General features: G+C 39.6%; 5 protein-coding genes and 3 non-coding genes across 21 annotated transcripts; 5 read left to right on the forward strand and 3 right to left on the reverse strand.

Annotated features, from left to right (window-relative positions):
• The first annotated feature begins 12,459 nt into the window (after window positions 1–12,459).
• Window positions 12,460–18,016, forward strand: LOC126629212 (beta-amylase 7-like). The gene is made up of 11 exons (XM_050299165.1): window positions 12,460–12,874; window positions 13,155–13,700; window positions 14,013–14,294; window positions 14,784–14,861; window positions 15,071–15,274; window positions 15,580–15,774; window positions 16,018–16,182; window positions 16,266–16,526; window positions 16,831–17,049; window positions 17,230–17,449; window positions 17,690–18,016. The coding sequence occupies exons 2-11, from the start codon at window positions 13,242–13,244 to the stop codon at window positions 17,725–17,727; spliced, it is 2,121 nt and encodes a 706-aa protein (XP_050155122.1). The 5' UTR covers window positions 12,460–12,874; window positions 13,155–13,241; the 3' UTR covers window positions 17,728–18,016.
• A 7,020-nt stretch (window positions 18,017–25,036) lies between these two features.
• Window positions 25,037–25,109, forward strand: TRNAK-CUU (transfer RNA lysine (anticodon CUU)). Its single transcript has one exon. It is a non-coding gene; the product is annotated as a tRNA-Lys (tRNA).
• A 364-nt stretch (window positions 25,110–25,473) lies between these two features.
• LOC126630857 (U6 spliceosomal RNA) lies at window positions 25,474–25,576 on the forward strand. The gene has a single exon (XR_007626138.1). It is a non-coding gene; the product is annotated as a U6 spliceosomal RNA (small nuclear RNA).
• Window positions 25,577–26,234: 658 nt separating this feature from the next.
• Window positions 26,235–28,949, reverse strand: LOC126629213 (uncharacterized). Its single transcript, XM_050299166.1, has 2 exons — window positions 28,648–28,949; window positions 26,235–26,627 (listed from the first exon to the last, which is right to left on the reverse strand). The coding sequence occupies exons 1-2, from the start codon at window positions 28,844–28,846 to the stop codon at window positions 26,443–26,445; spliced, it is 384 nt and encodes a 127-aa protein (XP_050155123.1). The 5' UTR covers window positions 28,847–28,949; the 3' UTR covers window positions 26,235–26,442.
• A 7,093-nt stretch (window positions 28,950–36,042) lies between these two features.
• LOC126629599 (integrin-linked protein kinase 1-like) lies at window positions 36,043–39,799 on the forward strand. 2 transcript variants are annotated; one of them, XM_050299676.1, is made up of 13 exons: window positions 36,043–36,178; window positions 36,279–36,324; window positions 36,623–36,856; window positions 37,166–37,240; window positions 37,405–37,485; window positions 37,669–37,763; window positions 37,972–38,092; window positions 38,169–38,248; window positions 38,397–38,459; window positions 38,567–38,679; window positions 38,763–38,848; window positions 38,966–39,084; window positions 39,436–39,799. In XM_050299676.1, the coding sequence occupies exons 2-13, from the start codon at window positions 36,298–36,300 to the stop codon at window positions 39,575–39,577; spliced, it is 1,236 nt and encodes a 411-aa protein (XP_050155633.1). In that variant the 5' UTR covers window positions 36,043–36,178; window positions 36,279–36,297; the 3' UTR covers window positions 39,578–39,799. The 2 variants fall into 2 exon arrangements, with proteins under 2 accessions (XP_050155633.1, XP_050155634.1); XM_050299677.1 differs by having other exon boundaries at window positions 36,062–36,080.
• An 18-nt stretch (window positions 39,800–39,817) lies between these two features.
• On the forward strand, window positions 39,818–39,891 carry TRNAV-CAC (transfer RNA valine (anticodon CAC)). The gene has a single exon. It is a non-coding gene; the product is annotated as a tRNA-Val (tRNA).
• Window positions 39,892–40,307: 416 nt separating this feature from the next.
• Window positions 40,308–43,065, reverse strand: LOC126627942 (UPF0187 protein At3g61320, chloroplastic-like). The gene is made up of 4 exons (XM_050297512.1): window positions 42,254–43,065; window positions 41,743–41,910; window positions 41,316–41,522; window positions 40,308–40,742 (listed from the first exon to the last, which is right to left on the reverse strand). Exons 1-4 carry the CDS (start codon window positions 43,001–43,003, stop codon window positions 40,566–40,568), a joined length of 1,302 nt encoding a protein of 433 aa, XP_050153469.1. The 5' UTR covers window positions 43,004–43,065; the 3' UTR covers window positions 40,308–40,565.
• A 3,787-nt stretch (window positions 43,066–46,852) lies between these two features.
• On the reverse strand, window positions 46,853–57,714 carry LOC126629314 (uncharacterized). 13 transcript variants are annotated; one of them, XM_050299319.1, is made up of 6 exons: window positions 57,192–57,714; window positions 50,395–50,532; window positions 49,718–49,775; window positions 48,755–48,819; window positions 48,179–48,323; window positions 46,853–47,176 (listed from the first exon to the last, which is right to left on the reverse strand). In XM_050299319.1, the coding sequence occupies exons 5-6, from the start codon at window positions 48,290–48,292 to the stop codon at window positions 47,054–47,056; spliced, it is 237 nt and encodes a 78-aa protein (XP_050155276.1). In that variant the 5' UTR covers window positions 48,293–48,323; window positions 48,755–48,819; window positions 49,718–49,775; window positions 50,395–50,532; window positions 57,192–57,714; the 3' UTR covers window positions 46,853–47,053. The 13 variants fall into 13 exon arrangements, with proteins under 13 accessions (XP_050155276.1, XP_050155275.1, XP_050155281.1 ...); XM_050299318.1 differs by lacking the exon at window positions 50,395–50,532 and adding an exon at window positions 56,878–57,015; XM_050299324.1 differs by lacking the exon at window positions 50,395–50,532 and adding an exon at window positions 56,878–57,015 and having other exon boundaries at window positions 49,718–49,808.
• Window positions 57,715–60,653: the final 2,939 nt, after the last annotated feature.

Here is a 60,653-nt window from a genome sequence, read left to right on the forward strand (position 1 = left end):
AATCTGAGGCTGGAAAGTTTCCCGAGGTTAATGCGATGTTGAAGGTTGACCTGCTTAAGAACGTCGATACATGCGCTAAGTTCGTTGATAATGTTGAGAAAGTTGGATCTGCTCATACTCTTTTACGAAGAGACATACTCGAGGAGATCATCCCTGATTGCCATAATGCATAAGACTTTGATCCTGGCAACTGAGTTTATGTGCATTGATAAGGATGCTATTAAATGTGCTAAGGAGGCCAAAGTGGCGTTGATGGATCACTTTCAATCGATTGGTGAAAAGATCGAGAAGCTCGAATCTGAACTTGCTGTTTTGAAGGGGTCTGATGTCTCTGCCCCTACTTCTATGTAGCTCGAAATCGATCATCAGAAGGTCGCTCATTTGAAGGCTAAACTTGGTGCAACTCAGTCGATGTTGGAAGCTATAGAGAAGGAAGTTAGTCTTGTTTCTCCGGTGGTGAAAGACTTTAAGCGTGTTAATTCAGAGCTACGATCTAATTGTTTTGCCAAGGATGAGAAGCTTATCTTCATGCATGCTGAAGTGTCTCGTCTCAAGGAGGTTGCCAATAAGCTTGAGTCCAAGGAAATGGATCTACAAGGTGCATTATCTACTAGCGAGATCCTGAGAAATGAACTAGATGAGCTGCAAGGTGCTCACACTAGGCTTGTTGAGGAGAATGTATAACTAAAAAAATGAGAAAGTCGGTCACAAAGTGGCGCTTGTTTCTTGGTAGACCGATTTCTACAAGCGTGGCTGTGTAGACCATTTTTAGGGCAGGTCGTCAGATTATAAATTTTCAGAGAAAGACTTTAAGACTTTCTCTATTTCTCCAGTTGATCTGCTTAATTTCTCATTTGAGGCTGCCTTTGGTGAAGCAGCTAAGGGTCAGGCAATCCAGGTAGGGCGACTGAGGATGAGCTGATGGAAGCATTGGTTGCTAGGAGCAACGCAGCTGCTGAAGGCGTGGCAGTTGAGCGACCAGTGGTTGCACAAGCTGCCAATGAGTAGTCTTTTTGTTTAGACTTAGGAATTTTCTTCTTTTCATTTTCGTTCTGTTTATTCGAACTTTGTTAGCCTTCGAGCCAGTTTACCAATTTGCTAGAAATTTAATAAACAGCTTTCCTTGCTCTACTTCAATCCTTCTATTCCACCATGTCTTTTTTGAAACTTTATCATAGGACGAGCTGCTGGGTGAGCTGCTTCAACAAAGCAGTGGATCCCACGTCGTCACTTAGGTTTTAGTTTTAGCTTCGGGGCTTTGGGAGCCTTGCCTGCTTGGGGTGACCTGCAAAACTTTGTCGTAGGACGGGCAGTTGTGCTGGCTACTTCAATAGAGTAGTCGATCCCACATTGTTACTTTAGGCTTTAGTCTTAGCTTTGGGGCTTCTAAAGCTTTACCTGCAAAAGGAAAAAAGGTGAGAGACTTTTAAATTATAGAGCAGGCGGCCAAACTCGTTATCTTCGTAGGAAGTTGGCGAGTTCACATAGCTACTATAGTCGTGAATCTCAGCTTTAGTGGCTTCATGAGCTTCAGCTCTTCTGGGGCATGTTGTGAAGTTCTTAACTTATTGAGTCATCTTTCAGACAATTGCTTCTCGTATAAAGCAAATGAAATCCCCGTAGCTGCTACAGTTGTACCTCAGTTTTAGTGGCTTCTTGAGCTTTGGCCCTTCGGGGGCATGTTAGGAAGTTTTTAACTTATAGAGCCGGTGGTCGGACACATGCTTCTTATAAAAAGCATAGAAAATCCGCATAGCTGCTATAATCATATTTCAGCTTTAGCTCATGTAAAACTTAAACCATAGATCGTCGGTCGAAAACGCTGCTTTTAAATAAGCAAACGGGTCTGCATAGTCATAGCAAGTGTAAGTTTCAGCTTACGAATTGCCTTGGGCTACCAGCAGTTGGGTTGTTGGCCGGGAGTCTTACTTATAGAAGCAAACAACCCGCGTGACCACTTCAGGCGTCGTTCTTAGCTCTTGGAGGTATTTTAGGCGTAAAGTGTAGGTAGAATCACGCCTCTGAGGCCTTATCCTTCTGAGTTGTAACTTGATTCCATAGATCGATTAACTAGTATTGCAACACTTTAAAACCAAGCTATGTTCATGAAGACTTGCACGTCGATGACAGACCATCTAGTCATGTAAACTTTTTCATGGCCAGGAATCCTGCATTTAGTGTCTTTTTCGATTAGAGACCTAGGATCCCGTAGAATTGAATCCTTTAGTCGGCTAAGTCTATTCCGAAGGAAAAACTATCTTGGCTAATTCAGGGAGTCGTCTGACCCATGTAGTCGCTGCATTAAGGGGAAATTGAGCATTCGTGCCACCCATCCACGTTTGGATACTCCAAATTAGTTTACCATCTCCTAATTAGAAAGAACATGCCATCTTTGCAATGGCAGGGATGTCTTCTACTTGTCACAGGGGTGGTCAGTTTGTTTATGCATTCAGCCCAAGTTTGTGAATAATTCCTTCAATTTTCATTGAAAATAGAGAAATTTATTAAGTTTGCTGGTAAGCAGTAATGGCATAACAAGTGATAATCCTCAGCATGCGAGGTATTGTTCATCAAGCTACTTGAGTCTTCGAACTTTATTCGTCCCGAACAGGGTCCAAGGAATGATGGGAGGTCACATGTAGTACTTTATCAAGTTGTAGGCATTCCACTGCTTGTCGATTTCTTTGTCACTCATGGTGGTGAAGATGTAGCGCCCCTTCTGCCTACTCGCAGCAGGATCCAGAGAAAGACAAACCCATCTACCAGTTCTTAGCGACAGGCCATCTTTTTAGATCCTTCCTGGCGGATGGTGATGAAGGCTTTTCTGAGGACTAAGTCTCCTGGCTGGAACAGCATGATTTTTGCCCTCTTGTTGTAACTGGAGAGGAGCTACTGCTAATAGGCCGCAATACGGGTAATAAACTTCTCGCGCTCCTCCTCTGCCAGATCTAAGTTTGTGGTCATCTCCTTCTTGTTTTGCTCGAAATTCAGCAGTATAGTACTGATACTTGGCACCATGACGTTAGGATGAAATATCGTCTTATAGCCATATGCCAGGGAGAATGGAGTTTCACCGTTTGCTCTTCTCTTGGTGGTGTCATACATCCATAAAACATCGAGGAGCTCGTCTGGCCACTTCCCTTTCTTGTTTGAAAATGACTTCTTGAGGCAGTCGAGGATAGTCTTGTTGGATGCCTCGGCTTGCCTGTTACCCTGCGGATACTGGGTGTGGACATGTGTTGCTTTATGCCATACTTTTCGAAGAACTTCGCCAAGTCTTTGCCCACAAACTGCGGACCATTGTCGGTGACGATGAAGTGTGGGATGCTTAAGCGGCAAATGATGTTCTTCCATATCAATCGCTCTATGTCTATCTGGGTAGTTGTAGTTATAGGTTAGGCTTCGACCCATTTAGTGAAGTAGTCGGTCGCTACGATCATCATGCCTTTGCCCCAGTAGCAGATGACATTGGTCCTACTAGGTCAATCGCCCACTACATGAATGGCCAAGGGCTCGTCTAAGGGTAGAGTTCACTGGAAGGTAGTGCGGGTATGGGCTTGAAGCGCTAGCAACTATCACACATTTGTACATACTCTTTGGCATCTTGATGCATGGTTGGCCACTAGTAGCCAGCGTTAAGAGCCTTCATTGATTGAGCTAAGAATCTTCAGGTTGTCAGGAGGTGAGAGGCAGTGAAGATGTAGTCTTGAGAAGAATCTACGAACGAGCATGTCGTTCCACATGTAGTAGTGTGCTGCATTCATTTGGAGCTTCCTAGACTCCAGTCTGTCTGCAGGCAGGGTTCCGTTGACTAAGTAGTTGATGATGGGTTTTTGCCAATTTAGAGTTGTGTTGATTTACACCACCTTAACTGCTAGTTCCTCATCTATGCTTGGCTTCTCCAAGTACTCAACTAGGATAGAGTGCTTGAGCTGATGGTCTAAGGCAGAGCCTAGGCCTGCTAGTACATCTGTATGAGCATTTTCTGCTCGTGGAACCTGAGTGAGTGTGTACGCCTAGAAAGTTGTTCGCTGCTCTTGTACCTTTTCAAGGTATCGGGCAATCCTTGGATGCTTTGCTGCGTACTCCCCTAAGGTTTGGTTAATGATCAGCTAATCGGAGACCTACTAGTATGGCTTTATACTCTACTTCGTTGTTTGACGCCTTGAAGCGTAAAATGATTGCCTGCTCGAGCATCGAACCGTTTGGGGTAGTAAAAACTAGGCATCTTCCTGATCCCTGGTAATTGGATGATACATTGACGTGCAAATGCTAAAAAATCTCCTGCATGTGGGGCTGGTGCGGCTATAGCGTGCTCAACTACCTGTAGGGCACTTTCAGGCTGAGTTGTTGTGTTTTTCAGCTTTAGGATGAATTATGCTACGAAGTCTGCCAATGCATGGGCTTTTATCGTCGTGCGAGGTTGATATATTAAGTCGCATTGGCCAAGTTCCAACGCCCACTTCATCACTCGTTAAGAAGTGTATGGACTATGCAAAACTAATCGCAGTGGGTACTGGGTCATGACGATGACCGGATGCCCTTGAAAGTAGGCTATGAGCTTCCGAGCTGCAACAATTAGCGCCAAAATTAGCTTTTCAATTTTCAGGTATCTGGTTTTCGTATCGAGGAGAGCTTTGGATGTATAGAATATAGGTAGTTAGGCCCTTAACTCTTCTCGTATGAAGACAGAGCTCACTGCTACTTCTGATACCGCCAGATAGATGTATAGGTTATCCGCTGCTTCCGACTTAGATAGTAATAGAGGTGATGTCAGGTACTGCTTCAGGTCCTGAAATGTTTTATCGCACTCGTCATCCTATTTGTCATTTTGCACCTTTTTTATTGCCTTAAAGAAAGGTTTGCATCAGTCGGTGGATTGCGAGAGGAAACGATTGAGTACGGTTGCTTGTCTGGTCAGATTTTGGGTCTCTTTCAGAGTTTTGGAAGACTTCATGTCCAGGATTACTTTGATCTGCCTTGGATGAGCCTCGATTCATCTCTGGGTTACAAGGTACCCTAAGAATCGGCCTGAAAAGACGCCAAAAGTGCATTTGGTTGGGTTAAGCTTCATTTTGTACTCTTGGAGCATGTCAAAAGTCTATGAAAAGTTACCGATGTGGTATGACCGCTGCTTGCCTTTCACCATGATGTCATCAATGTAGACTTCCATGGTTACTCCGATCTACTTTTTGAACACCTTGTAGCAGTATGTGCCTCACTCGATTACGAATGCAGTTTTCTCCTTGTCAGGCGCTTGCATGGCAATCTGATTGTAGCCTGAGTATGCGTCCAAGAAGCTGAGCAACTGGTTCCCAGATGTTGAGTTAACGAGCAAGTTGATTCGGGGAACCAGGTAGTTGTCTTTAGGGCACGCCTTGTTGAGGTCGGTGTAATCCACACATACTCTCCATATGCCCTCGTATTTATTCTTCACTAGCACAACGTTGGCTAGCCATGCTGAGTGTGCCACTTCCTCAATGAATTCGACCTCCAATAACTTGTCGATCTCTACCTTCATAATCACCACTTGCTTGGGTGTGAAATGTCATATTTTCTTGATCATAAGTTTGGCAATGAGATCAACATGTAGCTTGTGACAGGCTATTGCTAGATCAATACCAGGCATGTCAGAGGGTGACCATGCGAAAACTTCACGATTTTCCCTAAGGAAAACTATGAGTTCTTCCTTCTCTATCGGGCTCAGATGTGAGCCAATCCTAGCCGTTCTTTTCGACTGGTGGGGGTCAAGAATGATGTCATCGGCATCCTCTTCAGGTTTTCATCTTGATTCATCTTCCAGGGCATTATCGACCTTGACACTATTTTTTTGACCTGCCAGCTGTAGTTGCTGTTTAGCGGAGGTAGAGTAGTCTTTCTGCACTTTAGTTGCTACTGTTGGGGTGAAAGACTTTTACTTCGACTCTTTTAGAACTTGTACAGTACATCTTCTAGACATGGCCTGGTCGCCTTTGATCTCTCCGACTGCTCCTCCTAAGATGGGAAATCAGATTGTCTAGTACTCGATCGAGGTTACAACTCCAATCTTCACCAGCCATGGTCGACCCAATATCCCATTATAGAAAGATAGGTAGCTGACGATCATAAAGGTCTATGATGAGACAATCGGTGGGCAGGTTTCGTCGAGTGTGATGGTGCCAATGCAGTTGAGGTAAGTCCGTTGAATTCGGTCAAGACCTCCGCTTTGCGTTTGATCTTGCTTTCCAGGCCCATCTTTTGAATGACTGACAGTTACAAGATATTGATTGAGCTGCCGTTGTCCACCATAATTCTATCAACAATAGCATGGGCCAGTTGAAAAGAAATCACCAAGGCGTCGTCGTGGGGAAAGTGTACTCCCTCCGCGTCCTACTTAGTGAAGCCGATGATTGGTCCAGGTACAACATATATGGCTTGAACCTAAGATACCGATCTCGCCTGCTGGATCTTCCTTTTCTTTGAGCCGTTGGTGGCCCCCAGATGTTAGGATTCGGCAAAGATTTTGTTGATTCAGATTGTCTTGGCTAAGGGTTCGACATCAGCGTCTACTTCTCACCTAGGCCGGACAGCTGGCCTGTCGACATACTAGTCGCACTTGCTTTCTTTCACAAGCTGCTCAATGTACCTCCTCCTTGTGGTGCAGTAGTTTGCTATGTGCCCGGGACCTCTGTGGAATGTGTAATACTTCGTCTGGTCCATGTTGGAGGGGTTTCCTCTTATAAGTGGCGGCGGCTTGAACCTCAGTTTGTCCTTGAGGTCGTGAAAAATCTGGTTGATCAGGATTGAGAACTTGGTGTATATCTTGGGCGTCGCGCCTTCTTCTGTGTTGGCTCTGCGTTTTTGCGGGGCTGCTCATGTGGCTTCTGGGAGCACTTGGCCTCATCCTAGAGGGAGTACTATTCTACCAAAGCATAAGAGTCTGCCAAGGTCAAGTTCTCACCCATGATCAGTTTTTCAAAAAGCTGGTGATCTACTGAGAACCCCTTTCGAAAGGCTGAGCATGTAATGTTGTTATCACATCTGACAATCTTCACCTTCTCCGTCTTGAACCTCTTGACATATGTGCGAAGTTTCGAATTAATCGTGGCAGCAAAGTGTAGAACCAGTCTTACATCTTGCCTTGGAGCGTCGTGGTAAAAATCTTGCACATGAAAGCGTCATTATTGACATACAGGATCATGACGCTTCGGTAGTGCATTAGGTGCCTATCTGGATCTTCATCTCTTTTTAACAAGGTGAAATATAATGGGCTGAACTTCTGCGGTGGCTCCATCTGCTCAATCTCGCCTGTGAACGGTGACCTGCTCAGGTTGGCTACATCTTTACTAAAGGCATCATCGGTAGTGCCAATACACTAAAATCCGCGTATCTGCTCTGTTATGAGCATTTGTATATCCTCCTGGATTTACGCTTGGTGGGGGTAGTGGAGGCTCCAGCTGCCCCCGGTGTTGACCTGCTAGTCCATGTTGCTCTTCGACATGTCCTGCTAGTTTGTACCGCGATCGTGGTGTACATGGTTTGTTATGTGCTGCTCGCCATAGCGTTGGGCTAGGGCTACTAGTAGAACTTGAGCTGGATTACTCTCGTGCTCTTCTCTGTCCATCATGCGGCTGCCTACTCCGGTACCTCACATAAAGATCTCCTTGTGAGCCTAACCCCGTGTGGACGCTTCTCCTGGAATGTCCTGAATGCTCGTCAGAATGTGGACCTAACCTCGAATGAACACTGACTCATAAGCCAAGTTGGGAATAAACCCTTCTCTGCGCATCTAGGCGAAAGAAAACGTTTCCCCGAGGGCCCAAAAAAGAGTGCATACTACTCGAACGCACAATTCGTGGCTGGTTGAGTCACGTTCTTTTGCCCTTGTCTTGCTTCGGGACACCTCGTCTAAGGTGCGCTGTATTTCGATGTCCTCGAGGAGTTAGTTCACCAAAATAGTCTGTTTCGCGAGGGTGCTCGTCAAATTTGTGACATGCTAGGGCAGGTGATACTCGCTATTTAGATTGGAAGAGTCTGTATAATAGGCATCTCTATGTGTAGTGGAAGTGTAATGGACTGTTGGTACAAAATTTGAGCCCAGAACGGGCATTCCTACATAAAAGTGAGGTGAAAACCCTGAATCGATCACGAGATCGTTGGTCAGACTCTGGATCGTCGGAGGGAGCCTTGGGTTGGATAGGGCCTCGGGTCAGGTCATTGGAGTGGGTCGCGGGGTGGGCCAACCTGGCTGAATGGCTGGCACATGCGCGGAGGTATGATAAGGTCTTGCGTAGGTTTGCTGACGCTGGGCATGCGCTGAGCTTGGGCATGGGCTACGCCTACAACAGGAATGGGTCGGCACTGAGCTTAAGTCGTGGCTGCTTGGGCTACTGGCTGGGCTCTAGCTGGTGCTGCTTGGCTAGTGGCTTGAGCTATTGCGGCTTAGGCCTCCTGGGCTCGACATGCTTCTCCATGAACCTGGGCCCTCTGCCCGTGGGCTAATAAATAGATTTGGGCCTCCTGCTCAGGGTTTTGGAAATTGGGCCACTGCAAGGGCAACATTGCAAAAGCTAGTGTCATGGCCTGGTGGCCTTGCGGTGGCTGCTGGGTCACGGTAGTGGTGGTGACGCTACTCCACGATGGTGGGGCTCCTCCTGTCATCACGTTGAGCCTTATGGATCTCCGTCATGGGGCTACGTCCTCGTCTCCACTCTTCGATCCAAATCCTTGTATGTACGGGGTTCCGTTCGTCGTGGTTTCTGAATTTCCTACCATTTTATCCTTTCTCCAAGGATTGATCAAGAAACTTTTCTACAAAAAAATTGATTGATACGACGTGTGAGAAATTCAACGTAATAGAAAATTCTAGAAACCAAATGCAAGAGGCTTCTTCGAGTATTTGAATCAACTCTCAATGAAAGCACTAATTTGTCGATGTAAATTTCCGTCATCTTCAGTCTTGATGAAAATGCACCTGCAAAACAATTAACACCTTTGATCAAGGATCTAAGCCTCACGCTCCCATGAGGTGGGGGGGGGGGGTAGGCTAATGATCTCCAATGCCTAAGTCAGTTTCTTTGTGAGAATAAAGTGTTTAGGGCTTTTTTAGGGTAGCGAAAACTCATGAAATTTGGTAGAATATGGGGTATTTATAGGGATAGGGTCGGCCATAATGTTAGGGTTTTACCCTACACATGGCATCCTATTGGCCAACGTTTATGGAGAAATATTCTCAGGATATTATATAGGAAATAAGATCTTGAGATGATAGAGTAATTATCCCTAATTGATTTAAATTGGGATTACTTACTTGATTAGAGTCAATCTTCAATTGGGAATGTATTAAATATAGGATTTGGGTAATTAATCCTTAACTTTATGCTTTGACTTTTCCTTGTCAAGGGTAGCTGAGCTGTGGGCAGTCGTATTCAGCTACTGAGACCTTCATGGGTGTTAGCTACGCGTGGGAGTATCTGAGAAGCCTGCCCATTTAATGAGGGCAATCTTGTCTTTCTTGAGCAAAAGTCCACGTGTCGCCTTTAGAATTTTTGGGATTATTTTTGGCTCCACACTCGCAGCTTTTTCTTCAAAATTAGAAAAATGACGCAATGAGCTATGAGTTTTTACTATTTTATATGTGGGTATTTTCGACATTTTGCTTTTATGCATGGTGTGCATGAAGTGTGCATGGTTGGTTTGTCCTATCTGAGTCCAAAGATAAAGAAAATGGGTCATTTCTGGCAATTTCCCAACAATTAATCAACAATCAAACAAGCAATAAAACCAAATTGAGATTAGAATACTAAAAAGCTTACTTGAATTTTGAAACAATTGTGGTGGTGTGGAGAATTTTGAAATAAATTGAAATATTTGATTAGGGTTAGGGGTGGGCATGGGTCAGGCCAGGTCCAATTTGGAGGAACGGGACTGGACCTTTTGAAAATGAAACGGGGCGGGGTGGGGCAGATCGCCATATTTTCAAAACTGAAACCAGACCTAACCCAGCTATTTTCAAACAAACTGATTCCTACGGATCCTACAGGCCCCCGTGGAAAACATTTATGCAATTTCCCCAAAAACACTTATGTGTCAAGCTTTTATGTACTTCGATAACATTAGAGGTTTGGTGGAGTACTGAAATTTGAAGAAAGAAAAATAGGAGAAAAAGAACTCGGCAGTGGATGACTTTCATGAGGAGAATAAGAGACAAACGCACAAAACAACAAATTGAGAGATCTAACGATCTAGCGACTTAAGCGAGAGTTCGAGGGCGATGCAGCTGGGAGTGCGTTCATCGTCGGGGAGAACCTGTTAGAGTTAAAAGGAGAATATGGTGGTGGTCGAAGTTGGGATAGAGAGGCCTCGAGGTCGAGGCTCGAGTTGGGAATCTATAATAGAGTCAAATTAGAGTTCGAGTCTTTGAAAAGGATGAGAGAGTCAGGTCAGCGACTAGAAAGAATGATGCAGGATGCAGTAATGGAATTATGGAAGGGGGAAATGGTCCAGGTCGGGGAACCTTTTTTCAGATATTTGGGATTCACCTCGTCCCGCCGATTATATGGACCCGTCCTGCCCCACCCCATTTTGAGTTTACAAAATTTGTACATGCCCTGTACTCGCCCCGAACCGAATGAACTAACCCTGCCCCACGAGTCCTAGACCGATTTGCCACCCTTAATTAGGTAAAATTGAAATATAGGATTGGATTGAGAATTTAGGATTTGAGGAATTGGGGAACTGTGGAATGGGGATGGGATTGGGTGAACTGTGATGAGGTATTACGATGGGGAAGAAAGGGATCAGCTGGGGGTTATAAATTTTTTTTTTTTTAAAAAAAAATTAGACTTGGCCTTGTATTTTAAAAAAAAATTAAAACGACGTCACCTTGGGCCAAGTCATTTGGAAAAAAAAATAAAAAGACAGCCAAAACGACATTGTTTTGAGCCAAGTCTTAAGAAAAAAAAATAAACATTTTAACTTCTTCGCGGTCGTCTTCTTCATGAAGGTGTTGCCGCTGAAACTTAAGAAAAACTAGAAAGTAGCCGCTACAATGAGCCCAACCTTCGACTTCAAGGTCCCCAACAAATTTCAAGTAAGTTTTCGACTGCCTCAGCACGTCTTAGGGCCTGCCCTAACAACCCTAGGTGAGTTTTTCACCGACTCCCACGAAACAGAGGCGCCAAGCCACCCATCCAGCCTCTGAGACGCGCCCCGAGACGAGTATTTTAAAACAATGATCAAGCGTGAAATTGAATGTGTTCACTTGTATAAAGTAGAACATACTTTTATTGCTAGTTTTAAGCAATTATCATGGGAAAATTAATGACAGTCTGATTTTGTATCTTACAGGTAACATATGGAAATTATTGGCTACAGGTGGAATCCTGGGTTCTTTGTTTCTTGTTCTACTAGCAGTTGCACAATATCGGGTATATGGCGCTGATAGAAAGCAAAAGGAGAATGAATTAATAGGAACTCAAAGATTCTTGGAGGATTACAAAGCACCCTCAACCCATCAATTCAAGGTGTTCTAGGTTCAACACATGATTTGCCCCCTCCAGTGTTGCTTTCAATCTTAGTGTTACGGGATGATTTGAGAGAAAGAGAGAATAGGTGTGCCATTGTTGGAGACTGTCAATAGACAGTTGTGTGTGTTCAAAATTAAGTTAGGTTTGCGCTTAGATTTGACTTTAGAACCGAAATGATCGTGCACTGAGTGAGACGCTGATTCAGTTAGGTCCTTTTTATGCCTCAAATGAATGAAGACTTAGAATCCAATGTGAAAATGTGTTTGCCTAAGGTTGTAAATAGAAATATGATAAAAAGGAAAGCAGAAATTGGGTGTAATCACTTCACGATTGCGTCAAGACTACAAACATTCATAAAAGAGATTCTTGAGCTGAAAAGCCGATTTACATAACAGAAAATGAAACGTAAATAAACTTTGAAATGTAAAAAAACAAGAAAAAGTCAAGAAAGATTCATAATGATAATCATTCTAGCGTATCATGATCTACAACTAATAATCCATCCTAAAATGTCATATAACGAAGGATAAATGCTAATCATCCTCAAACTTAATGTTCAACAGCTTATTATGTGATTATACCTTCCATTTTAGAACGTCATATTCAATTGATAAACATAATTGTTATCAGCACTTGACAATACTCATTTTTCTCTCCTTTTAAAATTATTTTTAGAAGTAACCATCGCCCACCCTCAAACATCATAATCATCTAATGATATCATGATCAACAGATAACAATCGTTCACGTAACAGCGTAGAGTCATTACCATTTGCTTTGACAACCGTCCAGCAAGTTGCAACTTCACGTGATCCCATTTCCACACATCAGGACACACCCAAATCTCGTGTCCTTGGCGTGTCCACAGCCCACGGTCTCGGCACGTGCGACACGTGTCACGCCTCACGCCCAAACCGTGATACCCACCCGTTCTCCGCATGCTTACACCCACGCACGCCTCGTTCGTGCCAGAAAATCCCCCAAACACGCTCACACCTCGCACGCGTGAGAATCCCCTGAGCGCCCCCCTCCTCGCATGCTCGCACGCTTCCCCCTCCCCAACCCTCTCCCGCCCGACCCGACCCGCCCATCTCTGACGCCCTCCGCCTTCCTGTTCGGAGCCCCGGCCTACTCCTCGTGAGACGACGCCGTACGATACATTTCCGGTCGCCGGAAAATTCGACCACGGAACCCGGTGAAGCAGCTAGGGCTTCTGAATGGCGGAAGAGAAGTTGGATCCGGTAGAAAAGTTGGATTGGGAGCTCTGAGTGAAGACGAGGAGGTGGAATTCGAAGAGGAAATGGAGAATTCCGGCCAATGTGGAGTCAATTTTGCTAGAATTCGGTCGTGGCAGCTGGTTTTAGAAGGTAATTCAGTTCACAATTTGGAAAAGTTTTTCTTTTTGGTCATGTTTTGATTCTGAGAAAGCTTTTTATGAGAAAATTTAAACGCTTTCTTGTTTGTGACTTGTGTGGAAAGTAATAGAGGCAGCTGAGAAAATTTGAGTCAACTGATTAGAGCCAAATAGGTGTAAACAAGTCAATTCAGTAGGTTCTGTGCCTCTGTAATTTTAAAATATAGTTGATTTATTAACGTGAGCTATGGCTAAATCTAATCCTTCAAGTGGTTATGTGGCGAATTAAGCAGTGATGGTTTCTACATTCATGGTAGAAGGATCAAGAATCTAGGATAATCAGGGGGCTTAAAGTGTAGGATAAACGGAATAACGAGATTATGGCTTCGGGTCTTCAGAAGTTAATCACAAGTGAAGAAGATGATGACGAAGAAATGGAGATGGACGTGAAAGAAGAGGACGATGGCGATGAAGAAGATGATGAAGATGGAGAGAAGCATGTTGATGCCGCCCAAATGATGGTGGGCGTTGATGGGGAAATGCCAACAAGAAGTAATAATAATAACCGTTTTCAACAGCACCATCAATTTCAAGAACAAGTGGGGACTCCAGGAGGGGGAGGAGCTAGGAGGTGTAGACCGATAGAAGAGAAAGAGAGAACTAAGTTAAGAGAACGGCAGCGCAGGGCTATCACTGCGAGGATCTTAGCAGGGCTGCGGAGACATGGAAATTATAATCTTAGAGTTAGGGCTGATATCAATGATGTAATTGCAGCTTTGGCTAGGGAAGCTGGCTGGGTTGTTCTTCCAGATGGAACAACGTTTCCTTCAAAATCTCAGGTACTTCTCTCTCAAGCAAGAAGCTTTTTTTTTTTTTTTTTTTTTTTTTTATGAACATGACTGCATATTTCGTTGCTTTTAATGTCATACTTGGTGGCCGAAATGTTTAAAAATTGATCGTCTTCCTATAAAAGAAAAAAATTGATCTTCATGTGGTTCATGCATTGGCTGATCTTAGATCATGAGTGCATGTTTGGTTTTGGCTTCCTTAATGAACCTGTGGATGACATTTAATGCATCTTATTATGATTTTCATTTCTAACAAATTTCAGAAAAACCCCAAATGGGAATCTTTCTATTGAACTTTTACAGGGTGCAAGGCTGGCTGGTGTCAATTCTGCGCCAGTGACATCATCCTCCCAAATGGTGTCCCCACATACTCCTGCTTCCCTTAAAGGAGGTACTTCTAGCTATCAGAGCCCTGGGGAGCTTAATGCTTGTAACATCAAAGGTGTTTATTTGCCCAGTTTATCACCTTATGATCTCCCCTCAAGTGCTCGGTCCCAAAGTTCATCCCTTGTGGGAGAAGGAGCATGTCAAACAGAGAGTCATCCTCTTATAGGTGGCTCCATGGATAATATTGGTGACAAACAGGTACTATAACGAGAAATCCTACAGTCTATGACTCTTTGCCTACCAAAATATAAAAAATCAAAAATTATTTTATCCCATAACATCATGCTTTGTGCGTTCCGTCATAGCATCATGTGTGTGACGTATTTGTTGAGACTTCAACGGTGGTATGGGTTTCTGGATATATCTCTTGGTATGCAGTTGTTGAATACTTTTATATGGTCATTATTTGTACCATCTAGGTTAATTTTGATATCACATATCATCAGGCGTTAAATAGCATAAATAACAGTAGCCTATGTTAGCAAATGTATGGAGGCATGACTCTGCATTATACTGTCTTCGTTTATACTTATAACTGCATTGCAATTTACTAGGACCCCATAAGTAGTGAAATTCTATTTCTCATATAGTTCGTTTAATTTTTATTAATGTATACTTGAGTTAAGTTATAGCTTCCTAAGTTGGGCAGTGTCACATCCTTCAATGCACATTAATTATTTTTTGTAGATTGTTGACATACCCCTGAAGTTACAAGAACGCGATTTCTCCAGCACCGCTAACATTCCAGTTTATATAATGCTACCAGTGAGTTCTGTAACTTTCCTAATATTCTTTTACTATGCCAGTTAAATTGTTGGTTTTCTGCTTTTCAATAGGTTTGCTTTTCTACTTTGTATCCTGCATTAGAGGTTGCCATGTCAAGGAGTTCGAGTTTTGCTTGACAGATACCGGTTGTTTTTAAGCTTAGTCCCTAATCTGTATGCTCTTTAACATGTCTTTTATTTTGGTGGCAGCTTGGTGTCATTAATATGAAGTGTGAGCTGGTTGATCCAGATGGTCTATTAAAGCAGCTAAGGGTTTTGAAATCAGTTAATGTAGATGGGGTTATGGTTGATTGCTGGTGGGGAATAGTAGAAGGACATGCTCCACAGGAGTATAACTGGAATGGATACAGGAGGCTCTTTCAGATGGTGCGCGAGCTTAAGCTGAAGCTACAGGTCTGTTCTATATGAATACGCTTTTTCACTTGCAGAAGCTTTAACAACACAAGTGGTTAATTGTTTTGCCATCTTTGTGGTCATTTTTATCCTATTCCTTTCCATGGTTTTCCTGTAATGCTTGGCAAAGTTTTGTTTTGTCTTACAATGTGGGAACCAAGTAACTCACTTCCCTTTCATGCTCTGAATTCACTCACTATTAACCATTACTGAAAAAATCTGGAGATTATAATCATTTGGACATGGTTGCTTTTGTTAGTTCTTCTGAAATTTATTTGGGTCTGATGGGCAACTTCTATGTTAAGGTTGTGATGTCATTTCATGAATGTGGAGGCAATGTTGGTGATGATGTGTGTATTCCACTGCCTCATTGGGTGGCTGAAATTGGTAGAAGCAACCCTGACATATTTTTCACCGATAGAGAGGGAAGACGTAATCCTGAATGCCTTTCGTGGGGAATTGACAAGGAACGAGTTCTAAGAGGCCGGACAGCTGTTGAGGTATTACAGTAACATATGATGAATGAGACCTTAGTCTTTCTGCTTGCAATAAAAATTGGTTGGTAGTGATTGTATTCTTTGTAAGTCAATTTACACCTATTGATCTAAAAACTTTTTTTTTTTTTTTGTGGAGAATTTCAATTAATGGCCTTTACAGATGGCAGTTATACTATAATATTGTACCATTTTTTGAATGGTAGTCCTATATACTCAGTGTCAAAATGCTAATTTTTGCTGATATAGGTATACTTTGACTGCATGAGAAGCTTCCGTGTAGAGTTTGACGAGTACTTTAAAGATGGTAATATCTCCATGATTCAAGTTGGACTAGGTCCGTGTGGGGAATTGCGATACCCATCTTGTCCTGTAAAGCATGGTTGGCGATATCCCGGTGTCGGTGAATTTCAGGTAACTTGTTGAATAATGTTATATCTGTTTACAAGTGAATGGGTCTGTCGATTTCCTCAGCCTGAGCATTTAAAAAACTGCAGTGTTACGATCAATATTTGCTGAAAAGTTTGAGGAAGGCAGCAGAAGCAAAGGGACACTCCTTCTGGGGTAGAGGTCCAGAAAATGCAGGTTCTTATAATTCCCGGCCAAATGAAACCAGTTTCTTTTCCGAAGGCGGTGATTATGATGGCTACTATGGCAGGTTCTTCCTTAACTGGTACTCTCGAGTTTTAGTTGATCATGGTGATCGGGTGCTTTCTCTAGCAAAGTTAGCTTTTGACGGAACCTGCATTGCTGCAAAGGTGAGTCAGCTTCCATCATTTTGAACATAAATGAAAGATGAATGTTTTAGATCTGATATTTGAAAGAAGATTAAAACCATAGAAAAAATAATTAGGAACTTACCTTGCAAATGTGGCCAAAGCATTGAAATAATACCGAAGACAAAATTATCCATGTTGAATTCTAAGTTTCAAGTTTTAATCTAGAACGAAGACTGTTATGCATGCCTAATATTGTTGAGTGTTGAAAGTTTTGCAACCTTAGAAGTAATTTGGCTAGTTATGGATTGATCAGTCAGTTTGCTATATTTCAATTGTTAAGCAGCTATCAGGTCTTCACTGGTGGTACAAGACAGCCAGTCATGCAGCTGAATTGACTGCAGGCTTCTATAATTCATGCAATCGTGATGGTTATGCTCCAATCATGACGATGCTAAAGAAGCACGAAGCTACTGTAAAATTAGCATGTACTGAATTGCACGTGTTAGACCAGCATGAAGAATTCCAAGAGGCACTGGGAGATTCTGAGGGTTTATTTTGGCAAGTAAGCATCAAATTTATCTGAGAAGTCATGGAGTGCCAAGCTTCAACACTTTTCTTGATTAGAATCTGTCTGTTTTGGAAACTACTGGGATTTGTTGTGAAAGATATACCCTAAATTGAACAATACATCCATGTTCGCGGTGGAAGTCTTTTGCGATAATACCATAATCTACCATTTCAGGTGCTGAATGCTGCGTGGGATGTTTGCGTACCAGTTTCTAGTGAGAACGCTCTTGCTTGTCATGATCGTATCAGCTACAACAAGATATTGGATAATTCCAAGCCCTTGACTGATCCAGATGGAAGGCATTTGTCATCTTTTACCTACCTTAGGCTCAGTCCACTCCTAATGGAAAGACAAAACTTCATGGAATTTGAGCGATTCGTTAGGAGAATGCACGGTAAGACACTTTTAGTTTTATTACATCTGATCAGTGCATTATTCTTGATTATTTTTTATGCATTCTTGATCTAGTACTAGAATATGGGAACGTAAAATAACGATATGTGCGCATATAAAAGCTGCTCCATATTGGAGAACAAAAAAGAAAACATGAAAAAAAATCAGAACCAGTTTACATAGCTGTTGCTGTCGATTTTCTGAAGACGGTTATGAGTTGTAACTTTGAATTTCACTGCAGGGGAAGCTGTTGTTGATCACCAAGTATATAGCAAGTAGAACGAAGTCTCGCCAGATGGTGTTTTATTTATCCTCTTGAAGGGAGAGGTTTGTTCGGTTAGTGTATTTTCTTCTTTTCTTAGAGAAAGAGGAAAATTTTCATAGCCCCCAAAATTGTTGTGCTCATTAATTTCCAGATGCGGGTATTAGTATTAGTATTAGTCAGTTACCTATACCAGTCGATATGACAGTGGCTAACGACGAGATTCAACTATTTTGTCATCGAACAGCGATCACGATTGATATGTAAAAGTAATTTAAATGTAAAATCCTTGTAGCTTTTAGAAAACATTGCTTGCGGAAGTGCTTTTCTCCAAATTGCAGTTGCTTAACGTGTTCTTTTACCGCCATAAGCAGCAACTGACCGCGGGCCACCTGCCAGCCTCAATCTGCAATCTCTTCTGCATTAAGTTATACAAATATTAAACTTGCAATGGGAAAAGAGAAGGCCATCAAGAAAATCACGAGCACATTCTGATCTTATTCAAATAATCATTGAGGATTTTATACAATTGAACTTCCCAATGCAGAATGCTTGATAAGAATCAAAAAATTCCCAAAAGGGTCAACTTAGTATTATGGTCCGACACTATTTCTTTTTAGTTGTAAGTGAAAGGTTTTAGATTTGAATCTCGTAGATGGCGAATTCGATACTAAATTAGGTGGCTCATTGTGTGGTTTAGCCGAACTTCTCGCTCCTCTTAGTGTAAAATACATCGAACAGCCGCCCTACGAAGTCATCCCATCTTTCCCTCCTTTTCTTTAATGATGTATTACAAGGAGTCCATACGCTCCTCCTGTGGTTGCGGACAAGGGACTCTTTTCGTTCTATCCTCTGCTTCGCCAGAACTTCCATAATTCTTTCTCAACCATTACCTGATCTCAAGGTAAAGATACAGGTACAATCTGAATTCTATCAGTACATAGCAATGAATTATCAAATGCAAGAAAGTTGGACAAAAAACGTACTATGTTTTACCAGAAAAGTGATTTGAACAAGTTATCCAAAGCAGCAGTTGTCCAAGGTAAGAAATCATCCTGGTTCATTATAACAACCACAGTAGAATCTCGTAATCTTACCTCAAGTACAACAGAAAACGTACTGTGTTCATGGGCTTCCGCCTCGCATCATGAAGAGAAAGGGAATGGGTTTTGAAGTTCCGGGAAAGAAAGTTTACTTGTTGGGTGGTTGCGGTTGGTGTGAAGATGCTACAGATGAGGTCTATGTTAGGATTCTGTTTGGATTCTAGTAACAAATAGTGGTTATAAAGCAATTGTGTGGGGGCCAGATGTCATCATCTTAGTGATGAAGCTGTAATATTCATAATAAAGTTGTTAGTATAGCTGTAATTGGGGTAAAAATGTAATTGGGGAAAGTTGCTATATAGTTAGAGTTGTAAGAAACAGAAAATGGTTATGAAATAATATCAAGATTCTTTTGTCATTTTCTCTCTGAGTTCTTTCATGGCTTCCGTGGGTTAAGGTTGATCGAGGGATCTAACATTGGTATCGAGCCAGTACTGATTTCTCCATCCCTTCTCTGCTGCCGTATGACTCGTACATCAACAAAGAGAGCTATGGAATCGCAGAATCATCTTGCTGCGATAAACAGCACTCTCAACACACTACTCCAAAGGTTCGACGCCATGGAATGGTGTCAAGATTCTTCGGATGCTCAAATTGAGAAGCTTCATCGTGATTTTCTGGACAAATGTGAAATGGGTTTTCCAGGAGATTCATCGGATGCAACTCGTTCTGACCCCAATTTGCGTGATGATTCAAGAACCTAGAATCTCAATCGTCAAGATACAGGATTTCAACCTAGACCACCTTTTGGTAAAATTGGATTTCCCTCGTTTCCAGGAAGGGGATCATCCTCTCGGCTGGGTTTACAAGGCGGAACATTACTTCGATTACTTTGATATTCCAACGGACAAGAAGGTTCGTATGGCTTCTTTTCATATGGAAAACGAAGTCCTTCAATGGTTTCAATGGGTGAACTGCGTCAAGAATTATCCCAATTGGGCAGATTTTACAAAGATCTTTTGCAGGGAATTTGGTTCTTCTGACCTTACGGATTGCACTGAAAATTTGGTGAAACTTCGCCAATCTGGATTGCTAGGGACTATATCATGGAATTCAAAAGATTGGCAAATCGCACGGTAGAGATGACCCCAGGACTTTTGAAAAGCTGCTTCATCGAGGGTTTAAAGCCAGAAATTCGCCATGATGTCAAGCTTCTACGACCATTTGATGTTCATGAAGCCATTGCTTACTCCCAACAAGTGGATGCCAAACTAGCTGAATTAAAGGTTCGATCTTTTTCCCGAAACACTTCATTTGCATCTCAGTTCAAGCCAACCCAATTATCTGATATCACCAACACGCCAAAGAATGAGCATTCTTCACGAAATGAGAATTTCAGACGCTTAACAGCAGCAGAAATTGAATTTCGAAGAAAGAATAGGTTGTGTTTTAACTGTGATGAAAAGTTTTCAAGAGAGCATGTGTGTGCTGGTCCCAAACGACAAGTGCTCCTCATAGATGTATATGACAATGGTGACCTTATTGAGCATCAATCTGATGACAGTGAAGAGCTTGAGGTAACAGCTTGTGCAGTCTATGGAATTCCTGCCCCAAAATATATCAGAACAATGAAGATCAATGGGTTAGTATTCAATTGTCCTGCTATTTTCCTGGTAGATTCTGGTAGTTCACATAATTTCATTGATATCTCCTTGGTCAAAAAATTAAAGGGTCATCTCGATACTTCACATCTATTTACTGTGAAGATTGCAAATGGGGGATCCCTTACTAGCACTGGATGTTTAGCTCAAGTTTCCATTCGAATACAAAATTATGCAGCTGTGCTTGATTTCTATGCTCTTCCTTTGGGTGGTTGCGATATTGTCTTGGGTGTCCAATGGTTGAGAACATTAGGACCAGTACTGTAGGATTTTGATAAGATGATTATGCAGTTTGTCATTGGCACCACTACTTTTTCCATATCAAGCCCTCAGCCCCAAGAACCTCAGTCCATTTCTTCTTTGCAAATGGATAGGTTACTGACTCATGAACATTGTTTGAGAGCTGCCTTATTTGTTTTGCAAGTTGGTGCAGATAAAACAGTTCCATCTCCTCAGTCTCAGTTGAATGCTAACCAAGATAGTGATTTGCAAGTACTGCTAGCCAAGTATCAATCCATTTTTCAAAGCCCATCTGGGTTACCTCCATCCAGAAACCATGATCATAGAATTCCCTTGTTGGAAGGATGCAAACAGCCTAGTGCTCGACCTTACAAGTATGGTCCTTTCCAAAAAACTGAAATTGAGAAATGTGTCAAGGAGTTACTGGAATCAGGTTTCATCAGGCCGAATCATAGTCCATTCTCTTCTCCAGTACTCTTAGTGAAGAAAAATGAGGGTACTTGGAGGATGTGCATGGATTATAGGGCACTTAATCTCCTCACAATCAAAGACAAGTAGCCTATACCATTGATTGATGAGTTATTGGATGAGCTCTTTGGTGCAAAATATTTTTCTAAACTGGATCTTAGGTCCGGTTACCATCAAATCCGTATGCATCCTGCAGATATTGAAAGACTGCTTTCCGAACCCATGAGGGACATTATGAATTTCTCGTTATGCCTTTTGGCTTAACAAATGCCCCTGCATCTTTCCAAAGCTTAATGAATGAGATTTTTCAACCTTACTTGAGGAAGTTCATCTTAGTTTTCTTGGATGACATCCTGATTTATAGTGCTTCTTGGGAATTGCATCTGTAGCATGTCAGTATTGCCCTCAGTGTACTCCAACTTCATCAATTGTTTGTGAAACTGTCAAAATGTGCTTTTAGGAAACAACAACTTGAATATCTCGGCCATATTGTCTCTCAGAATGGAGTAGCTGCTAACCCCTCCAAATTGAAAGCCATTGCAGATTGGCCCTTACCTACCTCTGTGAATGCCTTAAGGGGTTTTCTTGGCTTAACGTGGTATTATAGGAAGTTCATTCCTCAATTTGGTAGAATCAGTGGACCTCTAATCCAACTCACGAAGAAAGATGGGTTTAAATGGAGTCTTGCAACCACTGCTGCATTTCAGGAACTAAAAAAATGCAATGTTGTCTCCTCAAGTCTTAGCACTACCAGATTTTTCAAAACCATTTGTTATTGAAAGCGATGCTTCTGGTATGGGGATAGGGGCAGTTTTGCAACAAGGTGGCAGGCCTATTGCATTCACCAGTCAAGTTTTAGGACCCAAGAATCAGGCACTTTCTGCATATGAAAGAGAAATGTTGGTTGTGGTTTATGCAGTTAAAAAGTGGCAGTCCTATTTACTGGGAAGCCATTTCATTATACAAACCGACCATCACAGCCTCAAATATTTTCTTCAAAACATAGCTAACTCTCATTTCCAGCAAAAGTGGGTTTCCAAATTACTGGGATTTGATTATGAAATCCAGTATAGAAAGGGCAGTGACAATAAAGCAGCTGATGCATTATCCAGAATGTTCCATTCTCAGGATACTTCAACTATGGATCCAGCTAATGCGCTTACTATGGCTTCAAGCATGGTTGGGAGTATTGATCAAGGCAATGTTGCTTCAATTACACTAAATTGCTCAGATTTTGATAGTGATTTACTTGCTTTATCATATCCTTATATGTCCTGGCTAGATGATCTGCGGCGGCATGTTGAAAAAGATGACTGGATTTTAAAGAAGTCTCAAGCTGTTTTACATAAATCCTCCGATTTGACTCCATTAAACTTGCTCAAATACCAACTTGATAATGGCCGAAGTACAAGAATCGGATTGTTGTTAGTCCTACAAGTCCTTGGCGGACAAGAATATTTGAAGAACACCATTGTACTCCATCTGCAGGCCATGAAGGGTTTCTCAAAACCTATAAACGGATATCCAGATCCTTCTATTGGGAGGGTATGGAGAACAATATCAAAGAAATGATTGCTGGATGTGATATTTGTCAGAAGAATAAGTATGAGACACTCGCACCTGCTGGACTTTTTACTCCACTACCAATACCTCAAAGAATTTGGTCTGATATAGCTATGGATTTTATCACTGGCCTTCCTCTCTGCAAGGGTAAATCAGTTATATTTGTCATTGTTGACAGACTATCAAAAGCTGCCCATTTCCTGCCCTTATCTCACCCATATACTGCACTTTCAGTGGCACAAGTCTTTATTGATCAGGTGTTTAAATTGCATGGAATGCCTACTTCCATCGTATCTGATCGAGACCCAATATTCATCAACGCATTTTGGAAGGAATTTTTTCACCTTCAAGGATCCAAGCTCTGTCTCAGTTCAGGTTTCCATCCCCAAACTGATGGCCAAACTGAAGTTCTCAATAGGTGTCTGGAAACATATCTGAGGTGTTTTTGCAGCTTACAACCCAAGAAATGGTTGACATGGCTTCCCTGGGCAGAATGGAGCTATAACACCTCTTATCATTCTGCAGCTAAAATGACACCTTATGAGGTCGTGTATGGACAGCCACCACCACATATTCCACTCTATGAATCTGGTACAACAAAAATTGATATGGTGGATCACTGCTTAAAAGACAGGACTTGAATTTTATCTCTGTTAAAGACCAACTTAGCAGCTACTCAAGAACGAATGACAACTCAAGCAAACAAAGGTCGAACTGAGAGATCATTTGCAATTGGGGATTTTGTCTATCTTAGATTGGTCCCCTACCAGCAGAAGTCACTTTCTTTGCATCCCTTCCATAAGCTGCATCCTAGATTTTATAGTCCTTTTGAGATACTTGATCGAGTTGGACCTGTGGCATATTGGTTGAAACTCCCAAGTCACTCCAAGATCCATCCAGTTTTTCATGTTTCATGTCTTAAAAAGAAATTGGGCTATGCAATCATTCCTACTATTCCTTTACCAACAGTTCAAGATGCTGGTTTAATGCATGATGACCTTGTCCCATAAGCTATTTTAGACCGACGAGTGGTTACCACCGGAACAACTTCAACAACAGAAGTGTTAGTGCATTGGAAGAATCATCCTGTTACATATGCATCTTGGGAAAGCTGGGATACTCTACAGTCGAAGTTTCCTGACTTTAAGCCTTGAGGACAAGGCTAATTCTAAAAATGGGGGAGTAATGTTAAGATTCTGTTTGGATTCTAGTAACAAATAGTGGTTATAAAGCAATTGTGTGGGGGCCAGATGTCGTCATCTTAGTGATGAAGCTGTAATATTCATAATAAAGTTGTTAGTATAGCTGTAATTGGGGTAAAAATGTAATTGGGGAAAGTTGTTATATAGTTAGAGTTGTAAGAAACAGAAAATGGTTATGAAATAATATCAAGATTCTTTTGTCATTTTCTCTCTGAGTTCTTTCATGGCTTCCGTGGGTTAAGGTTGATTGAGGGATCTAACAGTCTACAGTTATGATGCTTCCCTGAACGCTTGGGGTGAAGCTTCTCCCTTGTCCACTGCTAGGTAATAGTTGTCAGGTATACTTTTTGCGTAGTTATTTGCATGGGTGAAGCTCGAATTCAGGTTCAAACTTCATATATATTTCACCTGCTCCAACTTTCTGAGCATATTGATTGCTCATTTTGTTTGTTATGGTAAATCTTAAGAGCTTTGGTTCATTTAATTTGTGAATGTGCTATTTTTCTTGTGAAATATTTGATGACAAACATTGTTCCTAAAATTGAGGATTCTGTGGTCATGGACGGGAAGGTTTACGCTCGTTGTGGCACTTGTGCTGTAACTGCTCATGTGACGCTGTTGTTTATGAACCGTCAATAGGACATGGCAGCACGCGAAATCTGACGTGGTTTCGAGCTGGTGAGGTCCAGCAGTTGTCATAGGCGGAACCCTCTGTGTTGGTTCAGAGTTGAGGAACTAGGCTGATGATGTTGGAGAAGGAGCATGGCTTACTAGACCGCCCTGTCAGCTCGTAGCTGTTGGGAAGAAATGTTATGTTGTGGGAAAGGGGCTTGGCAGAGTCACGTTTGATGTGAGAAAGGGACTTGTCAATTAAGTACCTGAACTTAGTTCAGATGACGATATAATTGGCTGCAAATGTTTATCGATTTGAAATTTTTGTATCCCAAGGAATATTTGGAAACTACCATTCTTGTATCCAAGTACATGCTTTGATGTATTTGGACGTCTCATAAAGATGAATTTAATTCAATTTTATTAAGGTCTTTTGGATTACCATTCTTAAAATTTGAAGCTGTGAATTTGTGTCAACGCTATACTTCTACAACATATGACATGCCATATTGTTTCTGTAAGTGGAGTTGTCAACCTGCCCGTCTAGCTCAGTTGGTAGAGCGCAAGGCTCTTAACCTTGTGGTCGTGGGTTCGAGCCCCACGGTGGGCGCTGCTTTTTATTTTTAACTTTTTTTAATCGCCAAATACGCTGCGTTTTACAAAAAGTGGTGGAGGAGGTGTCCCACATCGAGCAAGCGCAGTGGTATTAATTGCCTTATCTTCAGGGACTTGGATTGTCTGCCCTCCTAGTTGTGGTGCCCTTCCATACCCTCCTATTTTGTGCGGTCACGGTTAAGCCACGTCAATATTTTATATTAATTTTTTAATGAGATAATAAGACAAAAAATAATTAAAATATAAAATATTGACGTGGCTTAACCGTGACCGCACAAAATAGGAGGGCATGGAAGGGCACCACAACTAGGAGGGCAGACAATCCTTGTCCTATCTTCAGTTAGACTGCAACAAGTGTTGTCCCTTCGGGGACATCCGATAAAATTGGAACGATACAGAGAAGATTAGCATGGCCCCTGCGCAAGGATGACACGCATAAATCGAGAAATGGTCCAAATTTTTTTTTTTATTTTGTGAATATGTTTTGTTTAACTAATTGGAATTTTTGTATATATTCATAATAATATAAACTTCATAATGGACTAACCATAATAATTTGGTTCGATTCTCGCTAAAGTTTTTTAATCTCGTTTTGATTAACTAATTGCCTCTTCTTTTTTTTTTTAGAATTTGATATTATCCACACTAACAGGTGAAGAAATGAGCTAAACCTCACAATGGACCCATAATAATTAGGTTCGAATTTGTCTCTGACGATAACCAAACCTAAGACCTCCCACTTACAAGTAAACCCAAGTCTCAATTTTGTGTGTAACACAACTTTATTCGATTACGAACAGGGCCTCGTTGGTTACACCTTGATAATGGTAATGCCTAACCGTTGTATGTATTAAAAGAGCGTCAAGGATGGGATCAAGTTTTGCGTGCCTTGATAACATTACTCCTCGATCACAAGTACCGAAAAACCCTATTCATCATTCTTGAAGGCAACAGCCCCAACCCTAGAAGAGAATCTCTTCTTGAATTTGAACAATGAAATTCCAGTGTATTTAAGCATGCATCCCTGACCATGACCTCAAAACGTAATATGTGCATTATGCAGTTGCTTATTGCAGTTAACCAGTCAACTGTAGAGGTCAGGATATCTGAAAGAGGAGCCTTCCGGTAAATTAGCAACATATTAAGGTATAACTTCGAATTCAAAGCACGCTTTCTTCGGTAATTACATTCACGCTGAACATCGTCTTGCTTGATTGTACGAATCAAATATGACCAAATTCAAAACATCTGTGTCATTCTACATCAATCAACAGCAGATATAGAAGCCATTAAAGGGTTGCAATCTCGGTCAACTAGTCCCCTTGTTCTCAGACGTTCGGTTTTGGAGGATCTAATTCGTCAATCTTAAAGAAACATTCTTCCGCCCTCTTCAAAACAATATGCAAGGCAGCAACATTGCTGGGAACTTTATCTTTGTGCAGTCGCATCTTCTCGAAAGTCTGATCTCCATCAGCCAGTAATCTTGCCTTATTAGAAGCAACTTGCCCTGCATCTGAAAAATATACACACAATTAGAATTGGAAATTTGTCCTTGAGAAAACGAAACTCCATGCTACTTCGCTTTTTCTTATTTTGGGGGAATAAAACAGCACTGAAAACAAACAGCATTTAGGCATTCTCAATTCAAGGTGATATTGGAAAGCAAGAAGAAAGGTTCCGATGACAGATGCAAGAAATCCTACACCACGTTCACAGAAAGCACCGATCTTCCGGGACAAGGCAATGTATCAACTTCTTGGACATGTTTGTTTTGAAACTTTAATCTAGCAGCACCAACAGTGAAAGGAGACAAAACCTAGTTGAAACAACAACCAATTTGCTTCCATATCATTTTCCACCCACTGTAATCTTTGACTCAACATTGCTACCATCTCTAAAAAAAGTTCACTGCGACCTGTGTCAACATGTGATCACTTTTTCTATCAACATAGCCGTATATTCAACTACATAACCAGAGACATCATCTACATTTTAGTGCTTCATTGGCAAATTACTAATCTATTTACAAGTTCCGGCCTTCTCATTATTGCTCTAACTTGTTCAATTTGCAAAAGCTGATCTAAGAGTCTTTCTTTTAATACTAATAAACTATTTCTATCTGACCAATCTATGTAAGATAGATAAATGGTAAAATTGTTTACTCTATTCATTCTAACTCTAATCTATTATAGTCTTTTGTAATTTGTTCTGAGTTTCTTCAATACTATCTATTCTATTTTCTAACTGATTTATTTGATTCTCAACTCTTTTTAATAAATCTCTCATATGAGCTTCTATCTCTTTAGGTTTGTCTTGTAAAATCAGACGCATATTATTATCCAATTCAGGAGTATTGGATAGAAGAGCAATACGAAGACGAAATATTAGAAAAATAAAGGTACAAGTTCTTTAGCTTGTTCCGCAAAAAGCTCAAGAATGGAAGTACGTCCCCCAACTCAACACCCTTGAAGAAACATTCAGCAAAAGCTGCCGAATACAAAGTTGGTAATGGCTGCGCCCACTTCTGGTAAACTCCACTTCTCTCTCTCAATCTCTATTCTGCTTACTTTTTCTTACTTTTCTGATGAAGTCTTTCTGTGCTAATTGGTGAATTCAAAATTAATTTCTGTTAATTCTACTTCAGCTTCTATAATCTCTTCTAGCTGCCTATATTCTACAACATTTAATTCTGGCAAGTATAATTCTGTGTGTTCTGGGTGTTGAGTAATGCTGTATCAAATGAAAGAGTTCCTTCCATTTGAATACCATAGACTTTTGGAACTAAGTCTATATAAAAACGGAGAATGGTTTAGTGAAAGTAAACTATATAGTCACTATCAAGAACAAATTATACGAGTAGTAGACACTCCACCAATCTTGCCCTCAATAACATGTACCCATCAGTATTTATATGCAACATAGATAGCAACATTCAATACTCCATTCGTCACTGAGAACAACACAAGAGAGAGGAATTTTATCCCTCAACTAAGCATTTCCACAACCGAGACACACAACATCAATATCAGCAATGTCTGGTGTGTGAGCGCCGATATGCTAGTATGATCACTACCATAAAAAAGATGGATTGCCTCAAACACTACGTCAGTTCAATTACTCCAATCCATATAATTATTGTCCCAGAAACACAGCAATCCATCCAAATCTCTTTGCAGCCACTAAAATTGGGAATTAACTGAAAACTCCCAAAAGGGGCTCTTTCCACTACCAAGGTTCTATTTTTTGTGCACACCAAAATAATATGAAAATAAATACACTACAAATTATAATTTGTCGTTTTAAAAAACAAAAAGAAAAAAACACCCAATTTTGATTCTGAAATTTCTTAGAACCCCAAATAAATCATCTCTAAAAAGACCCAACTTTTCATTTTCTATTCAAACCTAGAATTTTCTCAGCTACCAAACAAACCTTAGAAAGTTGCAAACGATATCAATCTGAGAACACGGCAATCATTATAAAATAATTAAGTAAAATATACAAAACCCAGCAACCACTTAAAAGAAACGTACCTAAACTCGAAGCTCCGGACGTCCCAGGACCCGACCTATCGGAAAAAGCGGGCCGGTGAGCAGCGAGAATGGAGGCGAAGGTATTCTTGAGCTGGTCTGGTAAAGTGGCTCTGTACTCGAGAATCTTCTTCGCCATTTCCTGCACTTGGCGCTCCAGCTCCTCATCTTCCAGATCGGATCCGCTTAAGTTCAGCGCCATTCCTCCAAATGCACTACCGCAGAGGGGTGAGTGAGAGTGAGAGCGTGAAATCAGGTTGTGGTTTCGTTTTGGAGGGTAATTTTGTATTATCCCAAGGTCAGGGCTTTTTCGAAATTTGAAATTCTTCTTTCCGTATGCCTACGCTTTTTGCCATCGGGTTTTTTCAATTCCGTCGATAAGGATTAAGAAGAGATTTTTAAAAATGTGCTCGATCTAGCAATAATATCCAACTAGCATGCTAGAGTGAGTTTAAGTGTGCAATACATAATTTCAGAGCATAAATACTAGGTGCAGTCAAGTAGGACTTAATTAAATTATAACACCCGCAGGTGAGTCCTACATGCAGGAAGTATGTCAGAACGCCGAAGAAAACCTCATGAGCCACCAACTGCTAACTAGAACCTGGAGGGGCGCAAAACAAAATTGAGTGGGTCAGTAAAACCAAAGTTTTCCAAAACATTTCGTTTAAAACATTTCTAACCCCTCACTGTAAAACTTGTATATTTTCCCAGAAAATAACATAATAGCATAATATTTGTTCAAATCTCTCAAAACATTAATCTTTATCAAAATCCAGCAAGTATGCCATGCTATAAATGTTAATGACAGAATATGGATGCATCAATATAACAGGTAAAATAAGAAATCAACTGGAGACCCTGCAGTTGGTCCTGTACGGTTAATTCTATAGCTCAATATCCAACCCAGCCGGAGTCACCACGGTGACCTGTACGGCGCTACTCTGCACATAAGTTAGAACTACCTGAAGTAGTTTGTACGACAAGAATGGTGAAATAATACGCTCTAGTGCTTCTCTCATCAATCATCTGCGCGCATAATCTAAGGTCACCTACCAGTCGGAACCACCTCTAGTGATCTATACGACTAGCATGTCGGAACCCTCTCATGGTTTGTACGACATGCACCTACTTGGATCCAAGGTGAGCGTGCGGTGTGGTGAATACTATAAGTACTAACACCAGGGGTGCAGGTTATGAGCTCTCAACACAATTCACATTATTAATGATTCACATGAATAACATAAAACTACCCTGATACTCATCTGTGCATCCACAGCACCAATTCACATATATATATATGCATCAATTATCAATTCATATATCTCATAATATGCATGCATGGCATTTTAAAACGTACTTTCATTTAAACTCAATTTCAGGGAAAAATATCAATAGTATATAGGTAAATACAAAAAGTAACTACCCACTCACTAATAAGTCGAAGGGTCGTAACCCCCGTGACGTCCCTGGATGCGCTCATCCTTGGGATAGGTATCACCTATATGCGAAACAACTAAAACAACGTTATTTAAAGCACATAACCGACAATTCGTAATAACTTCTCATACGATGCTCAATTTGGGTATATGAATATACCACAGTGACCTACTCGACGTCACGGACGTCGACATATTTTTAAAATAATTTTTGGGCTTGTCACGCGCCCCCACGCGCCAGGACAGGCACGGGTCCACGTGCCCCCACGCGCGTCTCCTACCTTGGGCTCACCGGACTGGTTTTTTCGGTGGCCGGAAAACTGGAGATTTTTCAATCTCCTTGTTCTCCATCATTTCTCAACCATTTTTCATGTATTTTATATCAAAATGAAGCCCTAAGCATGTAGAATCACGTTACACTACTTTAAGGCTCTAAAACTACGAAATCTCACCGGAGAAATTCCAAGAAAACCAGCCAACTTCGAACTCAACGATCCCGACGTCCAAAACCTTCAAACTAAGTACTCCGAGCTTTCTTAGGACCTCACTAAGCTCACTATAAGCTTAGAATTCCCTTTTGGCGTCGATCCGTGAAAGTTCAAGGGTTTGGCCCTTTGTCCGTACAATTTCGAGAGGGAGAGAGAGAGACTGAAACGGAGAGGAAAGAGAGAGAGCACGGGGGAAGGGAGAGGGTTGTCCCGTGTGTGTGTTGTGTGGTCCACCCAAAAACAAGTCACAACTTCATTCCCTAACCACACAAATTTACAACCCAAATTTTAATCCAACTTAAATAATTTTCCAAAAGTTTATGGAATATGTGTATTTAGTCCAAATAATATGTCACACACACACATACCTTAGCACCCGTCAAGGGTAATTCTGTCATTTCACGTCCTCGATAAATAAAATCCCGGGACGGGCTGTGACACATATGGCCAATTTAGTTTCCGTATTTTCAATTTGACTAATTTAGTCATCGTGTTTGTTTCTGTTAGCCAATTAAAGACATTTCATTCAATTTCTTTTAAAAAATTCATATGAGAAATAATTATCTTTTCTCCTTACAGAAAAATGCAAATCAATGAGAGATAACATATATAAGAAATCAAACTTCCAATCTGAAAAATGATTAAGATTGTGACATAGAAAAGGGATGGGGTAATGTTAGGGAGGAGATCGAAGAGTTGAGAGGAAAATATATTTTCTTTTAATTTTTAATTTTATTTCATTTTAAATATTTATATCAAATAAATTTTAATTTTATAAATGATTTTATAATAATTAAAAAAAAAATTTACAAAAATTAGATGGAAATGTCCTTAATTGGCTAACAAAGATAAACACAATGATCAAATTGGCAAAATTGAAAACACATAGACTAAATTGACCTAATGACTGAAACAAATGGACTATTTTAACATTTGAGCCATTACTTTTTAGGTATCTATGTACTTTATATAATATCATATGACATATGTATCCATGTTAGACATTGAAAAATCTCTCGTTGGAAAGTCAAACAATTTTTTTTTTCAGTTTTATTTTTAAATGCTTATTAATTGATTTGCCTCCTCGAATGCTATTTAGTCTTACTTTACTGCCGAAAAATGATTTTGTCTATTTTTGCCTCGTAAAACTATAATTTTTGTCTTATATAGTCTCAGTTCACCTTATTTTCGTCTTTTCCGTCAGATAAAAGCTAACTTAAAAGGTAGTATAGACATTTTATTTTTGACACAACTCTTTACCACCAAATTGTTTGCTTAAACAATCTCAATTTCATTTTTGATATCTCTAATTTGAACCCCGGTTTATTTATCTTGCGGATTGATGCAAAATTGTAGTTGCAGCCATTGAATTCATTGACTGGCTTGAATTAGATTTTGAAACACAACCCTTTATTTGTTTTTACCAATGGATGTAGTTACAGCTCCACACCAATCAGCAAGAGAGACAAGCAGGGGCTTACATCAGAATTATTGAAAATGGAATTCAGATTGTTTTAACAGGCAAGTTGGAGGTAAAGACTTGTATTAAAACTAAGGGTTAATCTATGTTTACTACTCTCAAATTTCGTGGTTTTCAACATTTATTACATGAAATTTTTTTCGTCCCAAAGTCATACTTAAAGTGTTAATTTTGGGACAGTCTCATACATCGGTTAGTCAAACTGTTAAGTCTACCGTTAACTGATGATGTGGTGTCCATGTGGACAATGATTGGACGCCACATGTCATTAAAGGGTCCATGTGGAAATTAAAAATTCAAAAAAAAAAAAACTAAAATTTAAAACCTACCAGTCGTCCACCTCCCCCCCCATCCCTTTTTTACTCTGCAACCCCATTCCCCTCCTTCTCCCTCCCTTCTCTCCTCTGCAATCACAACCCTCTTCCTCCTCCTCACAACCCTCATGTCCACAGCCGTCATTTAACAACCCCACCTCTCTTCAACCCCGCTGAGCAAGACGCCGTCTACCCAGTTTTGGGCTCCGTCAACCCCTGGCACTCCCTCTTCCCCAAAGACCTTTGCCTCTCCGCCCCTCACAGCGTCGTATGCGACTTCTTCTACGACAACGTTTCGTCCCCCAGAAACCCAAATACCAAACTCCACAAAAATATGTGCCCAATTATTTTTTCTGCAGAAAAATCACAATTTCAAGCAAAAAAACTTCAATCTTTACTCTACCCAACTGGGTTTTTCTCAAAGTTTTCAAAAACCCGTCTCAGGAACTCCAAGAACTGACATGATTTGATCCAAAAATTGAAAACAGCAAATGGGTTTTCTCTCAAACCCTGTTTCCAATTTCTCCCTCTACCTTATTCTTTCTCATCACCTCCTTGGAAGAAGGGTGCATGGAGGGTTTGAGGAAAGCTTCAGAACACCAACAAAGTAAAATCTTTTTTTTTTTCCTCAGGCAGCAGCCAATCAGAGAATCAACGGTGGAGGGAAAAACCCGTGCAAGCACATGAGAGGTTACCTGATTGGATGAGGTTGTTGACGACGGTGGAGAGGGCCGAATCTAAGGAGGTGAGGAGAGGGCAGCACTTGGATCCAAGAGAGGTCTATGAAGGAAACTCTTGTACCATTGCAGAAAATACCAGAAAAGGAACATGGGTTTGGTTGGGGAAGAGAGAAGGGGAGGGAGAGAGTGCGAGGGGATGAGGAAGGGAAATGGGTGCGCCGGGGGGGGGGGGGGTAGGGGTTGCAGGGAAAAGAAGGGATTGGGGGGTGGGGGGGGGTCGAGGTCGCTGGGTAAAGAAAGGATGGGCGGAGAAGACAGGTAACTTTTAGGTTTTTTTTTTTAAATTAATTTTTTTAAGTTTTAAAATTTTTAATTTTTAATAACCACATGGACCTCTTAAAAACTTTATGTACCAAAATGTTGAAAACAACGAAACTTGAGAGTAGTAAACAGAGATTAACCCTAAAAATAAAATGTCCACCCTACCCTTTAATTTAATGTTTGATGCAATGGACGAAAATGGGGTGAAATAAGATGAAAATGTCCATTTCATGGAGCAAAGTGAGACAAAACCAGTTTTAAAGGGTAAAGTGAGACTAAATGGCAATTTTAGGAGGTAAATCAATTAATAAGCCTGTTTAAAATAGTTATTTAGCATTCTAAAAATACAACCATTAATTTACGGTAGTGCTCTCTACACACCTATTTTTACTTCGCATAGTTGCCTCTTAATTTTCAAATGTCGGATCAAATGAATTGAAGAAGATCGACGTCAAAAAATTAACAAGTGTGCGTGGGAAATAAAAATGGGTATGTGATTAACATTATCCCTAATTTACACTGAGGGGTAAAATATTTGGGCAAAGTTATAGTGAACATGTCATGATAATTTGGTATCAAACTTATCATCTATGAGAATCAAACCTTTTTTTTTTTTTGGTAAAACCTCAAAGTCAATCACACTCCAACATTGTTATCATGAGAAGTGACAATGAGGTAGCTTTATTAAAAAAGAAGAAATTAAAATCAATTAAGGAGGACACAAAGCCTAACCCTGACCATAAATAGCAGCCATAATAAACAAATCCTCAGACAAACAATACAAGATATAACAAGGCCAACAAAAGATAAGCTATCTAAAGTGGTAGTGCGGAAGCTCTGGATAATCACAATGATGATACGACAATATGGAATTAGGAGGAGAATCCCACCAAACAAGACTAGTATAAGAGAAACTGTGATTTGCAAGGGCATCAAAGACTTGATTACCTTCCTTATAAATGTGAGAAAACTGAAAATGTTGGAAAAATTAATATTATTATTATTATTATATTAAATTTATTAATTGAATAGAAATTACATGTGATGCTTTTTGGTGGAAATATATGTATGTCCTAACGAAGAGTTACGACTTTTGCCTCTTTATGAATGGTCGCATGCATTCCAAAAAGGTATCTCAAATTCTATATATAGGGAAGCCTTCTATAATCATTAAAAAAAATCATTATTTTTTATAATCATACATAGAGTGCACTATATATTAGAGTCTCATTGAGTGCATATGAGAAAATTTTCAATGCAATAGTGGTATTCCTATTTAGGATTGCTCTTGTGCGAACTCGCTTAACTTCGGAGTTCCGATGGAACCCGAAGCCAGTGAGCTTCCAAAAGGCATCGTGCTAGGTAGATATGAGAATATACATATAAAGCTTATAGGATCCATTCCCCTGGGCGATGTGGGATGTCACAATCCACCCCTCTTAGGGGCTCGACGTCCTCGTCGGCACACTTCCGCCCAGGGATTGGCTCTAATACCAAATTGTCACATCCCGGCTCGGGCCCCCACCACATCCCCGGCTCGACTCCGCTATAACATGATATTGTCCGCTTTGGGCCCCGACCACGCCCTCACGGTTTTGTTTTTGGGAACTCACACGAGAACTTCCTAGTGAGTCACCCAACATGGGATTGCTCTCGCACAAGCTCGCTTAACTTCGAAGTTCCGATGGAACCCGAAGCAGTGAGCTCCCAAAAAGCCTCGTGCTAGGTAAAGATGAGAATATACATATAAGGCTTACATGATCCATTTCCCTGGATAGTGAGCTCCCAAAAAGCCTCGTGCTAGGTAGAGATGAGAATATACATATAAGGCTTACATGATCCACTCCCCTGGACGATGTGGGATGTCATAATGGAGTCGGTTGGTGAGATTCGAAATTGGGGTGAGGAGAAAGAAGATGTGGGGTCTATGGTGAAAGAAAAGGAAGGAAAAAAAGAAAAAAGAGGGAGAGAAGAAGATGTGGTTGAGGTCTGGGGTGAAAGAAAAGAAGAAATAAACATGGACAAAAAAGAAAGAAAAGAAGAAGTTGTATTTCTGAACCCCAGAAATTGAAACCGAACCATAGGATTTCGGTTTAATTTGGTTTTTTTTCAATTCTATTTGATTTTTTTTCGGTTTCAATTTAGTGTTTGGTTCGGCTTTTTTCGGTTTTCGGTTTTTCGAACCCCACCATATTCCTATTCACCTGTAAGTGAGAGGTTTTAGATTTGATTCTCGCCAAATGCGAATTTGAACCACATTACAGCTAGCCCATTTTGAGTCTTAGCCCACTCCCCTCACCCTCTAGTATTAATAATATCGTTTATTAAAATAAATAAATAAAGTAAACATGTTGTATATACATTGTCCAATGAACGGCTGGATCGATTTGGTTTAATTGATGTATGAATTATCTGGGCAATGTCAACGGTTGAGTCTAACAAAAAAGACAACGTATTTAATACGTTGAAGAAGATACAAATTGTAGAGAATGTAGACATCTTTGTATTTGCCGTCCTTGAAAATGTATATTATACACAAAATACATTGTATCAATTTTCTTTTGGCAACTCTGGACCTCACTGATCCAATTGTCTTCTGACAGAAACCATGGGAAAATCGGCCAAGAAAAGTACACTATTTTCCTATTCAACTTTCTCAGAAACCAAACAAGAAGTCAACCAAATCCAAACTTTAACTGAGCGAAGAGTACGAGGTTGCACTCCTGCCCTTTCGTTCTAAAAACTCATAAACAGACATTTAACAGGCTTTGAGGACTCCGAAACATCATAAGTGTTGACATGCATTTCAAACGTACTAATTAATCAGCTGCATTATCTCTAATCCAACCTATAATTTCCTTAAACAAAAATTTAAAAAAAAAAATCACACTCTATTTTCCAATTGCTTTCAGGGTTTTCTAACTTCATCCCATGGAAGATTGCTTGTCATCATCTAAGGTAATCCTGATTCCCATCTTTTCACATCACTCTAACAGGTTTTTTTTCAATTTATTGTTTCTTAAAATATTTCGTTTTTAGTATTTAGTTTTAGTCTCGTTCATTTTCCAAGAAAACAAATAGAGGGATGGATTAAAATCTGAAAGCCAACTCAAATTTAACAGATTTCTGATAGAAGCTTGTGATTTTTTTTTTTTTTGGTGAACAAATTTTAGTTCTTTTTATTGGTGCATGGATTTTAAATCCTAACAATTGTAAGAAAAATGTTGAAAACATTACTTGCTGCTGCAACATGCAGAAGTCTCAAAAGGTGGTTGGATTTGAAGGTCCATACCGGCTGCTATATTGTTCGAGCAAGGGTGACAAAGCAGGAGTGATGCGCGAGCTAGAGAAAGGGGTGGAGCCGGATTTAGCTGACTATGATAAGAGAACAGCTCTTCACTTGGCATCCTGTGAAGGCTGCACTGAGATTGTTGTTCTTCTTCTTCAGAAAGGTGCTGATGTGAACTCCACAGATCGCTGGGGCCGCACTGTAAGTTCAACCGTGTTCTTGCCATTGATGTGCGAATTTTTTCTATTTGTCTCATAAGAAGTACTGAAGCATTTTCTACGACATAGGATCACCATATATACATATATATATAGATTGTCACAATTTGTTTTGTTAAGACTGTATGATCAAAATAAAGGAACAAAGAATATGATCATAAGAAAATTATATTTTCTCCTTGCGGATGTTGCAAATATCTATTTATGGTTTTTCCCTTGTAACATAATCTCTCTGTTGTCCAATTAATACCAATGGGTTGAGGCAGTTGCTGATATGAGTGATCTTTTGCAGCCACTATCTGATGCTCGAAGCTTCAGTCACGAGGCGATTTGCAAGATATTGGAGGCTAAGGGTGGAATAGATCCAGTAATTAACTTTCCTAATTCATACACTTATCTTGTCAAGATTAACAGATGACCAACTTCTTTGTTTTGTAGTCTGCAAACTGCATTTCTTTTGAAATTATTAATATATAGGCATTCTTACATATTGAATATAAGAACTTATTGGAAAATGTTTATATCTTAAAGGTAGGGCTTGATTCCCAGCTTCCATGCTATGAACTTGATCACAGAGAGGTGAACATGGATGAAGCAGCACTTATTGGAGAGGTAAATTTTGTTAATTCTATTTCTTCTGGCAGTAATCAATTTGAATCGACTTCAGCGCATTTTCGGTTCTAACTTTGTTCAATAGGGATATATATGTGAAACATCTAACCTCTGGACCTACGCATTCTTGGTTTTATATCCCGTTCGCAATACTGCATTTACTTGAATTACATAGCAATGCAGGGATCATATGGTGAGATTTATTTAGTGAGGTGGCGCGGTACAGAAGTTGCTGCTAAAACAATCCGCTCGTCCATTGCTTCCAATCCAATAGTGAAGTGAGTTTCTCTATTTATGCATATCTTTGATCTGATGGTTTGTTGTCATCTTGTAGATGCCAGAATTAATAGATCAGTTAAAGTAAAAATAAGTCATCCATAAGCTTATAATGAGTATAAATTCGATACAAAGCTTCAGAGAGTTGTAAGTTTCTCTTTTTCTTTATTTTTCGATTCAAGAAAGTTGAAATAACTTTTCTAAATGCAGGAATATCTTTATGAAGGAACTCGCTTTGTGGCAAAAGTTGCGCCACCCTAATATCGTGCAATTCCTTGGTGTTTTGAAGCACCCTGACCGCTTGATCTTCCTTACCGAGTATCTTTGCAATGTTAGTAATTCAATCTTTTAACTTCTTTCCTTTGAAATTCATGTTCATGTTTCTTACACCAATGTGAATGCACCAGGGAAGTTTGCATGATATATTGAAGAGAAAAGGAAGACTTGATCTACAAACTGTAGTTTCTTTTGCTCTAGATATCGCCAGGTCCGCGTTTATATACTACTGATATGTGCTTCTGTAATATAATTTTCCATCTCGTACTGTGATTCACCAGTGTTGATGTAATATAAGTGATTGTGGAAGCCTGTTGAGTATATAATGCGTACTTACACTGAGTAACTTTGCATCACAGAGGCATGAATTATCTCCATCAGCATAAACCGCGCCCTATAATTCATCGGGATTTGACACCAAGGTACAGCTCGAAAAAATTGTAAATGCATTTTTGTCAAAATACACGACTTTCAGCTTAGCACAGCTCTACGGATTTTGTTCTGCTAATTCTTTTTCTTTGTTCTATAGAAATGTTTTACAAGATGAAGCCGGGCGCCTCAAGGTCACGGATTTTGGCTTAAGTAAAATTGCACAGGAAAATGATGTATCGGGTTATAAAATGACTGGAAGAACAGGTTCATGTAAGACACGTCTTTTTGCTCAAAATCAAGTATCCCTAGATATTTTGGTACTTGTTCTGATCTGCTCTAATCATATTTGCTAGATCGTTATATGGCACCTGAGGTTTATCGTCGAGAATCATATGGAACAAGTATTGATATCTTCTCGTTCGCTCTCATAGTACATGAGGTGAGCTTATAAACTTGTGTCTCAAGTAAGCCTTTCTAACAAACACGAACGTTATTTCTGGTATATCGAGGTTGCCCTTTCAGAATGTCATACACAATTATGTTTTTTTTGTTATAGATGTTTCTCGGAGGACCACCTAATCTGGCAGAGGATCCAGAAAAAATTGCAGACAAGCGCGCATATGAGGATTCTCGACCACCTCTCTACTCTTATTTGTACCCCGAACCAATCAGGACGTGAGTGTTCTTGGACTAGTTGAATATTTCGCCATAGCAGATTCTTTAACAACCATTAGAATAAAATTTACAGATATAAACTTGTATAGTTTCTGGTGCTGAGAAAATGCAGTTAAAAAGTATGTCTGCATGTACAAATTGTTCGCTTAAGAACTCATTGCTCTCGAATTTGTTTCCAAACTTGCATCTAAAACTAAACTCATTCCACCAATGCAAGCAAGATTTAGCAACTAAACCTAGTAAGTTTAGGGCTCTTTCGGTATTGTCGTGCTTTTAAAAAAAAAAAATTGCTTCTGCTATTGTATGAGGATAATCAACTATGAAATTAAGCGTTTTAATTGTATAATGAAGGCTTCTGAAAGAATGCTGGCACCAGAATCCAGATTGCCGGCCGACGTTTGAAGAGATTATTGTGAAGCTGGAGGAGATTCAGGATAAGTTAAAGAACAAGAGGAAAATGGGTACGTGTAGCGGTGTTTGTGTCATTTCCTAAAGGATCTATGGAAGTCTTATACATGTCAAGAAAGCTCATCCTTCTTTTTTGTGTGTGTATGTATATGCAAGTGGTATTTTCTGTATAAACTTGTTTACGAGATTAGTAGCTACCATTTTTAATGTTTTGGTTAATATTGGTTGGAACCAGGTTTTCTGTATAAACTTACCTTTCCAAACTCTTTCAAATAGTACCGAACATTATATTATATAATTTGTGTTTGAAGGCAATCAACGATTCGTCTGGGTGGTGTAGTCGGTTATCACGCTAGTCTCACACACTAGAGGTCCCCGGTTCGAACCCGGGCTCAGACATTTATATTATTTATTTATTTTTTGTTTATTGGAAAGTTTTAAGATGAATTGAAATTCATAGGCTTCTATATGGACGAAAGTAACCCTCAGTCTAACAAAATAATTGATAAAGCTGGCAGTTGAGAGACGTCGACACAAATTGAAAATTTACAGGTGCCCAGAACCAAATTGAAAGTTTAGAGGACAAAATGAAATAGGCCTGTATGTCAATTTCTTCATGTGATGTGATCTATCAAAACTTGCAACGAGGTTAAAGAACTTATTTCTTTCCTTCATCATTTATAGTGGATTGGGAGGCCAACTATCTACATACAACAACAACAAAACATAATCTCACTAAGTGTGGTCGGCTATACGAATCCTACAACGCCATGGCACTCGGTTTTGTGTCATGTTTTCAAAAAAGAAGAAGAGCCAAAGTATGACATGATGATATATATATATATACACATATGAAACATAATCTTGTGCTGGAACAGACATGACAAAACTAATAAGGTTCCCTGGTTCTCATAATTTCTATATTTACAAATTTCAACCTCAAGGCTCAATCACCGTATAGATGATGTAAAGTGCAAGAAAGTCGTAGGTCTGCAGACTCGCGGAGTTATGTTTCGGTGCCTGTATAACGTTTGTGAAGATAATTGCAGCTGACTTTCTGATCCATCTAAGACTTAAGGCCTAGGCTGCCCATTTTGAAACTGCTGCTCAGACTGGATCCTTCCTTTTGCAGCAAGCCGTGCGCGGATTAATTTTTCGCTTGCAAGGGCCTCCTGTACGTTGTTTCGAACTGAGTTGCAAAGGTCGTCAAGGGCAAGCATGGGAAATGGCTCCTCAATCAGAACACCCACCTGCAGAATTTGGAAAATGAACACGGGTGGCATTAGTATTCCATTTCAGGTGGAAATGCTGTCGGAAGTTTAGGGTAGTATACCCATACAAGTGATCAGGCAGAGGCAACTCATATCACAGTAGCAGATACGATTCTTTCGAATATTCTGCCATCAGCATTCAAGAATCCAGTTCATTAACCTTTTTGGAGAATGAAACAGTACAAGACTAGATATTACTTTTAGAATTCCACAATTTGCTTCAAACAATTCTCGTCATCCTAGACATGTATTACAGCAGTAAAAGCTGGTGTTCCAGAATGAAACATATATGAAGTAATGATTGATAGTTTCAGAGTGAAAGTGCGATCCCGGATGTGCCTTTCTATTGGTCTAATACAAGATTAAAAGACTAAGGTCACAGGAAATCTGTTTGAGACCTCAGTTACAGTCTCATCAAAACCATTGTCGGACACCATTGGTCCCATTCTGTTTATACGAAGAATGACTTTTCTAATCATATTAAAGGAAGAAATATGAACTATGCAGCACTGAAAAGGGAACATAATATAGCAGGGAGAGAAGGGAACACACTTGTTCGATACAGAACAGTGAAGCTGCACTGATGAAAGTAGCGGGAACCACAATCCAGTGGCAATCATCCCATAGGATAATAGGTAGAGTGAGATGCCAGAGGACTAGAAACCTTGAGGTCAAGCGCGTATAAGACAGAGGGATGGGAGTACCAATTAGCTGTTCACATATGCCAATTCCTTCATGGAAACAAGAGATCTTTGATTGCTGCATAATGATAAGGTAAGATACTGATTAAGTTTCTTCATCGGTAAAAATATTGATTTACACCTGCCAATTGTTTACTGTAAATTTATTCAAGAAACTATGTCACTAGTAATTTTGATTGAACTTATGCACCAGAAGGATCATGAGAAAAAAAAAAAAAAAAACATATCAAGTAAAATAGTAATCTGAGACTGCCTTATTAATCAAGGGAAGGGATTACCAACATAATTCTCCTCGATTCCTCCAACTTTAGCAATTGGAGGCTCCGGGAGATGAACTGAATAATGCAGCCGGGTCGATGTTTTGAGTTCAAAACTACTAGCAGATCATCAACTTCAAGCAAATTTTGGAGGTCTCGTGCAATATCTGAGCCATAAATGACATGACACTGCACTTAAAAGTTAACCTCTATCAAATGATTGCGTTACCAATATCAATCTTAACAAAGAACAGCTTCAAAGAATGAACAAGAAACAGAATCATGTTTTTCTTCTGCTTGGAAAAATCAACGAAACAAAAGGTAAGGCTCTAGCTCATGTTATAGTTAACTGTGCATTTCTTTACCGATTGCACATTCACATTGGGATTACTTTTCAATGATCAATTTCGTGTGCTTTCATCTTTTTCTCAGTAATTTACAGCCTATTAAAAGTATAATACAACCAAATAGAATAGAATAAGGCATGCAAAGCTTCTAACAAGACTACATTTCAAATCCGAAAGCCACAAACCTTCAGCGCAACAGGGAAGGCCACAATATACTGCAAAAGTGCCTTCTTGAGCTGTGCATCACCCGAAGTCTCAACACTAGAAATGATCTGCCTCGCGAAATCATTAGCCCCTGCAATCACCTCAGTCCAAGCCTTCCTCCCTTCTTCAAACCTCGAATACGAAGCCTCTGTCCTGAACACCAGCAACAGCGCCAATGCCGGCGCTGTGAGCTGGTATGGCAAAGATGAGGACCTCAACAACGGGAAAATTCCCGGAAGCAAATCCAACGCAACTGCTGTATTATAGCTAGCAATCACCACAGCTACCAAAGTAAAAGCAATCACCGGCGGTATCAAAGACAAGATGACTCTTGACGAAAGGCTTGAGAGCAAGTGCCGGAGATGGCGGTAGGAGCTTCTGTGATGCATCCATTTCTCATGGTCATAAAGTGTTCTGTGCTGTCTCATTCCACGCTCTTGCGTGCGGTCTGACCAGTCGGGTATGATTCGCAGTATTGAGATTAGGGTTTGGACCGGAGAGGAAGATGATGGCGGTGAAGGGTTTGGGTTTGGGGATTGTGAGCAGAGGAGCTTGAACTTGAGGGTTTTTGGTCCGGAGGGAAGGTTTGGAAATTGTAATGTGGGAAAGTGTTGGGGGTGGACAAGTTGGAAGAGAGTGAGATTTTGGGGGAGAGTTTGATGGGGTTTCTGGATTGTGTCAGCATTTGGAGGAGCTAGGGTTTGGAGGGAGAGGGAAGAAGGAAGGAGCATGTTAGGGTTTCACAGGGAGGGAGTTTTAGTTGGAGAGGGAGGGAGGGAGTGGATGAGTTAGTTAAATAACGGTTATGTGTGAAGGAGGTTTTTACACATTTTCAAATTTTAGTTGGACTAAAAATTTGATGCTTTTAGTTAGGAAGGGGGGATGCTGGTGGGACTCAAGAAGGGTGACAGGCTCATCTGCACCGTCCATCAAATTGCCACAGCAATTAGCTTATTAAAAAATTTGAAAATATGTTTGGTAAAATTAAAAAAAAAAAAGTGCTTATTTAAAAAATTACTATCAATGATAATAGAAAAGTACAGAAAAACAGAAACAAGATTTACCATGCTTCTAACAAAATTGTTTTATTTTTTCAAAGTGGCCATTTTCGTTAACCTACCTCAAGTTGGACAAAACTTCAAACGACTAGCAGAAACCCCTAGCAGAAAACCCTTCCGCCGTCGGCCTCCAGCTCCTGCTTGGGGCTGGTGGCTGCTACCCTTTCAATTTTTGTGTTATCCTCCTCCTGATAGAAACATATTTAAGCGACTTAGTTAGCTTGTTCTTGTGTATTTGTGTTGTTATTTCTTAGTTAATTATGTATTTTAAGCTATTTTCGTGTGTTTGTAGGTCATAATAACAAAGTTGGCAAGAAAGTGCATTTTGGAGCATTTTAGAGCATTTTTGAGCCAAGATTGGATAGTGCAAGCATTGAGATATGAGGATGGACGTTTTTTAAGATTTGAAGGCTAGAAATCAACATGTGTGTGTGCAAGTGTGTTGACCTACAACTCCAAACATCCATCCACTACACCAATTACATCCACTCATTACCAAACATCCACCCACTACACCCATTACATCCACTCATTACCACAACACTCACCCACTACACCCATTACATCCACTCATTACAACTCCATACACTCCTCTCCCTAGCCTATAAATACATCCACTCATTCACAAACACAATTTCCTTGCCGTGACCTCCATCCATTCATCTAGCCATACTACATCTCACCAATCCATACACTTTCATCTCTTAGCCGTGCAAATCCATTCCATCCATATATCCATACACATCCTAGACACTTGTGCTACAATAAGGTGGTGAAAACAAAGGTCCTTGGCGTTTCAAGCTTGGAACTTTAGAGCGTTTTAGGTGTACTTCGTTCTTGCTTTCAATGTCTACTTTGTTATTTTCTAATTTTGTTGCAATTATGAGTGGCTAAACCCCTATTTAGTTAGGGGGAAGTTTGAAGCCATGAACATGCTTGAGATTTGAATTGATTTCTTCCAATTGTGATTTGATAAGTTGTGATTGCAATTCAATTATTTATTTTATTATAACTGATTCTAGTATGTTTATTAAGGATGCATACTTAGTTTTCATGCATGAATTAGATGCTAGAATATAAATGAGTTTAACCTAATCGTTACAAGTTTATATTCATGAGTAGTGAAGGTTGTTTATCACAATCGCGTTAATTGAATTCTTGGCAATTGTATCATGCATTCATAGTTATAATTGCCTCATCAACACTTATGATTTTCATTGAACGTAATGATCTTTGATTGTATCTCTATTATGCATTCATATAGGGGACTTTTAGAGAATGATTTGGGTTGTCGCATGCATTCATCCAATTCAATGAGTAAAGAAAAATCTGAGGGTTAATTTGTGCATCACGGTTAATCTGGGGTGTTGAGCATCATAGTTTATTGAAAAGAAATTGGAAATCAATTCATGTACAAGTGTGTCATGTGCGAAGAACGGATCTCTAACTAATCCATCCTTCATCTCATTTCTTAAATTCGCTTTACAATATGTCTAATTTTATAAGTTGTTTGTTCGTTTCGAATTCGTCAAAACCAAAATCCCCCTTTTACTTTGTTGTTTCAAAGTGTTAAATTTATATTTCGTTAGTGTTTTTGAGTGTTTTGATTCAAGTCAAAACCCAAATTTCGTCCAAAGTTGTGTTAGAGTCAAATCTGCCCAGTAAGTGTTTTTAGGCAATTTTGAGTGTTTTTTAAGTTGTTTTGCGTCTTTAGAATCTGTTTTGAGTCATTTGAGTCTATTCAAACGTTTTTAACTTTGTTTTTATGTCTTTGAGTTAGTTTAGAGGTTTTAGCAAGCCCTCCTAGTCCTCGGTTTAGAACGATCCCTACTTGCATTTATACTACAATTTGACAACAAGAAGGTTTAATTTGAGTGCTTAACTTTCATCGCATCACCTCCCTCTTTCTTCCTCGCTCGGCTATGGTCCCGATTCCTGATGTGGTTGGAGATCTATCTCCAGGGTTTTTATCCCTCCCCGCAAATACGATCGCCCTAATCCTCTTCTTGGATCGGTGGAGCAACCAGCCATCTAGTGGTGGTATGGACGAAACTCTGTTTCCGGGTTTTGTGCCCATGTTTCAAGGTACTATTCCGTTGATTTGGGGTTTTTGGGATCAGATTTGGGGTTCTTGGGGTTGACTTTGGGGTTCTGCTCTCAAACAACTCCAATACTTCGAATCTGCTCTCAAATTCCACTCCTGTTTTGGGGGATTTCATCTCATCTCTTGTATGCTGCTTCTAGTCAGAGACAACTATATGTTGTCACCCCTACAAAGGTCTGGTATCTCTTTAGAATGATGTTTACATTACCTGACCTTTTTGGTTACAGCTTGGTTCTGGGTATTTGTTTGCGTTTGTGTTCGTCTGAGGACCGAAGGTGTGGCGTTCAGGATGGTTTGGGATCTTCCTGATCTGCAGGTGGGGCTTCTTTTCTACATCTTTGAAGCTTTGATGGGTTTTTGTATTGCTCTATGCGGTGGTATTTCACAGGTTTTCCGTTCGCCGGGCGTATCCATCCTTTCGGCGGCGGTTGTGGTGGATGGTGTTTTTCGGCTCAGGGTTATCAGTTTTTGTAGAGGGATCACTTTTGGGCCTCTTCGGGTGGACTCTGGTTTTTGGGCCGAGCCACATCTTATGTAATTTTTTGTTTTTTAGGTATAATTGAGAACCTTTACTCATGCGATAAATGCATAAGTGGCGTCTCTTTTGTACCTTCCTCAGTTATGAGGTTGTTGTCTTTGTACTGTGTCCGTTTGGACTTTGTTATAAAATTCCTCCTTGCACAAAAAAATTAAATAAATAAAACAATGCCCATCTAATGAAATTTTCAAATGACGAGTATAGCCCCGCATATTTTACAAAATAACAATATTTGCTTCTGCATTATTCTCTTTGGTAATTATTATATCACATTAAATATCATATCTTTTTTAGTCACTTAACATATTCACATGAATTTTATATAAAAGTTTACCACACATTTATACACTTTTTTTTTTTTTTGTTAAAAACACTTTCACAAAAAATGTTCATCAAACATTCTACAACTTTATTTTACAAATATTTATTATTACAGCACAACATAATAGTTCTTTTAAAAAACGTAGCAATACCAAACTAGCTCTTTAAGAGACTAAAATCCGTCACTAAAAACCGGCACGTAATGGGAGGGTGCCCAAGAACTCTTCCATCACTCCAAGATATCATATTGTTCCGAGGTGCGAGAAATTGAGTCCCGACATTCCACTCGCTTTTGTAACCCCAACGCCCTCGCTACACCACTTTATTGGCACTTTCCCTAAGGTAGCCCTTTGCCCCTTCCTGCGGAGTTTGAGGCCAATTGCACAGTGAAACCTGGCTCTGATACCAATTCTTAGGAGTGTGGGTAAAATTTGCACCTAAAACCAGCTCGTAAGGAAAGGGTGCTAAGAGCTCTTAACCACTCCACGATAATCTATTTCTCCGATGTTGGACAATTGGGTCCTTCAACCCGGGATTGTACGATTTATAACACGTAATATAGTGAACATCATAAACATATCCGCACTGAGTTGGGTTCTATATCAGCAGCAAGGAGAATGTCATACATAAAACCAAACATGAAACTATCTTTCTGCAAAAGGTACACAAGGTCCAAATATCACCCCATAGAAACTTAACAGAACTGTAACATCATTCTCAGACCGACGATCTTTCTATACACAGTCAACTGCCCATTAAACTAAGGACGGTCCTTTGCATCAGTAGCGCCCAGCTTCTCGATTTTGCTTTCCTGAGGTGGACTCTTTGATCTGAAAATGAAGTCTTTAACAGAACCTTCTGCAGACTGTATAGCTTTCTTAATCTGCCATCACAAAATGGTGCAATTAGACCTCAAAACAGTTATTATACAGCCAATGACAATCACTAATTACTAATGACGGAATGACAAGGTTTTTAAGCAATTCACAAGTCTAGCAGGCATGGTATTTTAGAGGTTGGGTAACAGTTCCATGCGCAAATGCCTTCATTGATGTGCAAGACATAGTAAAGTTTGTATGCCTATAAAAAACAGTTTTGGCAACCCCGAAAGCTTAAGGGTTACTGACGGTCTTTATCAAATATTATGGCTGTAACTTTTAACTTTAACCTCTTTTTGATCTCCCTGCAACCCCCAATCTTTCTGTGCTTAAACCTTTCCCGTTATATCCTCTCACTTTCGCTAAGAAGAGGTGAATTTTTCATGACACCACCTCTTTCTATCTCCACAAAATCGACCATTTATCCGTTTTAGCGTCCTATAGTTCTTCTAATCACAAAACAAGTCGTTCCTAACTGACTAAAAATGCTCCTCTGTACATTCAGGGAAGAAAAAAGAAAGTGCTCGATAATCTACACGGCTTAGGAGTCCAATACCATTCCTAAATCACATTTTCTACAGCTTTTTACAATACCATTTCCGTCTTAAACAATCAAATCTCAATGACAGAAAAATCGCTCTGAGTATCTTGAGCAATCAATTACTAAAAAATTTGCAATTAAAGAGTGGTAACTATACAAGCAGAAAACTACCCAAAATCTCACTCACATTATCATTTTGCTAAAAAGATACGAACAAAATCGACGCAGAGCCAAAAAAAAACAAACCCAATTAGTCCAATTCCATAACCCACAATTCATTCTACAACAAGCAACTGTAAATCGAACCCGAAATCGAAAGACCCCCATATTTGTGAACTAAAATTACACATCTGAGAAGTTAAATCGCAACCCAAAGACTAATTATTCCTTTTCTCCCTACCCTTTTCGCAACAATATCAAAGTTTGATTACAGAAGATGAAATTGCGGGAAGAAAAAGGAACTTACAGGGTCGAGAGCGTTGGGCTCGGAGCCGTAATCAGCAGTCAAGAGGAAATAGGCAGCAGTGACAGTGGACACCATGGTCGTCCTCCTCACCAGCCTTTCGGTTTTTGAGTTCATATCCTTTTGCCTTCGCTTTCTCTCGGATTCTCTGGAAAGATTGGTTTAAAGATGGAGGCTTTTGAGAGTTGGTTTTAGAGAAAGTGAGGATTTTTCATTTTTGAGAAGGGAAGAAAGTAGAAGGAATTGGAAGCAAAATGGGGTTTTTTTTAATTTTATTTCTTTTTATTTTTTTTTCTTAATTTCCTTTATATACATCTATATATTAAACATAGAACAATATTTGGCTACTCAAAATATGAGTAGGAGTTCATACTCAAAAGTAAGGTCTAAAGTATCGATATTATCTCGATATTTTCATCAAAATTTCCTTATTTTTGGACTACCGATATTTCTTGACACACCCCGTCCCGAAGGAGGGCGTGCTGGCCGTCACGTGAGAGTGACGTAACCATTTACACAGTTCGGAAGCTTAAAAAAATTTCCAATTACTAAGATAACACACCCGAGGGTGAGTCCTACTTTTGTGAATTCTGTCAGAACACCGTTGGATTCCTCGTGGCCACCAAAGCTCTGCTAACTTGAACCTGGAGGGGCGCAAAACAAAATTGAGTGGGTCAGTAAAACAAAGTTTTTCGAAAACTTTTCATTTAAAACATTTCTAACCCCTCACCGTAAAACCTGTATACTTTCCCAGAAAATAGCATATATATAAACATATATATAAGCAAAAATCTCAAATCTCAAACCTTTAACACTTTTCAGAAATATATATATATATATATATATATATATATATAACCATATGAAATCTCAAAGCTTGAATCCCAAATCTTTAACATTTTTCAAGAAAAACATGCCATGCCATAAATCAAAATATAAATCAGGTGAAATAAGGAATCAATCGGAGACCCTGCAGTTGGTCCTATACGATTAATTCAATAGCTCAATATCTCACTAAGCCGGAGTCACCACAGTGACCTATACGGCCCTACTCTGCACATCACTCGGAACTACGTAAGGTAGTCTATACAATGAAAGGTGTAAAATACGCTCTAGTGCTTCTCTCATCATATCATCAGCGCGCATATCTAAGGTCACCCACCGGTCGGAACCCCTCTAATGGTCTGTACGACTGGCATGTCGGAACCCTCACATGGTCTGTACGACATCCACCTACTTGGATCCAAGACGAGCGTGCGGTGTGGTGAATAAAATAAGCACTAACACCTAGGGTGCAGGTTATGAGCTCAAAACATCTCAACAACAACAATTCAATGAATAAATGAACTCACCTGACTTACCTGTGCCTCCACAGCACCATGCAACATGTATGCATCATACATCAATCATGTAATTCATATAACAATTCGCATTTTCAAATAATTCTATGCATGGCATTTTTAAAGCATATCTTCATATAAATTCATTTTCTGGGAAAATCAATAGTATAAAGGTAATACAAAAACAAAACTGCCCACTCACCTGGAGTTCGCCCACAACTCCCTAGCACCGTACATCAAGGCGTCATGACGATTAGCGCCTAGAACAACAATCAAATCCAACCTCAGAAATTCTGCCGATAGAATACATAACTTATATAAGACACGTCACTACGTAGTTCGATCCGGATGATCTGCAATTCAGATTTCAAATCCGTAACTTCCAGAGGTCCACAATATACCTCTAGGACAACATCCTAAAATTTCATTACCATCCAACGGTCGGATCTCCGTCAATTTCCAAAACTAAGTGACGGTTAACATTCTATTTTATGAACTTACAACTTCAATTCCGGAAGATCCGTAAATCGGATTCCCAATCCGTAAGTTCCTATAATCCTCAAATATTACGTATTACAACGTATCAAAGTTTGATGACGATCCAACGGTCGGATCGTCAATTCACATTTTCACCTAACCACGAATCGTAACCAACTTAGGTTCAATTATTCAATTTACGTCCATCAATTATCAAAACAGAACCTAGAACCTTAATCACAAGCTAATAATGACATTGGCGGGCCATTGGCCACGCGCCGCCGCGCGGGCTGCCGCGGGTGGCGGTTGGCCGCCCCCGGCTCGCCGGAAAATTCAACTATTTCCAAAAATTACCAAAATTTGCAGATTTGAAGATCTCAATGAGTAGAACAACTTTCATACCTGAGACCAAGGCCAATTTGGCCTGGAAGTGCTTCAATTTCACCAAAACCGTGAAGAACCCTAGAATTTGGGTGTTTCCAATTCGACCTTCAAACTTGTTCCAACGCCTCAATTACCTCTTGGGCTTTGTTCTAGGTCCTAAAGGAATGCTAAAGGTGTTAGTAATTGAAAGAAAACATTTCAAAATTTGGAGAATTTAAACAAAAGGGTCGCGGCACCCGTAGGGGTGTTCTTCGCGAAATCACAACGAAATTCAATGATTCTTGGGGTGAAACGTGAAGAGGGAAGGCCTAGATGATGATTAGGAGTGGTACCTTGACTCAATTCGTCGGAAAATTGGACGAAAACGGCGAAAACCCGCCGATTTGGAAGCTTGGGTCGCGCGGGTCAAGGGTGACCCATTCCTCCTGTTCCCCCGTGCACCACTCTCCCTCCTTTCCCTCCTTTCCTTCCCCTGATTGGTCAACTTCTTCCTCTCCCTTCTCCTAGTTCACTCTCATCTTCTTCTTCTCCGATTGGGCATTTCTGCCCAGTCTCTTCTTCTTTTCTGTTTTCTGTTTCTTCTTCTCATACACATACACACACCAAAAACCTTTCCCTCATCCCAGCCATCCATTTCATTCATCAATAAATCTGGGCCGTCCAATTTCATAAAAGAATTTCTATATTTTACTAAAATTATAATTCCTTAAAATTCCAAATTTCAAACGTTAATAACTTCTTCGATATAACTCCAAATCACGAACCGTCTGCGCCCACGCGTCCGTAACGACGAGTACTACGAGGATATGTCAAGAAAACAAATCTTAGATGGCACGACACAACGATTAACCTCGAATGATGTGCGTGCCTCAAAGGGCATTTTTGTAAAATCCTTTATTAAAACTTTAAAAATTCTTAAAATTAGGGACGGGCTGTCACAATCTACCCACCTTACAGAAATTTCGTCCTCGAAATTTACACAATCTTTATAATCCATCAATATCCATGAAACAGCCCGAAACACATCTTTCTCATTCGATTCTTTGACTTCTAAGTAGCTTCTTCCACTGAAAGATTCCTGCATAAACTTTCACCAAACTCATAGTCTTATTTCTCAGTACATCATCTTTCTAATACAAGATAGGCACTGGCTCCTCATCATACGTCAAATCCATATTGACTTCCAAAGGTTGATAAGGTATCACTCGTGAAGGATATGAGGTTTAATGTCGAAGTATCGAAACATAAAACATATCATGCCCTTTCATCGGCTCTGGAGGCAATTCAGCCTGTACGTAACTTCACTGACTCGTTCGATGATCACAGATGGTCTGACGTATCTAGGACTTACTTGTTTTTCTTTTTAAAACGAATCATACTTTTCCAAGGTGATAATTTCAAAATCATTCGATCACCTACATATACATCCGGTCAGTGGCATGTTTGTCTGCTAAGCTCTTCAGCCGATCCTGGCCCACTTCTAGGTTAGACTTAATTACTTGAATATTCCGAATAGTCTTATCCACTAACTCAGGGCCTTGAATACTATCCGTCCCCAATTCTAACAATTTCGAAACACAAGACATAGCTTTCCACGGCCTTATGGCGTTACTCAAGGGAACAAACTGAAGGGACCAACATACCCAAGAAGTTTAACAGATCCCAAATCTCTTTTTCCATAAAACAAACAAATAAATGTTGCGCTTGTCTGGAAAAGTTGGTGTTCTCATACTGAAGTAACATACGCTGACGTCACAGTCGATCAATTATTATTCAAATTCCAACCTAACTATTTTGTATACGAGGAAGCTTGTCCACGAAATCCATAGTAATATTCTCCCATTTCCGCCGTGGAATGGGAAATGACTACATTATTCCACAAGACTTATTTCTTTCTGCTTTAACCTGATGACTGATGATACGCCTACTAACATACTTCGCCATTCCTCTTTTCATACCCGTCAATAGTACATGAACGAATGGTATGATAAATCTTAGTACTTTTGGGATGCATTGTAGAAGTGGAATAATGTACATCGTCAAAATTGCTTTCTTTAATTCCACACCATTAGGCATAAACACTTTGTTCTTTTGCATAGGCTTGCCATCTAATTCTCTAACTCTAAGGTCCTTCTTTTTCCCGTTATTCCTTGCTTTAAATAAATTCTTGAATTTCTTCGTCAAACGCTCGAGTATCGAGTACGATCTACCAAATGGGTCCAACTTAGAAATTAGCAAGTAAGGCTTCTTCTCGATTTTTGATACTCAACTTTACTCCAGTAGATTTCAAATCCACAAGAAGATGAACATAGCAAGCGTACCAAGCATTAATTCTCACTGGGGTCTTCCTACTAAATGCATCAGCCACAACATTAGCTTGACCACCCTCGTCACACAATCATAGTCACTAAGCAACTCATTCCACCTTTGTTGCCTAAGATTAAGATACCTCTGAATAAACAGATATTGGGTACTCTTTTGATTTGTAACAATCATGCACTTTTCTTCCCATAAAGACAATGTCTCCAAATCTTCAAAGCAAAGATGATAGCTGCTAATTCCAAATTATAATTAGGGTAATTCATCTTATGAGATCCCAATGGCCATGAAGCATAGGCAATCATCCTACCATGTTGCATCAACACGCATCCAAGTACATTCAAAGAAGTATTACTATAGACCACATAATTACCACTATCGTCTGGGAGTGCGAAAACAGATGCATGAGTGAGGGAATACTTTACTTGCTGAAGCTCTACTCACAATTTTTTTTTTTTTTTTTCCCACTCAAACTTAACCTCTTTTCTCATCAATCTCGCCAAGGGCGAAGCAATAATTAAAATCTTGGACGAACTATCGACAATATCCTGCTAATCCGAGAAAACTCTGAACCTCAGTCACAGTTCGCAATTGTTCCAAATTCTCAATCGTTGCTACTCTTTTAAGAATCCATTTGAATACCTTAAGTAGATATAATTATTTTATCCAACATTAGCATTTGCTAAACTTAGCATACATCAACGTTCCTTCAATCTTTGCAACACCAACTTTAAATATCTAGCATGCACTGCTCTAATCTTATCAATCTCGTCAATGGCAAACAATAACAACCCGGTCCAGATATCACTGGAATACTTCCTTCAGCAAACTCATAAAAGTAGCAGGTGCATTCGTCACTCCGTATGGCCTCCCAACTTGAAATGACCATAACGAGTCCTGGATTTAGTCTTATGAACATCCTCACTGTTAATCTTCAACTAATATCATTCAGACCTCAAGTCAATCTCAGAAAGTACCCAGGCGCCTCAGAGCTGATCAAATAATCATCAATACACAACAATGGATAACAGCTCTCAATCGTTACCCGATTCAATTACCTAATATCAATGCCTAGCCTTAATGTCCATTTTCTTCCTCACAAATAAACCGGAGCTTTTCCAATGTGATATAATAAGTTGAATGGAACTTTTAACTCAACCTGAACCAATCTCTAACATAGGATTTGTACCTAAAAACAATTCAATAATAAAACCCACATCTCTGCCTGGCGGCAATCTAGGTAAGGCATCTGGGAATACACCAAGAAAATGTCTAACCATCTTTACATCTTCCATACTATTAGGATCAACATCATTTAGCACCATATGAACTCAATATCTTGGCAGCCTTTTGATAACAATCTTCTTTGCTCTCTCAACAGGAATAATGGCATAACTCACTCCACTTTACTTACCCCCAAAAGTAACCTCTGGTCATCCAGGTCGACAAAAATTAACTGATTCCCCATAGCAATCTAGCTTGACACAAATATACATTTCCTCTACCAGAGTCATCTTGTCTCAGAAATCTGGGATCACTAGTAAATCTATCACTTCACCTCTGACCAGTGGCAGTAAAACCTAAGCTGGGAAAATTAGCTCTAATTTCACTTCCTTTGAAGCTCTGAGTCCTCCGAGGTCTTTGATATGACGAATCTTTAACTTTATCGTCTTATTTTGATTCTCATTCCTTTCTTATTCCTCTTTACTCTCGCTGATCATATTCTCAAAGTCTTCAAAGCCCAACAACATCTCGTAAACTCTTGGTAAAAAGTACAATGGATAGTGGTCGCCAAAGAACGCAACTTCTTCTTATTATCCAGCCAAAAACGACATAACACCTCGACCGAATTAACAACATCAGAATGGAAACAAGGCAAGTCTGTAAACTTTCTATAATATTCATCCGTCGTCATTTTCCTTGTCTCACATTTGCAATTTCTTGTTTACTACCATCACAATATGCCAGGGGAATGAACTTTTCTTAAACAATTCTTTAAACAACTTCCAAACAGTTGTCCTTCCGATATCGTCGGATAACATTCCTATCTCCATCAAAATGCAGATTCATCACTCAAAAACTAGGTAATCATCTCGACCTACCTATCGGGAGGAAAATTCCCTTAACCTTGCATAATCTGAAACGCCTTTTCCCAATTGATTAAGCCATCAATCTGCCCCCTTAGGTCCTTCATATCCCTAAAGGGATTCAAATTTAACTTATAACCAGTCTCAAAAGGTCCCTTTAGATAATAGACTGAATCACAATGGCAATAGTTTCCCCCCAAACTACTATATCAGGGAAATTAGGCTCATCCGAACTACGTGGCTCACTACGAGGCGGTATAGTTCTGACAGAAGACACTAGGAAATTATCAAGATGTCCAGAATTGCAACCTAGGCTCTGATACCAACTGACACACCCCGTCCCGAAGGAGGGCGTGCTGGCCGTCACGTGAGAGTGACGTAACCATTTACACAGTTCGGAAGCTTAAAAAAATTTCCAATTACTAAGATAACACACCCGAGGGTGAGTCCTACTTTTGTGAATTCTGTCAGAACACCGTTGGATTCCTCGTGGCCACCAAAGCTCTGCTAACTTGAACCTGGAGGGGCGCAAAACAAAATTGAGTGGGTCAGTAAAACAAAGTTTTTCGAAAACTTTTCATTTAAAACATTTCTAACCCCTCACCGTAAAACCTGTATACTTTCCCAGAAAATAGCATATATATAAACATATATATAAGCAAAAATCTCAAATCTCAAACCTTTAACACTTTTCAGAAATATATATATATATATATATATATATATATATATAACCATATGAAATCTCAAAGCTTGAATCCCAAATCTTTAACATTTTTCAAGAAAAAAATGCCATGCCATAAATCAAAATATAAATCAGGTGAAATAAGGAATCAATCGGAGACCCTGCAGTTGGTCCTATACGATTAATTCAATAGCTCAATATCTCACTAAGCCGGAGTCACCACAGTGACCTATACGGCCCTACTCTGCACATCACTCGGAACTACGTAAGGTAGTCTATACAATGAAAGGTGTAAAATACGCTCTAGTGCTTCTCTCATCATATCATCAGCGCGCATATCTAAGGTCACCCACCGGTCGGAACCCCTCTAATGGTCTGTACGACTGGCATGTCGGAACCCTCACATGGTCTGTACGACATCCACCTACTTGGATCCAAGACGAGCGTGCGGTGTGGTGAATAAAATAAGCACTAACACCTAGGGTGCAGGTTATGAGCTCAAAACATCTCAACAACAACAATTCAATGAATAAATGAACTCACCTGACTTACCTGTGCCTCCACAGCACCATGCAACATGTATGCATCATACATCAATCATGTAATTCATATAACAATTCGCATTTTCAAATCATTCTATGCATGGCATTTTTAAAGCATATCTTCATATAAATTCATTTTCTGGGAAAATCAATAGTATAAAGGTAATACAAAAACAAAACTGCCCACTCACCTGGAGTTCGCCCACAACTCCCTAGCACCGTACATCAAGGCGTCATGACGATTAGCGCCTAGAACAACAATCAAATCCAACCTCAGAAATTCTGCCGATAGAATACATAACTTATATAAGACACGTCACTACGTAGTTCGATCCGGATGATCTGCAATTCAGATTTCAAATCCGTAACTTCCAGAGGTCCACAATATACCTCTAGGACAACATCCTAAAATTTCATTACCATCCAACGGTCGGATCTCCGTCAATTTCCAAAACTAAGTGACGGTTAACATTCTATTTTATGAACTTACAACTTCAATTCCGGAAGATCCGTAAATCGGATTCCCAATCCGTAAGTTCCTATAATCCTCAAATATTACGTATTACAACATATCAAAGTTTGATGACGATCCAACGGTCGGATCGTCAATTCACATTTTCACCTAACCACGAATCGTAACCAACTTAGGTTCAATTATTCAATTTACGTCCATCAATTATCAAAACAGAACCTAGAACCTTAATCACAAGCTAATAATGACATTGGCGGGCCATTGGCCACGCGCCGCCGCGCGGGCTGCCGCGGGTGGCGGTTGGCCGCCCCCGGCTCGCCGGAAAATTCAACTATTTCCAAAAATTACCAAAATTTGCAGATTTGAAGATCTCAATGAGTAGAACAACTTTCATACCTGAGACCAAGGCCAATTTGGCCTGGAAGTGCTTCAATTTCACCAAAACCGTGAAGAACCCTAGAATTTGGGTGTTTCCAATTCGACCTTCAAACTTGTTCCAACGCCTCAATTACCTCTTGGGCTTTGTTCTAGGTCCTAAAGGAATGCTAAAGGTGTTAGTAATTGAAAGAAAACATTTCAAAATTTGGAGAATTTAAACAAAAGGGTCGCGGCACCCGTAGGGGTGTTCTTCGCGAAATCACAACGAAATTCAATGATTCTTGGGGTGAAACGTGAAGAGGGAAGGCCTAGATGATGATTAGGAGTGGTACCTTGACTCAATTCGTCGGAAAATTGGACGAAAACGGCGAAAACCCGCCGATTTGGAAGCTTGGGTCGCGCGGGTCAAGGGTGACCCATTCCTCCTGTTCCCCCGTGCACCACTCTCCCTCCTTTCCCTCCTTTCCTTCCCCTGATTGGTCAACTTCTTCCTCTCCCTTCTCCTAGTTCACTCTCATCTTCTTCTTCTCCGATTGGGCATTTCTGCCCAGTCTCTTCTTCTTTTCTGTTTTCTGTTTCTTCTTCTCATACACATACACACACCAAAAACCTTTCCCTCATCCCAGCCATCCATTTCATTCATCAATAAATCTGGGCCGTCCAATTTCATAAAAGAATTTCTATATTTTACTAAAATTATAATTCCTTAAAATTCCAAATTTCAAACGTTAATAACTTCTTCGATATAACTCCAAATCACGAACCGTCTGCGCCCACGCGTCCGTAACGACGAGTACTACGAGGATATGTCAAGAAAACAAATCTTAGATGGCACGACACAACGATTAACCTCGAATGATGTGCGTGCCTCAAAGGGCATTTTTGTAAAATCCTTTATTAAAACTTTAAAAATTCTTAAAATTAGGGACGGGCTGTCACATTTCTGATATCATCGATATTTTAAACCTTAATAGGAACTCTATGTGGTACTAAGTCACTTATGTATCTTACCATACAATGTATAAAATGTAAAATATTGTACTAATTCATTATATATAAATGATTATGGTGTGTTTAAATTTCTTTCATTAATTACTACATATTTTCTACACTCACAATGTTTGCCAGCTCGCTATATAATCAACTTAAATCAGTTAAATCCATCATGCAATGCATTTCCTTCCAATTTTTTGTGATAAACTAATAAATAATTGACTAAATAAATATCCTGCAAAGTTTCAATAAAAATTTCCAAGTTTTTCTTACAATTTCTGTGGTTTTTATTCAATTTTTATTGATATCGATAATATCCCGATATTTTCATTGAAATTTTCGTGTTTTTGGACTACCGATATTTCCAATATCATCGATATTTTAGACCTTGCTCAAAAGTGTTCGTTGTCGATTCCTAGAACTTTGTGTATATGATCATAACTGTTCATATTATAAATCACTCCATAAAGATTATCTTTGTAAAAAAAATCAAGTAAAACTAAGATCGTTTAGTTATTGAATTGTATAAAACAGATGAACATAATTGATAAGAGCATTACAAACAATCCATGGATTTGCTACAATAGATGAACTAAACGACCTTAGTTTTAATTCATTTTTTTTTGTAGAAATGATCTTTACAAAGTGATTCATAATATAAACGGTTCTAATCATAAGTACAAAGCTCTGTGATTCGAATACGAAGAGTTTTGAGTAAGAGTTTCTGCTCTTATGAACAATGTTTGGCTACTTAAAAATAAGTAGGAACTCCTACTCAAAACTCTTAGTGCTTAATCACAGAGTTTTGTGCTTATCATCAGAACTGTTCATACTATGAATCACAATGTAAAGATCATCTCTGCAAAAAATAAATTAAAACTAAGGTCGTTTAGTCAATCTATTGTAGCAAATACATAGACGGTTCGTAAAACCAATGACGTTCATTTGTTTTTAAACAGTTTGATGACTAAATGATTTTAGTTTTAATTGATTTTTTGTAAAAACGATCTTCATAGGACGATTTATACTATGCACGTTCTGATTACAAACATGATATCCTATAAATTGACAACGAACAATTTTGAGAAATTTTGAATAGGAGTTTCTACTCATATTTGAGTAACCAAATATTGTTTTATATGTATAACGAAAGTCCGATATTTATGAAACAAAACATAAAATCTTGTCAGAAATTTCAATCAAAGAAAAAGGACTTTCTTTCACTAAAATATTACGTAGTTTTACTACAAAAATCAATAAATGTATCAAGTGCCTCCTCAAACCAGGAAAAGGATCCTGCCTGCGAGGATCCTTTTCCTAGGGATCCTAGTGATCTTGCAATCGTGTCCATTCATCGTACATCGTACGGTGAGAAATCATTTAAAATATAAATATAAATATAAATAGTACCTAACGAAAATTAACTGCACGATTTATGATGAACAGACACAATTGCAGGATCGCTAGAAAAAGGATCTAGCAATGATCATTTTTCCTATTAGATTTTGTGCTAAAAAATATTAGTCAAAGATTTAAAGAAAATCCCCCTTTCTGGGTTGCCTTACTTTGATCCTTAATGTATTTTCATTCCGAGTTATTAGTTCTCAAATTTTTAAAAATGTGTTTAATAAGGACAAAATGACAAGAGTACACTGTGCTCAGCACAGTCCCGATTAAAAGTTGTTAAGTGTGTTTAAAAGTGATATACTTGGACCACTTAGGAGTGGTTTGGGAGTGAGGTGCTTAAAAAAAAAGCACCCATGAAAAAAAGCTGTAAGGGTTTTAGGTGTTTGGTAAACAAAAAAAAAAGGCTTATTTTGGAAGCTGCTGTGAGAATAAGCTAAAATCAAAGGAAAAAGTTGAAGCTGCTATTTGCAGCTTTGGAAAATTGGCTTATTTTTTTCAAAGCACACGGAGCTATAATGCTCCTTTAATGAAAAGACCCACTATCAGACTGTTTTTTTTTTTCTTCCAAAAGTACTTTTACAAAAAAGTTTACCAAACACTCTGCTGATTTATTTCACAGCCGCTTATTCTCACAGTACAGCCGCTTATTCTCACAGCAGCTTTTTTTCAAAGCACAGCAATATCAAACCAACCCTTAATATTAGGCTTTTTAGCCAAAAAGTTCATGAGATTTGCATAATATATCACTTTGGACCCTGAGATTTGAAACTAATATAAATGGTTCTTGAGATTGCCTACCATCAATCATTTTGGTCATTCCGTGCAAAATTATGTTAAATAATGATCAAAATGACAAATATGCCCTCAATTTAATAAACAGTAGGCTAAAATGATTTGACAAAAATTAAGGATATTTTGGTCATTCTATTTGTAATTTAATGGAGATTTTTCAAGGAATGACCAAAATGATTGATGGTGAACAAACTCAATGACCAATTCTATTGATTTCAAATCTTAGGGACCAAAGTGAGGAGTTATGCAAATCTCATTGACCATTTTGGTTAAAAAGCCTTAATATTATGGTTTAGTGGTCTTCCTCTTCACTTGTAAATGAGAAGTTTTAGGTTCGATTATCGCTAATGAGGAATTTAAACCACATTATTATGGCTAATCCAGTATGAGATTTTGCCTACTCCCCGACACCTGATACTAGTTGGCTTGAATTTTGAGGAAACTCCACATTTCATCAACCTATCAATTGCTCATATTAGCAACCAAATTGTATTAATTGGTGTTGAGCTCTTCTGAAGTAAATTGGTTGCAAAATCATGAATTGTTATTGAGCTCTTTTTTTCTTCTTCTTAAGATTATGATTTTAAAGAGACGGAAAATAG

The sequence above is a fragment of the Malus sylvestris genome, chromosome 7 (genome assembly GCF_916048215.2).
Source record: "Malus sylvestris chromosome 7, drMalSylv7.2, whole genome shotgun sequence".
NCBI lineage: Eukaryota > Viridiplantae > Streptophyta > Magnoliopsida > Rosales > Rosaceae > Malus > Malus sylvestris.

Excerpts from the sequence above, each read along its gene's own strand:
- LOC126629212 (XM_050299165.1), top strand. The coding sequence starts at position 13,242 with ATGGCTTCGGGTCTTCAGAAGTTAATCACAAGTGAAGAAGATGATGAC. Across the intron at positions 14,862-15,070 it reads CAGTTTATATAATGCTACCA|CTTGGTGTCATTAATATGAA; the intron begins GTGAGTTCTGTA and ends TTTTGGTGGCAG. Across the intron at positions 16,183-16,265 it reads CCGGTGTCGGTGAATTTCAG|TGTTACGATCAATATTTGCT; the intron begins GTAACTTGTTGA and ends AAAAAACTGCAG.
- LOC126629213 (XM_050299166.1), bottom strand. The coding sequence starts at position 28,846 with ATGGCGCTGAACTTAAGCGGATCCGATCTGGAAGATGAGGAGCTGGAG. Across the intron at positions 26,628-28,647 it reads GTCCGGAGCTTCGAGTTTAG|ATGCAGGGCAAGTTGCTTCT; the intron begins GTACGTTTCTTT and ends TATATTTTTCAG.
- LOC126629599 (XM_050299676.1), top strand. The coding sequence starts at position 36,298 with ATGGAAGATTGCTTGTCATCATCTAAG. Across the intron at positions 37,241-37,404 it reads CTAAGGGTGGAATAGATCCA|GTAGGGCTTGATTCCCAGCT; the intron begins GTAATTAACTTT and ends TATATCTTAAAG. Across the intron at positions 38,460-38,566 it reads CATCGGGATTTGACACCAAG|AAATGTTTTACAAGATGAAG; the intron begins GTACAGCTCGAA and ends TTTGTTCTATAG.
- LOC126627942 (XM_050297512.1), bottom strand. The coding sequence starts at position 43,003 with ATGCTCCTTCCTTCTTCCCTCTCCCTCCAAACCCTAGCTCCTCCAAAT. Across the intron at positions 41,523-41,742 it reads AATCGAGGAGAATTATGTTG|CAATCAAAGATCTCTTGTTT; the intron begins GTAATCCCTTCC and ends ATCATTATGCAG. Across the intron at positions 40,743-41,315 it reads CACTGTTCTGTATCGAACAA|GTGGGTGTTCTGATTGAGGA; the intron begins GTGTGTTCCCTT and ends CAAATTCTGCAG.
- LOC126629314 (XM_050299319.1), bottom strand. The coding sequence starts at position 48,292 with ATGAACTCAAAAACCGAAAGGCTGGTGAGGAGGACGACCATGGTGTCC. Across the intron at positions 47,177-48,178 it reads AGCCCAACGCTCTCGACCCT|ATTAAGAAAGCTATACAGTC; the intron begins GTAAGTTCCTTT and ends TTGTGATGGCAG.